The sequence below is a fragment of the Pinus tabuliformis genome, chromosome 9, assembly GCF_031772625.1.
Source record: "Pinus tabuliformis cultivar Carrire ecotype Pingquan chromosome 9, CPIR1, whole genome shotgun sequence".
NCBI classification, from domain to species: domain Eukaryota; kingdom Viridiplantae; phylum Streptophyta; class Pinopsida; order Pinales; family Pinaceae; genus Pinus; species Pinus tabuliformis.
The window spans coordinates 668519435-668591523 of record NC_142307.1 but is presented as its reverse complement, the minus strand read 5'-3'; the positions used below and the strand labels follow the sequence as shown (position 1 = coordinate 668591523).

General features: G+C 33.7%; 2 protein-coding genes across 2 annotated transcripts; both read right to left on the bottom strand.

The window, feature by feature from the left end:
* Positions 1 to 18065: 18065 nt before the first annotated feature.
* LOC149150441 (uncharacterized) lies at positions 18066 to 52351 on the bottom strand. Its single transcript, XM_089442792.1, has 2 exons — positions 51520 to 52351; positions 18066 to 18187 (listed from the first exon to the last, which is right to left on the bottom strand). Exons 1-2 carry the CDS (start codon positions 52349 to 52351, stop codon positions 18066 to 18068), a joined length of 954 nt encoding a protein of 317 aa, XP_089298918.1.
* Positions 52352 to 52768: 417 nt separating this feature from the next.
* Positions 52769 to 53470, bottom strand: LOC149150440 (uncharacterized). The gene has a single exon (XM_089442791.1). It carries the CDS (start codon positions 53468 to 53470, stop codon positions 52769 to 52771), a length of 702 nt encoding a protein of 233 aa, XP_089298917.1.
* Between the last annotated feature and the right edge of the window lie 18619 nt (positions 53471 to 72089).

The window sequence follows — 72089 nt, the reverse complement described above, 5'->3', positions numbered from 1 at the left end:
TATCCACCTTGGGATCTGGATGATGGACGAAGCATCGAGAGATAAGGCCGGGAGGTGACCATCAGTCACTCTGAGCATTCGGGAATGATGAGTAGTTAAGGCTCGAGCCATGCGGATGTTGAAAGGAAAGGGTGTGCAAGGGAAGAGGCATTTCACCTAGGTGTTTTGGTGGGCAGAGACTTCGTCGACGGTAATTTATCTTTTGGGCTGGTATAGCTAGTTAGTTATGTGGTGGTGGTGTTTCTTCATAGCGTTGGAGAGCTCGAGGAGGAGTTGCTGCTCACCGACTCCGTCTGCGTTGTCTGGCTGCATGGAAATTGTTATTAGGTATGTTTCTTGTCTTGATTCACCTCCATTTCTGTGGCATGTTTTTCATAGTCGGGATAATGGAAGGGTTGTGGGATGGTCCGGAATGGTTTGCTTTAGAGTTTTTATGTATGTGGTTTCTATGCAAGAATAGTTCTATATTCAGTGTTTTGTTTCTATCCCGGTCCCATTCATGTTTGGAACTCTCATCTCCTGCATGGGAATGTTTATCTCTATCCAAGGGTGTTGGGGTAGGTTAGGATTTTGGAGGCCTAAAAAAGGCAGTAGGTTATTTGTGCAGTTGGCTCTCCTCCAGGTTTTGTCTGTCAATTGTCTGGTCTGGTTCTATGAGTTCTATGGCATGGTTTGTTTAGGGCCTCAATCTGGCGAGGTGCTCTTTAATGTAAACAATGTTATGGGTTATTATTGCAATAGCAAGGGATAGTTTTCTAGTTTCTCTATGGAACGTGTGTTTCACCGAGTATATAAATGGTGGAGTGGTCCACCTGGGACAAAATTGGTTTTGTTTCGATGACTTAATATTGACTTTGCCTGCCTTGTCTTGTTCTCTAATGTTAATGTAGCATGTATTTCTAATTCATGTGTATACTATGAGTGTATGAGAAATTCTCGGTTTAGGATGGTGTCAGTGTACCTTCACTGGCCCAGTTGTGCTCATTTTGAAAGCACACTTTTTGAGATGGCTCAAGGTGCAAGTTCGTTGGTTTCTAGAGGTCATGGTAAGGGTTGTCACTAAAGGAAAATCATAGACAGAGTGTCGCCATCCTCCCGACCCCCGAAGAGGAGTGGTAAGCACATCGATGCTCAGATCATCAAAGAGGTGGTGCAAACCTATAATGTTGGAACTCCAATTGATGTTAAGAGCCTAATTACAACATGGGAGACAGAACTCAACTGACAGGAAATTGCGGAAGTTCGGGTGGAATATTGGAGGGACCTTGTCCCAGACTCGGGAAACACCCATGGGTGTACCACCCAGTACAAGCATATTATTCACTTATATTGGATTATGAAAAGTCTGGTGGCCAAAGCCATTGTAACCCCTCAGATGAATTTAGGCGAGCCTGATTCGGGGTTGCATGAAATTCAAAAGGAATTACAGTTGATCCAAGTCCAAAATTAGAAACAAAACAAGCACCTTGGCTGCATTAAGAAACACATTTTGTGTCTCCCCCAGTCAGAACTACCGGGTTTGAGTGCAAAGGATTCAACCCCTCTGGAGTCCTCAGATTAGTAGATGTTAGCATGTTTAGATTTATTGTATTTTTTGTAGGCTTTTACTGTTATATATGTCAATTACTATAGAATTTTGTAGATATCTAAATAGACATTGGTGGCTAGATATTCAGGCCTATAAGGCCTTGCTGGATAGACTTAAAACTTTTCGATGGCATACAATACATTTCGGTGGTTAACAAACCTAGTTTCCCATAAGGTAGGTTGAGGCCACCGAACGTCTTTTTATGGATGTAACTTGCATTTATATTGAATGAATGAAGAAGGACCTACCCAAATTACAAAAAAAAACATATATATATATATATATATATATATATACATAACACCACATAACATAAGATAGTTCTATAACTTACTAGAGGGCAATATCCCTAGCCAACTGACTATATTCGACATGTTAAAGGAGTTTGATTTCACATGGCTCCTGCTTGGCCTATTTATTCCATGCATCCCATCACCTTGGTTTACAAGGACCACCTTGCTCTTTCTCCTAGTTTTTAAGCCTGCCACGACCTGACCTCCCTACCATTCCTTCTTTGGTTGCTTTCTCTTCTGCTCAGCACCACTCCTCCTAGTCTTGTAGCTACACCCACGCACACCTGCATTCCAATCATGAGTGGTGACAGAGGGCATGGTCATCGGCTTGGGAATCAAAAAGGCCAAGGGAGTCCCCTTACCACCCTAAACGACCATTCCATTGCCACCATGTTCAACCATTGCATTCCAGATAACATCTGCAGGAAGGTCATGGTCATGGAGGAAGAGGAAATGCACCATGGGCGCTCATCCTTATGGGCCCTAAGAAATCTTCTGGCTCGGCAATTGAAGGAATGGGAAGACATCAAGGAAAAATCCACCCATCGAATTCTTGAACTCTCTTCTCTCCTATGCCACTCATCCACCTCCTCCAAGAAGTTAGCCAATAGGGACCTGGGTATTTATTACCCTCCCAACATCCCCTCCCCGGTGGTGTCCTCAGCACACTCCCCTCCTATAAGCTCATCCTACCCTCCCACTTGCAAATCTCCCTCGCCTCCTGTCACGCCCATGGCCCCTCCACCTACGAACAATGCCCTCCCTTCTTCCCTTCCCAAGCCCAACCCTTACGGGTGCTTCATTATGGAGGAGAACCTAGAGGAGGTCAGTTTGTTGCAGGCTCATGGAACCTCTCAAGTGCAAGATGGCTCCAACTCGGATTTTGTATGGCTTCACAGCAGTTCACGTCACCCACCAATTTCTTGAGAAGCTCTAGGTCGATTTTTTATCCTTTTGGTCGATGGCTTACAAAAGATCTTTTTGCTTTGGAAATTTCCACTGTGACAACACCACTACAACTCAGTCTAAGAGTTCCAATCTGAAGACTAAGGATATTTTTTCTATGCCTTAATGTGAAACTGACATCTTTCATCAGTCCAATATCCAGGTACTGCAAGGCCTTGTCCTCATATGCAATTTACAAAGTTCTATATTTTTTAGAAAAAAGGCAGAGACAAAACTCATGGTTGTACATACTATAAATTTGGCTAAGATAATATAATTTAGGCACACTTACAAAAAAAAAAAAACAGAATTCTATAACTATTTAACATAACACACACACACACACACATATATTGTTACTATAGTTATGTCTAGTTAACATAACATATATATATAACTATAATTTATGTGTAACATAACATTATAACTATAACATAACATAGCGTAAAATGTAACATAATTATAATATAATATAACTATAACATTTAACATAGCATAACTATTTAACATAACATAACTATTTAACATAAAAATATATCTATATATATATCAGAGTTCAAGTTTCAACAATGCATCATTGATAGATACGTTAAATTCATCATGAAAAGTGATTTTAAAGTGAATAAAAACATTTTGTCTCTTTTCTAATTTGTACCATATTGTTTCATTGTGTAGAGTGTTGCACCATAAACATTGTCTTCTTGTGCTTGCATCTAGTACATGTCATGTCTCAAAGTCAAACATTATAAGGACTTACAGTCTAATGGAGTATTTGGTTCGCATGAAATTTTATTAATTTTGCAAATAGGTTTATTTCAATTTTTAATATATTTACATATTTGTGCTCTATGAATAAAGTGCATTTTCTAGAAATATGAAAAAGTGTGAAGGTATATTTGATCACTTCTTTTAATTGTGTTTACATGGAACTCACTATTTTGGTTGATAGATTATCAAGAAAGGGACTCTAAAGTTTATGACTTCGGGCTAGATTATTCTACTTGAGTTTAGAAATGGTTTTCTTGTCAATGTTCTTTCTAAGTCAACATGTTTTTCTTGGATTAGTTTATATGTATCATATGTAATAGTTTTGTATTATATGTAATAGTTTAGTCAACAAATTTTTTTGGATTAGTTTCTATGTATTATATGTAATATGTAGAGCCATATCCTATACGGCCCCCAATCACAGGTCGTTTGAGTGTGGGGGGGGAATCTATTATACATGGTTAGGCTCGTGATAGATCATGTAGCCCAACCAGAGTACTTGTTCCACTTGTAGCTCCTAGCTCTGGCACCAGTCAAAGTGTCAAAGGAAGTGTTTTGTCTTTGTTGATGATCATGTTACAAATAGTGGACCATCTTCACCCACTGTAGGTGCATTTTTAAATCCTCTTTAAAATTTATGTGTTTATGCCTTGAAATTGTCTTTAATTTTTAAATTGTATTCAATTGATGTGTTTGAATTTAATGTATATGTTATTATGCTTCTATTATATATATATATATATATATATATATATATATATATATATATATATGTATATATGTTAAATTATGTTTATGATTTGCAGAAACCTTAACAAGGCAAAGTTGAGGATCACAATGCAGTGTCGATCCCACCATGGGACAATGCTACAACTAGTATCACACTGGAGGATGTTACAACCATGGAAAATTTTAGGGGCTAATGTTCACCCAGTGGGCTAATTTTCCATGATTTTTCCACAAAAAAGATTCGCCAATTTCCAATTTTATAAAAGACGATTCGCCCAAATTTTAGAATATAAAATTATTTTACCTTAAAAATCGCCAACATTGTATAGAGGCTATATATAAAATCATTATAAATTTGAATAATTTTACAAATATATCAATAAACATTTTATAGTTTGCATATTAGGGATTAGTGAGATTCGCCAATGTTTTTAAACTTCAAGAAATTTTTCCATCCTTAAAATTTTCCTTGGTTACAACCCAACATACATGGATCACGCGAAAGCTGGGTAAAATCTATGCTAGTTCACCTACTAGGCATAGTTTGTCTTTGATGTTGGACATCATCAATAGGATAATCAAGACATACCGGAGGGAGGGCCCAACTGCCTCTAACATTCCATATAGAGGATTAGAAGGAAAGATGTTACATACCCACATACTTGAGAGGTGGTGAAAGAGGACACCAAGAACATTAATGTTCATGGGGAGTTATTTGACATCCCTCCTAAGCATCGTGCTAGACATTGATGTCCTATTCCACTAAGATATTTTAAGAATGTTAATGCAACCCCTTTTGTTTATGATCGATTCATTGGAGCTTGGGGCCAGTTCCCCCACCATGAATAGGTCCCCCTTTACTTTGCAAAGGATATATATGCAAATTTTGTGCTACATATGAGGCTGGATTACACTAGCACAGGATGTGATTTTTATGGATCCTGCTTGTGACATACGTATGATTGTGATGGGGCTCGTAGGGACCCTAGGCATGTACCACCACCTCCGAGATTGTTGCCACTACTATCTCGAAGTGTGGTATTTCTAATAGAGCTAAAGGAGTCACCGCAACTCAAAGTTGAGACTAGGAACACCATTGGAGATAGCATCTGAATGACATTGGCTAATGTACATGTCACATTACATGGACAGATGAGAAGACCGCCACCATTACCTCATGACCTGTGAGTTTCATTATATGATGATTCATATCTCGCAATTCTACCCATTGACTAACTTTTAGCATATGCATATATGTGTCATGATGCTATCCATGACACTTGGAGGGTACACGACTCACATGACACAGACAAGGTACATATATACAATTTTTTTTCTCTTATCATCAAATTATACATAATTATTTATATTATTTAGTTCGTATTACATTGAATTTATATTAATAAGTTCATGTTAACATGTAGACACATCCCAGCTACATGGATAATCTTACAAGTTCATCCGAGGGGCAGTTAATCAACCAAACCAACCTCCACTAGTGCATGTTTCCATGGATTCTCCTCCACCTCCACCTCATAACACTCATGTGGAGGAGAGTTACTATGTACAACCACATGGATGGGTAGTTGAGGTAAACTTTTTTATTTCTAAGATTTCAACATTTTATTTTAAGTTACATGCATGCTAATTAATTTGTAGACTAATTATAATTTGTCTTTCCTAATGTGTACACAGGCCCATATGCAGATTGTTATCGATGTCACATTTATGTGGATGCATGAGTGGGACATTGGGTATAGAGGCATTGGCGATGCAGGTCCAGTTGCAGGCCCCAATCTTTGAGACATAGGCAGGGGAGCACCAAACCCGGATTCATCAAAACCCAATCCTAGATTACTTGCATTTGGACTCAAGTGAGGTTAGTGAATTCATATATGTGATCAAATGTGGTTCAAAATCATTTATTTCCAAATGGTTTATTTTGTACAAATAATGATCTAATTAGTTTGAATTTGAATGTGTTATATTGCAATGCTAGATTATGGATGATTATTTTTCGCAATGGAACTCACATAGGAGTTCTAGTGGTACTTAGAGTGGATCGTTTGTATATTTTCAGGCACATTTCATAGGTCACATTCACATGTGATACAAACTTTGTATATTTTTGTACATGGATAGTTTATGGATGTACATGAACATTATTTCACTTTATGGATGTTCATTAAATTTCAGTTTATGGATCTGTTAATTATTTCACCAGTTTACATTTTTTTCTATATAGTAGAATTTTTATTAAAAAAATATAACAATTTTGATTTCTAGTTTCATAAACTAAGAAAATAAGTATAATCTTACTATGATACAAGTCATTTTGATACTTGAAATGAAATAAAATATATTATGGATGAATTAAAAAACACAAATATGATTGAAATATATTTTAAATTCAATTTTAAAAGATGCGTAGTAAACAACAAATAAGTTTTATTCAAATTTATTTCTTTTGAGGTCATCTATAAGAGCTTTGTCATAACATGATATTTAAGTCATAAGTATTATAATTTAATATACCAAAAACAATTAATGATATATGTTTCTATAATTTATATATAATTAAATTTGATTTTTCCTAAATTTACTTGCCTATCTCAAGGTTCAATTAAAAAACACAAATGAAATTGAAATAAGTTTTATTCAATTTTATTTCTTTTGAGGTCATCTACAAGAGCTTAGTCATAACATGATATAATTACAATCTTACTATGATGCAAGTCACTTTGATACTTAAAATGAACTAAAATATATCATGTATAAATTTAATATTGAGCATGGAAAGAATTGCAAATATGCTTCATATTGGCTTGTAGAAAGTGTTTTTTTCGTACAACCAACATGTATGTTATTACAATGATTTTAAAAATAAATTTTTTGAATTCCAAAGTCATCGATATTATAATTTAAAATATCTATATATGGAAAATTTTGTGACTCACCCATATACCATTGCATGACCATGTTTTTTAAATATATTTCAATCAATTCCTTATCTCAAGGTTTAATTAAAAACCAAAAATAGGATTGAAATAATTTTTATTCAATTTTAAAAGATGTCTTGTAAACAACAAATAAGTTTTATTTAATTTTATTTCTTTGAGGTTACTTAGCCATAGCATGATATAAATACAATCTTACTATGATGCAAGTCATTTTGATACTTAAAATGAACTAAAATATATCATATATCAATTTAATATTGAACATGGAAAGAATTACAAATATGCTTCATATTGGCTTGTAGAAAGTGTCTTTTAGTGCAATCAACATGTATGTTATTACAATGATTTTAAAAATAAATTATTTGAATTCTAAAGTCATCCATATTATAATTTAAAAAATCTATATATGGAAAATTTTGCAACCCACCCATATACCATTGCATGGCCAACTCTTTTAAGTATATTTCAATCAATTCCTTATCTCAAGGTTCAATTAAAAAATACAAATAGGATTGAAATAAATTTTATTCAATTTAAAAGATGTCTTGTAAACAACAAATAAATTTTATTCAATTTTATTTCTTTTGAGGTCATCTACAAGAGCTTAGTCATAACATGATATAAGTACAATCTTACTATGATGCAAGTCACTTTGATACTTAAAATGAACTAAAATATATCATGTATCAATTTAATATTGAACATGGAAAGAATTACAAATATGCTTCATATTGGCTTGTAGAAAGTGTCTTTTAGTGCAATCAATATGTATGTTATTACAATTCAGTTTTAAAAATAAATTATTTGAATTCCAAAGTCATACATATTATAATAGAAAATCTATATATGTAAATTTTTGTGACCCACCCATAATACCATTGCATGGTCAAATTTTTTAAGTATTTCAATCAATTTCTTATCTCAAGGTTCAATTAAAAAACACAAATATGATTGAAATAAATTTATTTAATTTTAAAATATGTCAAGTGTAAACAACAAATAAGTTTTATTCAATATTATTTCTTTTGAGATTATCTACAAGAGTTTAGTCATAACATGATAAGTCAAACGTATTGGAATTTAATATAGGTCAAAAAATAATATATGATAACATTTCTATAATTTTATAAAATGTTATCAACTTTCTGAAATTTACTTAGCTATCCAAGTATTTCAATCAATTCCTTATGATTGAAATAAGTTTTATTTAATTTTAAAAAACTCAAATATGATTGAAATAAATTTTATTCAATTTTAAAATATGTCAAGATGTAAACTACAAATATGTTTTATTGGATTTGATTTATTTTGAGGTTATCTACAAGAGCTTATTCATAACATGAAGTGTGTGTGTGTGTTCTATTTGTTGCACTTTTTATAATCCAATATGAAGCATGTGTGTAACTCTTTCCATGCTTTATATCAAACTGACACATGATATCTATTAATGTTGTTCATAACCTAGATCTAGTTGAATTTCCATTTTAAGTAAAATAATATCATATCAACTTGGTTAAATTATTAATGGATTAAATTTTAGATCTTTCTTGATTCTAAATCTATGGGGTTCACATAAGGATCCTATCCTTAAAAATAAAACCTCCTTGAAGTTTGGAAAACTTATTTTTACAAAGACTCGATCAAGTTTGATAGCTCAATTGACCCCCTGGTCAACCAAATAAATGGCTCGATCAAGGGTTTATTAAACCCTCGAACAAGATATTTGAATTTATAATTTAAGCTATCGATCAAGCTTCTAAGGTCCTAAAAACCACAATTTATCACCCCTTCCGCAGATTTCTCTGCAACACCACTTTGTACCCTAATGGACTTAGGGCATAATTTGTCCTTAAGCAAAGTTGATCATGTTAGATTCATGAAGGAATCCTCTATCCAATAGCATATGAGTTTGACATTTTCGAATTCACATGATATTTTTCATCTAATTTCTTTTAAACATAATGCTTGAATTTTTTTTGGAAATTTTCAAAGACGCTAAATAAAAAATAAATAACATAAAATATACACAACGGAAATTTTTCCAAAGATACCACTATCTTTGTTTACGAGTCCTCTTCAAAAGAGTACTCTTATTTTTTCAATTTATTTATATAGTGGAAAAAAACTCACATGAACACATGTATCTACAAAATGCAATTGAAATATTACTTTGCCAATTTCCAAAAATAAAAAAATATATAATTTTGCATAAAAAAAAAAAATATTATATGAAGAACTTAGTTCTCTCCATGTAGATCATGGGAATATGCATATTTTTTTTAAATTACACATTTTAGACTAAGTTATGCTATGTGAACAAATGCATACTTCTTAAGATGTGTGAAAATTTGCAAGGACAAGCATTTAATTTAATGGAAAATTGACAGATTGTATGACACTAATTATTCTGCAAAGAATATCATTAGGACAACAACATAATTCTCCATAAATTGTTTTTTTACTCCAAATCAAAATTCACAATGCTTATATGAATTTTTAGGGTTTCAATTTGATAAAAGAGTAAAATTTTGAAATTTCATCGCCACATTTGGCCCAAAAGTGTAACCCATCTTCATGCATTCACCCTTGTACATATGTAAGAGAGTTGCAAGTACGATGTTGCAACTCCCTTGCCATATATCTAGAAAAACATCCATCTAAAGAAAGTCAAGGCACCTACCCTAGGTTTCATCTATACACATTTGTGTGGACCCTTTACATGTAAGATGTTACTCAGACCGTTCTTTACTTTAAGTTGGCTAAGTATTGAAATATTGTCTAAGTGTTAAAGTATTGCTAGGATATTCAAAGGTCATGGTTGGGTGTATGCTTACTATTTAATGAAATTGGTTGAATAAGACTTAGTTTCATTTGATAGATTGTAGAGTAAGGTGAGGTTCTGGGTAGACCTTAAGTGAAGAGGCATAGTTGAGTTCCAGTAGGCATAGGATAGCAAGGTAGTGTCATACAACCTCTAATGTTTAAACAGATTTTATTGAAACTCAAGTTTGAAAAGAAAAATTCAAGCAAATTGTAGGTTCGTGACACTAGCCATTCTATCCTCCTCACAACAAAGTTGCACCTGTCAATAACACATATTTGTGTCAGTTTATTCAACATATACCAAATCTAGCGGTCATCTAGAACCAGTGCCAACTTAACAAAATCTTATAACCCAATTCACCTATTCAATTTAGTCTAAAAAATACCTTTTCCCATAGCAGTTGGGAACAACACATAGTTTTCATATTTTTCTCTTTATAAAAATTTTTTAGAAGAACAAATCAAAACCATGATGAATGAAATAATTCCATTATTATGAGGCCATGAAAATAGAAGGAATTTGTAGTGAAACTGCCTTATTTTCATGAGATAGAGGCATAGAAAAAGGGAGGATCAATGAGGATGATGGATATTAGTTTTGTTTCAAGTTATCCCATGTTGCTCTGGTTTCTTTTTTCCTATACAAGACCACATAAATCCCATGATGTGGTGGCAATGAAGCTTTTTCAATGAAGGATTCATCATTAGCTTTGTCAACATAGACTATAACCACTCTCACATGGCACATACTACATAGAAGTCATCATTGTTGTTTTATGGTTTCATTTCTTGTTTGATCTTGGCACTTGATGCAACCCTTGTATTCACCATGTGAAAACCATTAAGTTTTGTGTGAGTTGATTTGAAGCCATAACCATTGAACTTGATGAGAAAACCTTGAATAAATTCAATGCAAATTACATGCATGTTCAAAAACATGGCTAATGATTAGGGAAAATGTCACCCAAGCAAACATGTTGAATAGATAGAAAAGCAACGAAGTAGATGGCTAAGATGAGACAAAAACAATCTAAATTTGCACACAAAACCATGGAAGAAAAAATAATAAATAGTAAATAACATTGGAGAACAACAAAATTTCCAGTAAAAGTTTGTCATTGAAATACCTTGAACATAATTATTTACAATAATTATTTTATAATTCATGATAAATAGTCTATATATATCTTCCATTTAATAATAACCATTTTATAGATATTTATATAATACATTTTGTTTATTTATATTTAACTTAATAATAATCATCATTTAATTTTAACATTATAACTAAATTAGATATCAAATTAATATATGAAATTTTTTTATTTATAAAATATGAAATTTCTTTAGCTCCAAGTGTTAACTCAAGTAGTTTAGTGCTAGACATGAAGTTCTTTGATTTTGTTGCTAGTTGTTTTTTATTATGGGTTCAACTCTCTTTGATTCCTTTGGAGCAAGGCAAATGGTTTACCCTAAATGTAGAGAAGTACTCCAAAATTTCCCATGCATTCACTCCAAATAAACAAAAAAAAAAAAAACACATCCTTTACATCACAATTTAATTACCAAAATCTATAAAATCTATTAAAATTATATAATACTATTTAAAATTGATTTAAAATAAAATCTACATAAACAACAAAAACAATTATTACGCATGCCATAATATGATTCCTTTTGCACACTCATCTTTAACAAGGGTCCTTTTGCACGCTCATCTTTAACAAGAGTTACATAGTAGCTAGTACATATCACTTAGCTTAAATATTGCTTAATTAAACTAAAACATAATAAATACAAAGAATTCCTTACAAAAATAAAACAACTAATAAAATATAATAAAATGTTATATTATCGAATGTCATCACCAAAAATTAAGGAATATGATTAACTAATATTGTTTATATATATATATATATATATATATATATATATATATATATATATATATTTATATTACTAAAATTTGTTTTTAATATAATAATAAGTTATCTTAAATTGAAAATATAGAAAAAAAAAATTAAAATTCATGAAAATGGAAATAATAGAAAAATGAAAAGATTAAATTAAATAAAAAAGGAAATAAATCAAAAAACAAAAAAATAGTACCTAATAGAAATAAAAGTTACTAAAAAAACCCATATTAAGACCTCAACCAATCACTTTACAATAAATAAATTTAAATAATAATAATAAATAACAAAAATTGAATTCCTAATGTTAAATTATAGATAAGCCACAAATTTTTTTAGTCAAAATCAACCTGATACGCAAGTGAAAATAAATCAGAATGCAAAACTAAATATGTAATACCATCCCTGCACCAAGAATAATAATGCTTAACCTACCTTCTTTACCCCTATAATTTATTTAAAGTTTATCAAAATATTCTAGTGTGGTTACCTTCATTGTTCAATTTTTTTGTGCCTTTTGAATTTCACGCATCTCTGAATTTTCAACGCAGAGTGGAAAATTATTCATAAATCGATTTTGACACTATATTGAACCTTTGAATTTTCAACGAAGATTGGATGGTTGTTTGATGTCTTGTGAATGGATTATAGCCCTGTGTTGAACCTTTAAGCTTACCGATGTGGGGTTTATATTTCTTGCTTCTAAATTTATGAAGGTTAAATTATTAGCCTTGGTGGTAGAAATGTGATGTGACTCCATGAGGGTGGAGAAAGTATATGAAAAGTTAATAAAGGAAAAATGAAGAAGAGAAAATTCTCTCCTATGTTGAACCACTCATAACCTTTTAAAATCCTATTTAGATTTGTATGGGAATTAGTAATATTTAGGTTGGTTGTTGTCTTTCTGCATACCAACATCGTTGATTAATATCTTGATAAGTGACATTTTGGAACAAGTGGTAACCACTTAAAATTGTAGTGGAATTAGTAATTTTTAGGTCGGTTGTTGTCTCTTTACATACCAACATCTTTGATTAATATTTTGATGAGTGACATTTTGTAGTACTTGAGTTAAGGATTTTCATCCAAAGATTCCATATCATAAACAATAAAACATGTGATAGGAAACCTACTCACTAGGGAACAATGATAAAGTAAAAGTTTTTTTGTTTTTTGTTTTTTTAAAGTGAAATTCAAAATGGTTTTTTTAATAAATAAATATTTATATTTACTATTTGTTAGTGTGAATTTTAATTATATTTAATTGTCATAGTAACTTTTATATTAAATAACTGCGAATCATATTTGGAAAGTAAAATAATTTATTTAAATTTTATGGATGTGATAAGGAACAAAAATTAATTAAATATTTTTCACTATAATTTTATCATTTTATTGTTTTGGGGACAATTTAATTGGTGATCAAAGTAATGTGATATATGTGAAAACTGAGAGATCCAAGGCTCAACCCCCTTGCTTGTGACTTGGTTTACGGAGAGGAGAATAGGTTGTAAACCTTCGTAGGTTTACCAGTGGTAATGTGTCAAGCGGGTTGTTCAGTTCCTCTAGGATACCAAAAAAAAAACTTATCATTTTATTGGTGCATTTAATATTATAAACAACACAATGAATTTATTGGTACTATGTCTTCATGAATCCCTTGTCAAATTTATGTTCAAGCACGACAAGAAGGATTTCCCCAATCTATAGTTTTTTTTAGGTTTCTTGTTTGGTCTGATGCATGTGCTTATAGCCTTTGCCACCATTATTGCAAGTTTTGGTTGGGAGGTCACTATTCCATGTTGTTAATGGTAGCATTGTGTCTTTGGTGGAGGAGTCTTTTGCAAGTAGAACAATGGGTGAATTTTTTTTCCTAAATCTTTCAAATCTTTTGTTGATTCTCTAAAACCAAGCAATGGGAACTAGCAATAATATATGAGATCTCTAAAATGAATCGAAGCTATTGCTTATGTAAATATTTCATCTCAAACACCAAGAAAGAAATCATGTATCTTGTCTATGTGTGATCTCATATGGGAAATCTACTTGTATTTGTCCTATTCCAAAGCTTTGGAATCATGGGTAGTTGAGCATTGGCTACCCAAGACTCGTGATGTTGTATATGAATTTTCTTCTTATTGGGGTTACTTTGTGTTTCTATTTTTAAATAAGGAGGATTCATACTTGATCTTTTTATCTAAGCCCCATTACATGGGATCTAGGGGAATGCATTTAGCTCCTTGGACTCTTGAGATCAATCTAGAAAAAGAGATTACCTCAACCCTACATTGGATTAAGATAACTCACCTTCCTTTGATATGTTTGGATGAAGTGTATCTTAGAGGTATTATAAACAAGCTAGGCATATTTATAGACAAAGCAAACCTAAAAGGAAATTTATACACTTGTTCACGTATATGTGTGGTAGTGGACATACAAGACAAACTTCCAAGGATATGAAAATCAATGTGGATAGGTGGAGTCATCTACAAACCCTTGATTAATAGAAACTTCCTTTTAAGTTCATCTCATGTCATGTTGATGGGAATTTTGTTAATAACCATATAAAAATACAAGCAAGTCAACTTTAAAGCAATCATTGTATAAATATAATGAGTTCATGCCATCTTCCAATAGGTGAAAAAGTCCTCAACAAAGGGGAAATTGGAAGAAAAAATCCTCCCAAGGGGGACCATCCAAATCGAGCAATAATAGGTTTGAAGTTCATGAAAATTTAGAATATTTCTAGAAATAAATCGTAAGCAAAGAGGAATCACTTAAAGACCCCAGTGCTTGCATAGACCTTCTGAAAGGTGATGCAAATCCATCCAAGTTCCAAGATGATCTTCAGATCAATGTGTTAATAGGAATCGAAGAGGAGAAAGAAAAGATCAAATAGAAGGAAGAGGGGCAACAAGAAGAGGAAGTAAAAGAAGAAGTGGAATTGGAGGAGGAAGAAAAAGGGAAGAGTGAAAAGAAGTGGAGAAAGCATAAAGAAATTGTGTAGTTTCTACCATCTCTCCAATGCCTCATGCTCATTCATTTATGGAATTATATTCTCTGTATTTTGCTAGAAACTTGAAGAAATTTGGTCATCCTTCCCCTCCTCTCCTAAGGGATGGAAATGAATTTAGGAATAATGTGAAAATGAAATAGAATTGGATGTTATGTTGTGCCATTAGTTAACCTTGTATTTTACCATATTTAAGGATGGGATATATGTTTGTAGTTAATACTCTAGGTTTTGATGGTTTGTAAATTTATATTACTTTAGGTTAATTTGTTAGATTTTATAGTAGTAGGGATTTTAGTTTTCTAAATAAAAATGTAATAGCAATGCAAGATATAGGCAAACTCTTCTCCATCTTTGGGAAGTTTAACTGCATATTTCAATTAAGAAAATAAAAGAAAAAATAACTATTTCCTTTATTTCTTATTTGTATATATCTCAAGAAACTCAAAATTATAGGCATCTACAATCAAACATGGATGTACTCAAATTACATTTACTTATTCTAATAAGTACACAAAGTAAGTAAGCTCTCTCTTGGGTTTGTTTTTGTGTTTTGGTAGTATCCTTACCCTCTGGAAAAGGCCTAGTGAAAGGTCTATTGCAATTTCTTCTTTCTTAATGGGATCTACATCTGTCATACCAAATGTATTAATTGAAAGTTTAAAGTGCAATGACTCTCATAATTGAGGATGCTTTACGATTTGCTCCAGATAGAAACCAAAATGTAGCGGTGAACCATCAAATAGATATTCAAACAAATCTTCCTTTATATCAAAATTTATAGAAATGGAGATTGTGTTAAAAGCTCTATATTTTTATTTTTAATACTATGAAGTTTTTCAAAATAAATATTTGTATTTTTAAAAGAAAATTTATTTGTTTTTATGTCATTTGAAAATTATGTTTAAAATTACAAAATATACTTTCATTGAAATTATGATTAATTTTTTAATTGATCAATTGATTCTTAACATTGAAAAAATCTATATGTCATCTATAATGGCTATTGTTATTTCTTGAGATAAATTACCTATCAAAGCATGAAACTTCCAATGTGTGAAGTGGACACTCCAGCCATTGTCAGAGGAAATAACTTTGTAAAAAGATATCAAAGAAGAGTGTCGAGGTATGTAATTATAGAGAAATAGTTAGTAGTAATTTTGAAAAGAGTTGTATTTGAAACACTTTCAAACCCAACTTTTTTCAGAACAACTAATAACAATTTTCAAACCCAACTTTTCTCACAAAAGCTAACAATTTCTCTATAAGTACAAACTAATACAATTTCTCTATAAATTTCTCTATTTCTCTATAAATAAATTATTCTTTAATAGCTTTCTAACTTCACTTTCCCCAACAATAAATGAATTGTAGATTGTCAACTGAAAGCATTAGATGTTTCATGCTTTCAGATAATTTATCTCTAGAAATAACACTCACCATTATAAATATTTATAAAAACTTGCATTCTCAAATATATTGTCAATTTATTTATTTAATAAAAAAATATTTACTTAATTTATTTTACATCCTTTATCCCAAAAATTGAATGCACTTTTTTCATTATACCTATTCAAAGTTCCAAAAAATGAAATGATTTGGGTGCAGAGTCAAGGGAGCATTCAAAAAAAAAAAATCTTAATAGTGTGAAACAACCCTACCAACTGTATAATGGTAATTATTCCACTGCGAAAGGTTGAATTATATACCTAATTAGGCCGATAGGCCTTCCTTTGAAAGAGACTTTCGTCGTCCTTTTGTTTCTAACGTTGACACCTGGCGTCCACATTCAACGGGCATTCAACGAGAAATTGTTCATATGTGTCATGCAATTTCTGTTTATTCTCAGCAATTTCAGAGAACAAGCGCCACCCTTCTGCTTTCCACTGACATCTGTGCGCATTTTCAAGATATTCGTCATGGTCTCCTTCAATTACTCGTCATGGTCTTCATCCTTCAGATGAAATGGTAGGCATTTTTGTTATGGTTTTCGTGCTCTCCACTAACTGCTGCAATGATGTGTCCCGTTTCTGCTATGCAATTTGTTGATCTGGACGTGGTGGCCGCTAAACTGAACTTGCATTTGCATGACCTGGATCTTTTGATAAAGAGCGGGGGTACTGAAATACTCAAATTCAATAGTGTTTTCGATGCCCGGACGGGGTGCTGGGCGAGAAGATGTGGTATTTTTTTATCAAGGATCTCTTTGCTAGAATCCAGATTGGCAACGCAGATTTCAAATGAAAGGCTTTGGAATCTCTGGTTCAGCTCTTGGCTGAGGATGATAAAAATGCAGTTCTTGTGGCCAGGGAAGGCGATATTGGCTACTTGGTGCATTTGTTGGATTCGAATATAGCTGTTATTCGAGAGCTCATGGCCATGGCTGTGTCTATTCTTTCTTTGACCGATGGGTGCAAGCATATCCTCGTTGTGGAGGGTGCTTTAGGTCCATTGGTTTGGCTCTTGGCATCCAGGAGCTTGTTGTGTAAAGAAAAGGTTGCGGCGGCCATTGGAGGGCTGACGAGCAATGTAGAAAATGCTTGGGGAATTGCGGCTTATGGTGGGGTTTCAGTTCTGATTCATATTTGCAAATCGGGAACCCCGGCTGCACAGGCCATGGCTGCAGGGGCGCTGAGGAATGTGGCCGCTATGGAAGAGATAAGGAAAACGATGGCGGAAGAAGGGGCGATTACTGTTCTGCTCAATCTGGTTTCTTCTGGTATGCCATCTACGCAAGAAAATGCAATGGAGTGCCTGCATGCAATGGCTTCCCAAGATGAGAAAATGCGTCAGTTGATTGCCAAAGAAGGCGGAATTCAAACCTTGTTATGTCTTTTAGAAGAACCCACTATGCCCAAATTGCAGGAGCTCGTCATCAGAGCGATAAATAGTCTTTCTGCTTCTGTCAGCACTGCTAAGGCCTTGGTTTCTTCTTCAGGGTTTCTGAAGCAGTTAGTTACCTGATATAACCAAACAACATTTGCAGCTATCAAATAAAACCTAGTATATCATAAGCAAATCATCTGAATACAATCATACCTGCTTGATCTTGGGTGGGGCAGGAAGTTCAGGAGCTAAATCTTCTCTCTCAGCAGGATCATATCCAACTGCTTCATCATCATCTGTAAATAATTCTTCGTGCTCCCAATCATCTCCTGCAAGTTAATTGACCATTCTCAGAGAAAAGCAAGCAATATTTAGTATTGAGTAGTTAGGTATAGTCTATAGTTGGGTCCCAAAAATTTTTAGGAGATGGAAATGCATCACAATGTGATGTTGAATTCTTGTCTGTGAAAAGAATATGTATACATAGTTTTAAAATAAACTTACTCGAGAACTATACCCTCCTTTTATGTTGAACCATTTTAGTTTATATTTGTATTAATCATAATACCTCTGGCGTAGCTTGTGTCAAACCGTTATACTTGTTTCCAATGATCCATAACAAATTACAAATTACAGATCCTAAACAAAGATATTCAATTGGTACAAATGATGTGCAGGCATTGCAAAGTTCCATCTTCCAAATGGCTGTTTGATTATTTTTCCAAACAAAAGTATCTTATGCACTGCAGTGTCCACCTTCATAAGAGCAGATAAATAATTCCAATTTGCAATCACAAAGGATGATCCAGTTTTATGTTGCCTTCCCATGTCATGACTGGCTGCTTCATCATACCCAAGAATTTTTAGCAAATGGCAATGCATCTCAATGTACTCTGGAAATCTTGTCTGTTGAACGAATATGCATACATAGTTTTTAGACTAGATCAAGAACCTACTACAAAACAATACCCTACTTTTACGTTGAATCATTTTAGTTTACACACGCATTAATCATAATAACTATGGTGTAGCTTGTGTCAAACTCTTATACTTGTTTCCATCTTCCAAATGGTTATTTTTAGCAGATGGCAATGCATCTCAATGTACTCTGGAAATCTTGTCTATTGAACGAATATGCATACATAGTTTTTAGACTAGATCAAGAACCTACTACAGAACAATACCCTACTTTTATGTTGAATCATTTTAGTTTACACACGCATTAATCATAATAACTATGGTGTAGCTTGTGTCAAACTCTTATACTTGTTTCCATTTTCCAAATGGCTATTTGATTATTTAATTCCAAACAAAAGTATCTTATGGACTGCAATGTCCATCTTCACAAAAGCACATACAACAAATCATAGCTATAGGTTATGATATCTTTACTGTGTGCATATGGATGCCTAAGTATTTTCAGTTGAAAAGCAAAGCTACATACTAATTCTCCATGGATTAACAAAGATGATTCTTCAAATGTATCTAGCTTAGGCAAACCTAGTATTTGAAAACTACTTAACTAAAATCTTTCCCTCGCCTCTGGTGAAACTGTCATTGAAATTTGTTGTTCAATACTGGAAAACTAAGAGGCATTGCTTGGTTATTTAAACCACAAGGAGAACTGACACATATGGTGGAAATGCGGATCAAAGTGGAAGAATGATACACTGCCTTGCAAATGCTTTCAGCATTAACTACTTGTGTGCTGATTAATTCTTTAAAGTTTCTTCAGTTTTTCAGCTCAGAGTTCATGTTTGCTCTGTTTTACCAATTTTTTTAGCTTTGGGCTTTTGAAAAGTTGCACCTCAGGATCTATGTTTGCTCATTACCAATCCATTAGCTTTGTTACTAATTTCTGTAAGGAGATGCTAACTTTTGTCACCTGTTACAACCAAGATCTACCTCTAAGCCACAGGCCAAAGTGGCCCATCATTTTCTTTTCTATGTTAATATAAGCTGGGGTTTTGATGATTGTAATAACTTTTGTTTCTCATCTATGAGAAATTTTGTGCAAGAGTTAAATGGTGTATATAAATAGAAAGATGCAGAAAGTGACAGTCATAGGATATGTGAAGCTGAACAAGGTACTGAAGAAAGTGAAACGCACTGGGAAGTGTGCAGAACTGTGGCCATACATGCCATACAGCTCGATTACCCAACCTTTCTCTACTCAGAATTATGACAAGAAAGCCCCTGCTGGGTTTTTGAGGAAAGAGAGCTTCAACACCAGTTTTGTCTCCAACCGCCAAGATGATCAGTACGCTACTAACAAGTTTAGTGAAGAATTTCTGCTATTCTCTTGTAATTTATAGGCCCTCAAAGCTCCTCATAGATGAGAATATTTGCAGGATGTTAATATTGTTGTAAGTTTGTAGTAGATGTGGAATGACTAACTTTTGTGTTGCTTCTCATCTTCAACAACAAGAGTTTCTGTGGTGAATGAAGGGCTTACATCCTGTAAGCAAAATCCATGTCCTGCCTTGTGAAGCAGCTCTCCACTATGATAGCAATCTTTGTAATGTCTCTAGTAAATCCTTTAGAATGCTATTTCATTCCGTAATATGATGGGATTCACTCTACAAGATTAGGGGATTTACTCTGCAGAGTCCATGTCATGCCTTGTGAATCAGCTCTCCACTTATGTTTTTTTTCTCTGTAATGACCCTAGTAAATCCTATAGAATGAGATTTCATTCTGTAATATGATGGGATTTCACTCTACAAGATTGGTTTCAGTTCTACTTGTATTGTGGTATATGAAATTTCTCAATTTTACTTGTAATAGGATGGTATTTCATTCTGTAATATGATGGGATTTCCCTCTGCAATGTTAGCTACTAAATTTTACTTGTATGGAAAGATTACTGCTTTTTTGTTCAATATTTTATTTTAATTCTATTCATTTCAATCTATTATATTATATTTTATTATAATTTTGTTCATTACAGTCTATGATATTTTATTCAATTCTATCACATTGTTTTTCGAAATTATAAAAGTAAAGGCAGCTTCCTGTTTTTTGAAGTTAGAAATTATAAAAGCAAGGCAGCTTCCTTTTTTTGTCATTAAAGGTATCTTTTGATGCAGAATGAATATACCATTTTTAAATATTTAAAATTCAAAAAATACTATTTAAATGCTCGATTATCACCAAGCTTCTTGACTTTACACTTTTATATGGCCACAAGTGTCATCCAGCTCATGAATCCACATTAATAAAGTGGATATAGTTAAGACAGGTATATGGTATATGATTTCATATTGATAAAGTATTTCCAGTTAATAGAGGAGTATAATTTGAATTTAAAGTGGGTGTTTTTCCATTTTCAAATAGGTATGTAGATACAGAACAATATGCACGGAGATACAACGTTCTTTTATAATAAATCAAATCAATTTCAACTTTCTTTCAAAGTTGTGCTTATTTTTAAAATGCCTTTACTATTAAGATGTCCAATTGTCAATTTGCAGATTGGATTGGATTGTTTTGGTCATTCCTATGAATCTTTATATTTTATCATTTCAATTATATTATTATTAGTTATTATTTTAATTATATTATTATTATTATCATTATTATTTTTAAATAAAAAATAATTAAAAAATTAATTATACATCACAAATTTAATTGTATTTTATTAAACATCACATATGAATATAATAAGTATTGGTTTAAGAATATTATATTTTGACTTTCTAATCGCACTATACAATTATGGCTTTCAATGTAGTATCATTCTGATGATGATGATGATGGATGTTAACGTCCACTGAGACCAAATAATGATCTATCGGACCTAAAAAGACAAATTATTTATTTTGATTTAAGATTTTATTCCGATGCTCAAAAAGCTTGGAGAGAAGCCTCCCGAGTTCACTATAATTTTGGCATTGTAAAAGGCTAGAAAGGTCAGTATTGTAACAAAGGTTGTGAAATTGAGATCTAATGTGGTTGTATGCAGGGCACTCTAAGAGGAAGTGGTTTTCATCCTCGATGCTCTTATTCTCACAAATATGGCAGATCCTTTCCATCCATGGCGTTTTAGGAACTACCCAGCGGCCAGTCTCACTATGGAGCTCATGAGAATTCGTTCTAATATTTGCTATATTAATTTTCTTTTTTGAGCTAGTTAGAATAGAGAGATACTTTTGATCTTCAAGGGTGGGGTTGATGACCTTCTTATAATAACTTAATTTTCTTTTAGACGCTAAATCTTTCTCACACCACAATTTTTCTTTGAACTTAGAAGTAACAATATCTTTAATGTTATTTATGTTTTGCAAAGCATCATTCTCATTAATCTCCCAATAGTTTAACCAGGCCCTTGTGTCCTTATGCCATCCTCGGTTAAGCCTTAGGTGATTTTGGCTAGAATTTAAAGCTAGCTTAGGAAGTCTATGATTGTCTATGTTATTGAGCTTGTGCTTGTACATCAGAAACCTGAGCATAGCTAGGCTCTCAATAGAAGAAAGACCCGCTTCTATAAGGAGAATAGGATAGGGTGTATTACTTTTAATTTTCAGGTTATAAGTTATAAAATGCTTCTGGATTTGCTCAATCTTCCTCCATGATTCTCTGGAGATGCTGCAGCCCCAAACTTCACAGCCATATAAGATAACAGGAGTGACTAAAGTTTCAAAGAGGAACTTCTTTTTATCCCACATTACGAGGTTTGCTGTTTTACAATTATTTTCAAGACCAAAATAAGCTTTCCATCCCCCATTGATCCTTTTCTCAATGCTATGGTTCCAGTTGAGCTTGTGATGGATATCAATTCCTAGGTACTTGTAAGAATACACTTCCTCCAATTTATTATTGTCATACATAAAATTAGCGCAAGTGTCCTTTTTAGATTTGAAAATCATAACTTTTGTTTTGTCTGTGTTAACAGTCATACCCATGGTAGAGCAGAAATCCTTAAGAAGCTTGAGTTGCTTATCAAGATCAGAAGGGCACCTTGCCAGAAGAACAATATCGTCAGCATAGAGAAGAAGGATAATGACTATCCCAGCTAAGATTGTGCCACCACATCCTGCTTCTTCTAAATAACCTTCGAGCTTATCGATGTAAATGCCAAATAGAGTAGGGGAGAGGGGGCAACCTTGTTTAACTCCGATGTTACACTTAATATCTTTTGACCACCCCTCATTGTTCTTTAGCTTGGCAATTACATTCTCGTATAGCCTTATAGCAGCAGCTCTTAACTCAAGAGGAACCTTTAGCTCTTCTAACCTATTCCAAAGGTTGTATCTAGGAACCGTATCGAAAGCCTTTCTAAAGTCTACAAAGCAGCAGAATAAATTGGATTTATCATTACGACATTCCTCCGCAATGATCCTTAGCGTAACAAGGTGGTCTGTTGTTGAGTGATGCCTTCTGAAACCTGCTTGGCCTTTAGCCCGCTTATCTTCACTTTCAAGCCATATGCTTAACTTTTTTTCCAGAATACTACCATATAATTTGGCTAAGAGAGGGCTGATCATAATTGTTCGATAATTAGAGGGGTTATTTGTATCTCCACTTTTAAAAATAGGGATAATGAGGCTCTCAGTCCAAGGTTTAGGGAACCCTTGCTTAACAGCTTGATTGAAAAGCTTGTGGATGTGGGGGATGAGGACAGGGCCTCCAATTTTTAAGATTTCTGCCTGGTAACCTTCAATGTCCTTAGCTTTCCCATTCGCGAGGCGATTAACCCCAAACTTAATGTCTTCTAAAGAGAAGACTTCTTTCGTTGTGAGCAGGGTTTCCAAATTATCCGTGACATTAGGAGATTCATAAAGCTTTTTAAGATAAGAATTCCAATCGTGAAGAGCAATTTTGTTATTATCCTTAGTCTTCCTAGTCAGAATCTGCCTCCAAAATTTTTTAGGAGCTACCTTAGAGAGGTGTAAGAGATTCTCCTGTCTTTGACGAATGTACTGTCTCTTTTTCCTTTTAATTAGGGCTTTGTATATTCTTATCTTGTCCATTTTAAGAGAATCATCAACAGCTTCCTTAATTGCTCTCCTCGCATTCTTACAATCTTTGTCATACCAAGGATTGGTTTTGCTATTTCTTTTATTATTTGAGACTTCAATTGAGAACTTTTTAATAGAGTATGAGAGGGTTGTAGTAAAATTATGATATAGGTCTTCTATGTTATCTATACTAGATAAAGGAGGCAAGTTAGTTTTTAATTCATTTAGAAAGAGGTCCTTTTTATTTTTATCAAATATTAAGTTCTTTTGGTTGTAAGTATTATTTTCTATGGGAACTCTATGCATGACAAAATTGAGGGTTATAAGTAAAGGCCTATGATCGGAGTCAGGCTCGTGGTCGTTTAAGATGTCAAAGTTTATCATTTCGTTGTATAAAGGAAGATCGGAAATAACGTAGTCTACTACGCTGCTACCAAGTCCATGGATGCAGGTCATCTTGCTGGAATTGGGCCACTTTTTTAGACCATTGCAAATTATGAGATCCTGAGCACTACAGAGCTTGACAAGCTCTGACCCAAACAAATTTTCCCCGAGGTCTTCTTTATAAAATATAATAATAATATCATGGTTTCTAATGGAATTATCTTTTTAATAGCAATATATCAACATGTTTTCTAATATTATGTTTTGACTTTTTAAATGCAATATATAATTATGGTTTTCAATGAAATATATTGGTACGGGATAATCATGGTGGTTATTGCCTTGGTCACTAGCAAACTTTGTATATGCTTGGCCATCTATAGAGGTTTCTTGATTTTGGGTAATTAATTTAGCCTCTTGATTTTGGGTAATTAACTTACTCTAAAATGAAATAAGACATTCAATGTGTTCTTTGTAATATAGATATAAACAAAACATCTAAAGAAAAGTGATTGCACAAACCAATTAACTCTTCTATAAAAATTCAACAATTCCAATTTAATAATCCTATCGGCCTCTCTTTGTACCTTTTGGGACAATTGCTAGTGATATCTATTTTGAATCATATATGTTGTTAAAGTTGAATTCTTGCTTCATCATAACACATGTAAAATTAGTTCGTACCATTAAAATACATCAATAAAACTTATAGATGCAGCGTGTTTGTTGTGTATTGAGAAACCAATTAAATTACACATATAAGTATGAAATAGAGTCAAATGGTTAGAGTTATGTGGAAAAAATTTATATGGTGTGTTAGTTTTCGAGGCTGGAACTAACAATTTTCTAGTTTAATTTTCGTAGCAATGTTGGTAAAATATAAATAATATTTATTTAACATTTTGAAATTAATTTTAATCCTTGAGACGTTGATATTTTGCATTGATTTGATTGTTCTCTAGTTGCTATGTTAAATTGAAAATATATCAAGAGGCTATAAAGTTTATATATCTAACTGGAATCAAGGCAGTGGTTTTCTATGGAGGGGCGCTTATTACTGCACAAGTTTGTGAATTTCCTTTTAATTGCCTATTCAAGCTTGCATTCTTGTATCTTGAGAAGTGCAACAAGAAAGTCTCAATTTGACTTTACCTTGGTCAATTTGAGAAAATTCGAATTTCCACATTAGTAGACAACTTGGAGGCAGTTAACTTGTGTGACATGGCTCTTTCCACTCAGTTAGCTAAGTAAATTCAAGTTAGAGGGCTTCGAGTTCAGTTAAGCATGTGTGAATGCTAAATTTTAGTAATCCAGTTTAGTTATATCCAGTTGAGTTCAGTTAAACTAGTTCTAATAGTTGGAAGAACTAGTGGAAGGTTAGTTGTGTATTGGGACAATAGTCTAGCTCAGTGATCATCCAGTTAACTGATCAATCGACCTAAATTAACTAGTGCATGAAGAGAATTCAAGTTCCCAGTTGTGGTGGAGATTCCAAGGTAGTGTAACAAGTAGTTGTAAACTGGTTTGAGTGTATAGGTGTTGCATGCATTCAAATGAGAAAACCTTGGGAATTGTGCAATCAATTGGAGGAAAATTCATAAAAAAATAGGGGCTAATTCTATAGGATTTGCACAAGGAAATAGGGGCTCAAGCAGAAGAAAAAATTGACTAAGTCTGGGTCAGAGCTTCTCAGTGAGCAGAGAGATAGGCTATTCACTTGTAGGTAGTGCTCAGTGCGGGAAGAAATTATAATACATCTATATTCATTTGATTAATGCAAAGAGGCTTGAGGGGTTTTTCCCAGTTGGGTTCCCCTATAAAAAATATTGTGCATGTGTGTTATTTCTTATTGCATGTATGAGATTGTTCTAAATTGTGAATTGAATTTTGCAAATTAGTATAGTAGAAATGTGTCTCTTGATTTAGATTAAAAAATTTTGAGCAATCGTAATTCTATCACCATATTTCTACATGGTATCGAAGTCGGATTCACATTAAACAATGTAAACTTTGAAACGGGAACTGATAGTTACCCATTTCGTAGAGATAACAAAATAGTGACCCGATTTTGAAAAGGGGTGATGGAGAACACACATGTTTTTTTTAGAGCATAGTTTTTGGCACTTTAATTTTTTTTTATGTACATTACGTTTTAGAATGGTAGTGAATTTCATGTTGATTTAAAAAAATGGTAATTCTGCATTAGGCCCTTTTTTATAAGACCTATTTTTTGACTTTAAATTTTCTAATGTATGAAATTTAAATAATTATTTTCTAAATTTAATAATTTTTGAAATGGTTTTTTTCTTCATATTTTCTTATTTTTATTTTTATTTTATTTTTTTGTAGTGAGGCTTTTATTATTTTGCATATTTAAAGAAGAAGGTCAATATTTTGAATTTTCGATATTCTACATATTTATACATTGTTAATTAATATTTCAATCCACATGAAATACTTATCCCTAAAAAACAATAATTTTTAACAATTGACATAAAAATAACCATTTTTAACATAAATATAACTAAAAAACTACACATTTTGATAAATGGTTAAATAATAGTTTTTTTTTATGAATTTCATGTCAAAAAAATAATAATAATCACTATTTTTTTTCAAAAAATAATGATTAACATAAAAATTAATGCGAAAATCACATAATACAAATATTGAATGCATAACAACCTTAATTGAGTGCTTATTCTTCTCATAAAATGTCAAAGTCAAAACATTACAAGTATAACTAATTAATAGTTACAAAAAATGAGCTTGATTTCCAAGCATAACTTAAATTTAATCAACAATGTCACGTAATCCAAACTCTTCGTCCTCTAGAGTTTCATTATTGTCTTCTTCCACAATATTTTCTACTTCATTTTGCTCATTTTCCTCCTCTAATGGATCTTTGATGTCTGTGAATCTCCCAATGTATGCCTTTCCAATCATTCTGTGTAATGGTGGTTGGGGTTCCTTTGCCTTTTTTGCCACATGTGATTCACTAAAGTCCCCTTTCTTCAACCCAATTTCTTGCATTGCATTTGGAAGAAATTGAAGAGCATTAATTCTTTGCTGAATAAAATTGCACTGTATTGGATCTTTTTCAATGGCAATGCAATTTCTTCCTTTTTGAAGGCAACATGCTAGTGTTGTACCTAATTATCAAGCACAAAAGAAATAATGAATTAAATTAGTACAATGACATATAAATTAATAAATAACATATTAAAATTCAATTCCATATAATAAAACTTACTTGAGCCAGAAAATAAATCCAAAACCCGATCTCCTTCATTTGAACATATGTCTATAAGATAGTTAATTAATAACTGTGATTTTTGATAAATGTTAACTATCTCTCATTTTGCTTCTTTGTCTTCATATGTTATTTTTCTCATAACAGCATCATAAGTCAGTGTTTGGCTATGACTCTTTCCATCTACCCGATTAAAAATCATAGACATATATCTATCATCTTTTGCCCAACTATCAATATGGATGAACTCACAATCATTTATAAATTGTTGATCTTCACGGTTAAGAAGATTTGACTTTTGCCTGTAACATGAAATAGTAAAAGTTCAATTAACTTGTACATAAATGAATGTTTTAACATTAATCAAATATACATTTTAAACATCTTACCATGTAAGTTGCGTCTTTGAATTTGTTTTCCCCTTAAAGCTTGACAATAACATTGTCAATTGTCTGTCTGAATGAAATGTCACAAATCTCGATAATGGTGATGACATGACTTCTAGAAATCCCGCAACCACTTTACTAAGAGCTTGATAAGTATAAGGGTCACTATCATAGTCAATGTTTGGAATATTGAAACCATGGGGAATATCTGTAATAACTAGGGCATAATCCCTTTTAGGTATGAGTTTAGCAATGTCTTCATAGTTGTCTTGTATTACTTGATATTGAATAGTGTCTAGCCCATTCCAAATGAAATGAGTAAGAGTTGGATCAAGTTCAACATTCTTAAGACGTTGCTTCTTCAGTCTTTCAATCTTTATTTTTTCAATAAAGGTTCTGAAACTATTTGGTGCTCCATTTTCATCCTTCTTCATCTTTTATAAAATAAACAAATATATGTGTAAGTTATAAATTAAAAATAGTATATAGATGAATAAAAATGAGTGTATAAATTAACATACCTTTTTAAATTCAAGCTAATTTTTTTTTAATGTTGATGTAGAACTTGAATCTGGATAGTTGCGTACAACATCATCAAAACTATCTTTATTCAACAGTCTAACCATTTGTTCTTGAATTTTCATGTAAACTTTGTGACTACATAGATAAAGTAAAAAAATTTAATATAATGGTATGTATAATAAATACTACGAAGAACAATATGTTATATTTAAAATAAAATTATAATCTAGAAATAAATAAAGATAATTCAACAAACTTACTTTTGAAATTCCTCGGACATTTCCTCCAATGATAATTCCCCTAACCTCACATGAGATAATATTGCTTTGACAAGTTTTTCATCATTCACTCCTTGCAATGATCTCCAAGGTGTAATAGTCATATCTTCTGGAAGCTGCTTCATTTCAGGACCTGATTCACTGTTGCTACATATCAATGGCTTAGACTTTTTGACCTTCTAGTTTTTAATGCCAATGTTCTCCCACATGCTAAAAATCTCATTAATCAACTCCCATATCTCTCTAGTTCTAAATGCCAACTGGAAAATGTTATCAATGCCTCTAAATAAATCGCTATATTTGTCGCCTTTACCTCCTTTTGAATTGATTTTCTCTTCAATTTGATAGCCTATTTCCATGCAACATTCCTTTCTTAAATCTACAGTCACATTTATCCTATCCCCACCACATTTTTCTTCAAATTCACTATGAATAAATCTAACCCTTTGGATGAAAGTCATAGACATCCTATATTCATTATCTGAATTATGATCCAATGCCACTAACATTGCTTCTATATTTGATAAACCAGCATAAATGATACATTTCATTGTTTCAAAACGTGGGTTATTGGGATATTCCTCCATCAATTGTCTTTGATATTCTACTGAATGGTTCCCCCCAAGCACATAATAATTGTATTCAAAACATTTTGACTTATCAAATGCTTGTTTGTTGGGAACTTGAACTGGATCAATAAAAAGCACATAATTAACCACATGAGCATATGGATTGTACCTCATCAATGTCTTCAAGTTGTGAACATGCAGATGGTGTGGCTTTCGGATTTGATATTAACACTGTCCTTCACTTTCCTTATAGATTTGTTTAACATTAAGCTGAAATGTACGACCACCCTCAATTAAGTTTCTCTTTGTCAAGTTCTGTTGAATGGAATTTTGTTTTGTTTTGATAATGCCATCCTCTAAATCAGTTCCTGGTGTAATGATTTCTATGCTTTCTTTTGAAGTTTCACTAGGTTCTTGACTATTGGTAATGACTACTTCAAAATGTTCAACTTTACTTTTCTTCTTCACAACATTCTCATCATTAACTCTAACAGATTTATTCTTGGGCATTGTTACTTTTGGTCTTTTACGGCTCTTCTCAGTTCCAATGTCATCCTCGGTAACAACAACATATTCTTCACTTCCAGTTTCAACTTCCTCGTCTTCAAAAGTAACTTGTCTACCCTTTCTAGATTTATCCACTAGAGTCTTTTTTTCTGATCCCTTGGATGTAGTTTTGTAGCATCATGAATTACTATATTTTGCTTGTTTGCCATATCTTCTTTTGACACTGAGTAGAAACTACTGACAACTTTCATAATATCATGCTCTATGAAATGAATGCCTCCCAACCTAATTGAACAATTTTCAACAAAATTCTGCCAAACAATATCATATGTCAATAAAAACAAAGTTAAAAAAATATAGTTAAACAGTTACAAGAACGCAAAACACAAATATAAATAACAATATTTACGATATTTTGTTTCATCTCACTTACAATTTGTTTACACAAATTTTTAAATACCTCTTTGGTGTCATACAATGAATATGATAACTAGTATTTAATCCTTTCATGTGACTTGAGTGGTTTTGTAAGTAAGTAAACAACTTCACTGTCTGGTACCAAACACATGTCTATGACTCTTCCCATCATGTCATAAATTCCATTATCATTAGGTATATTAACATATAAATATATCTGCACATTTTTGTTTTCTCTTTCTTTCACATACCAGACATTTGATGGAAGTTTCACTTTTTTTGATTTCTTCCAGTATGAAATCATCTTCTTAGCATTTGAGGCACTTGAAAGATTTGTAGCCATCATCACAAGTGGGGTTCGTTCACCAATGTTTTTTGAAGATCCACATTTAAGAGTCTTTGGTCGAGAAAGATTCACATAAATCTTCTTTGATGCCATTTTCCTGAAAAAAATACACACATAAATCAGTAAATGACAAAAACATAGTAACTTAAATTAACAATGAAAACGATAAATGATAATTAATTTTATAAACCATAACAATTTCGAAAAAGAAAAATAAGAAATGTAAAAAATACATCGCCCTGCTGCCGCACCTTGAAAATCGGCCAGCCAACTGAGCCAGTCATTGGGTTCGGCTCCCTAACCCACCCTGGTAGCCCAACCACTACAAGCGGGTGGGCTGCCCGCGAGCCGTTGGGCTGTCTGGGTGGGGTGGGGGAGTTGAGAATCGCCCCGCCACCCCGCGAGCCGGCGGGCCGCTGGGGTGGGGCGGGGCAGTTATGAGAGAAGCAGTGATGAAGAATTTCAATTGAATAGATTGTCACAATGTTCACTTAGTCCTAATCCTATGGACTACGAAAGCAGCAGTGATGAAGAACATGATGAAGAATTTCAAAAGAATGAAGTGTCACAGTGTCCACTTAGTCCTAATCCTATGGACTATGAGAGCAGCAATGATGAAGAGCATGATGAAAATTTTTAAAAGAATGGAGTGTCATGGTGTCCTCTTAGTCCTAATCCAATGGACTATGACAACAGTAGTGATAAAGAGCATGATGACAAATTTCAAAATAATGGAGTGTCACAGTGTCCACTTAGTCCTAATCCTATGGACTATGAGAGTAGTAATGATGAAGAGCATGATGAAAAATTTCAAAATAATGGAGTGTTATGGTGTCCTCTTAGTCCTAAACCTATGGAATATGAGAGCAATAGTGATGAAGGACAGGATGAAGCACTTAGTCCTAATCCTAATGACTATAAGAGTAGCAGTGACAAAGGACAAGATATAGCATTTTGAGTAAGTAAACAGTCACATTTTTGACGTAGTCCTAATTCTATGGACTATGAGAGCAACACTGACAATGCACATGAGGAAGAATATCCAATAAACATCGAGTCAAATTTTCCATTTAATCCCAATTCTAAGGACTATGACAGTAGCATTGAAGAAGGGGAAGATGAAGAATATCCTCCAAGTCAGTGTTTGAAAAGCACAGCTAATCATAGTGTGGATAAAATTCCTCATAATGATGATGAAAATGCTTATATAAATGATGATCCAATGATGGAGATGTTGCCAAGAAATATTGTGTCGAGGAGTAGGAGCAAAACTTTTCGTATGAATGCAAGATGTTCTAGTTATACAAGGGGTAGAGAAGAATATCTGACGAGAAGAAGTTCTATTAGCGCTCTCATTTCAAGTGAATTTTGTCAAAAAGATTGCTTGAAACATATGGATTTCAAATTTGCATTAGAGAAAAAGAAGAGATATTTATCAATGAATAAAAGCATGCAAAATTCATATTTAGTTGGGTGCATGCAATCTACATTGTCAGGTTATGATTATCATATTGGGTCTTTATTTATCTATAGAAAGGCTTTCAAAATGTTTCATTCTATGGGGAATTTTCGTCTCTCGAGAATCCAAGAAAAATTGGAAAAGGATCCCACATTTTATTCAGAAGTACGTCATAAACAACAATTTGGGCCATTATCAAATATTGCAATGTCAAGGATGAAAGATTTCTTTTCAAAGCATGGAGAGTGTATGCCAAATAGAGAGACAATACATATTCCAGATAATTTTCCAAGACAAGAAATCCACAACTTATACAAAGAATATGCAGAAGGTGCTGAGGGACATGGTCGGTTTATTACATATCAATATTTTCTAAAGGTATGGAAGAAATAATTCAACAATGTCTGTATTCCTAAGAAGACAAGGATGGGGATTTGCAGTACATGTGCTTCTCTTAAATAAAAAAGGGACAAATGTGAAGGGTTAGAAAGAGGTAAGCATTCATAACTTTAACTTTTAAAATTGTATAGTCATCAACTATGAAAACATATTTCTTAATGCCTTTCTTTTATGTTGTGTAGATCCAATTGTCAAAGAATTTCAGGAGCATCACGAACAACAAAAAAGTGAAAGGAAAAAGTTGTACAAGCATTGAAAGAAGTGTTATGATAATCTGAATAAATATTTTTGTTTGATAATTGATGGTATGGACCAGAAGAAAACACTTTTACCACATTTTGTTCGCACACCCAAATATTTACAGGAGGAAAATTTTATTCAGTATCACTTGGTCAGTTGTATGGTCTTCAATGGGAAAATGTTGCCAAGGGTGTACTTCACAACTCCAAATATTCATAATGATGCAAATCTGACAATAACCATAATTCATGATGTGCTTTCTCATTGGTATGGTAATCTTCCTGAAGTTTTGTATCTACAATTGGACAACACTTACCGTGAAAACAAAAATCGGGTTGTTTTTTGATATCTAAACATGCTTGTTGAATTGAGAATTTTTTAGAAGGTAAAGGTTGGTTTCCTTCTTGGTGGGCACACTCATGACCATACTGATCAGATGTTCAGTCGTTTTTCAGTCACATTGAGGAGGAAGGAAGTTTGGAGTTTGCCATCATTAATTGAATGTATTAAGAAATCATACATGCTAGAGCCAATTTTGATGTGTTGGAAGAAACTGTTGACATGTGAAGGTTTATTCTAGGATCGCATGGTGAGGAGAAATTCATTGAACAACTTAATGACATTAGCTTCCAAAATCAATTTTGTGTCAAAAAAATTGATGGGAAAACACTAATATGGGGCAAGAAGTATTCAGCTACTGCAGAATGGGCACCGTCATTAGGTTTGGAATTTTTGAAGTTCATTCCAAATCATCCAATATTTGCATCAAAAATATTGTTATTACAATCAGTTGGTGAAGTTCATAATGCACGCAGACAGAATAGAGATATAAATTATTATGATTGCCTAGAAGAAATTAAAAAAATGTATTAGATATACATATGAGTACTTTGACATTGCTGATTCAGTTTGATGGGAGTAATTTTTCAATAATCAAAGTGATATCATTTCAACAACAAAAAATGATGATATACTTTTGAAAAATCCATTTATTTCGCCACAAAATGTGTCAAATGAACATGAGGAAATAAACATTGTTGAACAGCAACAATCTCAAGGTATTATTAATTCTTCATAGGCAGAGGCAAGAGAGATGTATATTGGTTCAAAAGGTCTCGTGCACAACATGAAGCAATGGAAGACCTTTACAGTGGTTCAGTACAGGATATTAAGGAGGGTTGCATGATCGCAGTTTTAGCAGATGGAGATCCCAATGGCTATCCATTCTGGGTTGCTAAGGTTATAAAGGTCTTTACAGAAAATGAGGATGTTACAGGTGTTGAAGTACATTGGTATGCCACAAATACACACCCATTCAATGGTGTGTATAAGCCAGAGATGGTAGTTGACAAAAAAAATGGCAGAAAGAGAAAAAGAAAGGGTACAAATATAAATCGTCGTCGCACAGACATCTTAAAATTGGAGGATGTTGACATACTTGTTTATGACTTCAATTTAACAAAGAGAGGAACTCTTTGCTTCAAGACGATAGAGATTCTGAAAAGGTTGTTACCAGAAGGAACAATGTTGAGATGGGAGTCTGCTGAAACCAGTCGTAGATCTAGAAGAATTTTGAAACCTGAAATGGTGGGCATGCATGTGGACTCAGATGGGGCACTAGTTGATGAAAGAGAAGAATATGGAACATCTTCATCAACATCCAGTCATTCATATAAAGATGTGAATTCTGATGGTGTGCAAGAAGTGATTTTGAATAATTGTCTAAGACAGTTTATATAACTGATGTTTGCATCGTATCTTGAAATAAAAATTTTGATTTCCATATGGTGTTAAATCAGAATTTATGAGTCATTTTTATGTTGTTGGATTATATGTCTTAATTATGATAATTTTTATTGTTTAGAATATCTAAAATGCAACATTAAATTAGAGATATAATGTATGTTTCATTCAATATACAAATAATGACATTTTGATTAATTTAGTCATGTAATTTGTTCATAATGTCATGGTTTTTTAATTTTATGGTTGAAAAAATTCCAATTTTTTTTGTATCTAGAATGTTATGGTTGAAAACATGTTGAATTTATACTTAGGAAAAAAAAATGTTATTCTACCAAAAACATTAGAGTGTTTTTTCCTCATAAACAACTATTTTTTTGCACATAAAAATTCAGTTTTACTAGCATTTTTAAAAATTTTTGAAAATTGACCCTAAAAAAAAATCATCGTTCCAGTATCAACACTTTTTCGTTTTCAAGGTGTTTTTTGCACGAAAAGTTCATTTTCGCTGCCATTTTTAAAACATGTTCAAAATTGACCCTAAAAAAAACCATCGTTCCAGTATACACACTTTTCGTTTTTAGCACTGTTTTTTATTTTTTTCGGGGATTTTTGGCAAGAGTTCCCATTTTGAGTTTATAGTTCCCGTTTCAAAGTTTAAATTATTATTAGAGTAGGAATTTCAAAGTTGTTCCTCAGGAGGTTTGAATTTGTAGCTTGAGTGTAGTAGGATCTCTTTAGAGTTGGGAGAATGACTTTCAATGGGCTAATATTAGAGTATGGCTTCAAAGGTAGCTTGAATTTCATTGCATGGAAGGATCACATGGAGGCGGTGCTTGATGACAACGAATTGTTGGAATATGTCAAGACATACATTACAAAACCAGGAATTGTTGATGCCCATAACGTAACTCAATGGAAGAAATATGTAGCCAATTCAAGGAGAATAATCTTGGAGGGAGTGCGAGACCACATTGTCTCAAATATCCATGGGAAAGAAACTCCTTTCGCAATGTGGAAGGCACTAGCAGAACTATTCGAGAATAGCGGTGATCATAGAAAACTGGCCCTCAAAGACAAACTTCAAAATGTAGAAGAATGATATTATTCCATGGTATCTCAACAAATTTACCCAAGTTCGCGATGATCTTGGAGGGGCTGGTGTGATTGTTGCAGAAGATGATCTAGTGAGCCTAGCTCTTCTAGGCCTTCCAAAATCTTGGCACAACTACCAGTACTCGGTGAATGAAAGGGAAAAATTACCAAATTGGAAAAGCTTGTGGTCTAATTTGGTTCAAGAAGAGTTCAAGAGAATAACTGAGATGGAACTTCATCCAAATCAAAGGATGAAGAAAATTTTGAATTGGTTGGTAAGGGAAAGAAGTTCAAAGGGAAGAATTCTCAAACCAAACCAGAATCCAACCAAGGGGGAAAGAAGAAAGACTTTTCCAAAATAAAATGCTTCAATTGTCAAGAATTCAAGAAATATGCTACAAAGTGTCCACACAAAAATTCTAGCAGGAAGAACTAAGAAGGAGAAACATGTGAAGCATTGGCTTCACAATTTGAGCTATGCTTCACCCTAATTGCATGCATGGACAACACTATGATGGGGCGTGCATGGTACTTGGATTCGAGTGTCTCATTCCACATGGTAGGGTGTAGAGAGTATTTCAGTGACTTGGAGGAGAAATATCTTCAGATGCATATTGAGCTTGGAGATGGTGGAAGGTACAGTGCTACCAAGATTGGTATAGTAACCTTTAAGAGGGAGTTGGGATCCCCTCTTTGCCTCAAAGATGTCATGTTTGTTCCAGGCCTAAAGAAGAATCTCATCTCTATTGTAGTTTTGGAAGATTGTAGTTATGATGTAATCTTCAGCAAAGGGAAAGCATTTCTGAGACACATAACCACTAGATAGGTGAAGAACATCAAGGTTCAAGTTAATAATCTATACAAGTTGGATGTGGAATATTGTGTTGCAATAAGTAGTAAGGCAGAGAAAATGCAGAGCCACGATTTTGGTGAAATTTGGCACAAAATATTGGACCATTTGCATCATGGTGCCCTAAAAATTATGCATTAAATAACCATTGGCCTCTTGAAAGGAGCACTTGAGCAGCAGGATGTATGCAAATGTTGTACCTTGGCGAAGTATGTGAGATCCACACTCCATGAGCGAGACAACAAAGCACATGTAGTCTTGGAGAGAGACCACTCTAATGTTTGTGGACCCTTCTCGACAACCTCCACTGCCAAACACAAATATTTTGTCATTTTTATTGATGATTTCTCAAGGAAGTGTTGGAATTTCTTCGTGCAGAAGAAGGATGAGACACTCTCAAAGTTTATAGAATTCAAGGCACTAGCTGAGAAAGAGGTCGACAAGAATTTGAAGGCTCTTAGGAGTGACAATGGAGGTGAGTATGTTTTGAATGACTTCAAGGATTTTTGTGTGAAAGAAGGCATTCAAAGAGAGTTGACAACACCAACCCACAATAGAATGGGGTTGCTGAGAGGAAGAACTAGAGCATTGTGGGAGATGCGAGAGCTATGCTACATGATCAAGGCTTACCATTGCATTTGTGGGAAAAGGCATGTAACACAACAGTATACCTACAGAACTGGAGTCCTCGTCAGATTATTTGTATGATTACATCCGAGGAGGATTTCTCGAGGAGAAAGCCGAATTTGTCTCACTTTAGAATATTTTGAGGCTCTGTATATTGTCATGTCTCCAAATATTCGAGGAAGAAGCTTGAGCTGACAGTAGAGTTTGGAGTTTTTGTGGGCTATGTTGAAACTCCACCTAATTACTGTGTGTATTTACCTTCCCTTAGAATGATAGTTGTGTGAATGGATGTAAAGTTTGATGAGGAGAAAGTGATACAATGCTCTCTCGAGAGGGAGCTTCAGATCCCACCGGAAGAGGATCTTTTAGCTCCAAAGGAGGAGCCTCACGAAGTTTTGGAGGAGCCACAAATAGAGGAGTAGAGAGTGGAGACATCCACTCAAGTAGAATCGTCTAGAGAAAATAGAAAAAGAACTAAGGAAGCTAATAGACTTGTGTAGGATGCGAGGGAGAATGTGGGAGCTCCTTCAAATTTGCGCAGACAAAGGAGACCACTTGAGAGGTACAATGGCTACATGGATCTAATGACTGACCTTAAAGAGACTGAGTCATCCTCTTTCGAGGAAGTAGTTGAGAAAAATGTTTGGGTTGATACAATGGTAGAAGAATATGAATCCATCATGAAGAACAATATTTGGGAAGTGGTCCCAAGACCGGCAGATAAATCAGTTGTGGGTTCGAGATGGATCTTCAATGTTAAGCATGCAGCAAACAAAAGCATAGACAAGTATAAGGCTAGATTTGTGGCCAAAGGATTCTCTCAAATTGAGGGAATTGACTATGAGGAAACCTTTGCTCCTATAGCAAGGTATTCATCCATTAGCTCAATTCTTTTACTGGATGCACAGATGGGGTGGAATATCCACTAAATTGATGTATAAACAACATTTCTCAATTGTGTTATTGACGATGAGGTGTACATAGAGAAACTAGAAGGCTTTGAGACATTTTACCGGGAGTCTCATGTGTGCAGACTGAAGCGAGCATTGTATGGTCTCAAACAGACACCTTGTGCTTGGTACACTAGGATCGAGAGTTATCTCACAGGATTGGGATTCACCAAAAGTAAAGCATATGTGAACCTCTATCATATTTTGGTAGAAGGTGGATTGCTTAACATTTTTTTATATGTTGATGATTTAATATTAACATGTGATGAGCAATTGATCAGCTCTTGTAAGGAGGACCTTGCAAGGGAATTCGAAATGAAGGACACAGGTCTCATGCACTACCTCCCGTGGCTAGAAGTATGACAAGGTGATGGAGAATTATTTGTATCTCAGGGAAAGTATGCCAACGAGAGATTGCATATATTTCACATGGAGAGTTGTAAAAACATGAAGACACCTCTAACAACCAACAGGAGGAAGAGACTACCACTTCAAGTGAAGAGGTTGATGCTACCATTTACTAACATTTAGTGGGTTCACTGATGTATCTTGTGAACACACAACCATACATGTGCTATACAGTCAACCACTTGAGCCAAGCTATGGTTAGGCCAATGCAATTATATTGGAAGGCAACTAAGCATGTTTTACGATACCTCAGAGGCACTACCCAATATGGATTATGATACAAACAGACAGAGGGAGTGAAGTTTTGTGGCTTCACAAATGAAGATTACGTAGGGAGTCCAACTAACTGAAAGAGTACATCAGGTGGAATTTTCAATGTTTGGCCCATAGCAATTTCTTGGTATAGTAGGAAACAAAGGTCTATGGTGCTCAGCTCGAAAGAATCGTAATACATGGTTGCAAGTCAAGCAAAATGTGAGGTGATCTGTATATGAAAAATACTCATGGGACTATTTGGTCAGATGATGGATCCAATTGTGACTTATTGTGATAATCAGAGTTGCATTAAGCTCTTTGAGAATTTGGTATTTCACGATCGATCCAAGCATATAGATATATGGTACCATCGTTTATGGGACTATGTGTAAAGGCGGATAATGTTACTACAATACATTCTGATAGAGGAACAAGATGTTGACATCTTGACAAAGGCTTTGTCAAGAGGGAAGTTTGAATTCCATAGGTGCAGGATATCGGTGGTTGATAATCCCTTTCATGCTAAGAGGGAGTGTTGAGAAGTGCAATAAGAAAGTCTCAATTTGAATTTGCCTTGGTCAAATAGACAAAATTCGAATTTCCACATCAGTAGACAACTTGGAGGCAGTTAACTTGTGTGGCATGACTCTTGTCACTCAGTTAGCTCAGTAAATTCGAGTTGGAGGGCTTGAGTTCAATTAAGCATGCGTGATTGTTAAATTTTAGTAATCTAATTCATTTATATCCAGTTGAGTTCAGTTAAACTAGTTCTAACAGGTTGAGGAACTAGTGGAAGGTTAGTTTGCAGTGGGACAACAGTGTAAATTATTAATCATCCAGTTAACTAATTAATCAGCCTAAAGTAACTAGTGCATGCACAAAATTTGAGTTCCCAGCTGTGGTGGAGATTCCAAGACACCGTAACAAACAGTTGTAAATTACTTTGACTATACTTGTATTACATGCAGTCAGATGATCAAACCCTGGGAATTGTGAAATCAATTGGAGGAAAGTTCCTAAAAAATAGGGGATAATTCTCTAGGATTTATGCAAGGAAATAGGGGCTCAAGCAGAGGAAGAAATTGACTAAGTCTGGGTCAACACTTCTCACTAAGCAGAGAGATATGTTATTCACTTGTAGGTTGTGCTTAGTGCGGGCAAGCAATTGTAATACATCTCTATTCATCTAATTAATGCAAAGAGGCTTGAAGGGATTTCCCCAGTTGGGTTTCCCTAGAAAAAATGATGTGCATGTGTGTTATTTCTTATTGCATGTCTGAGATTGTTATTCTAAATTGTAAATTGAATCCCACATATTGGTATAGTAGAATTGTGTCTCTTGATTCAGATTAAAATTTCTTGAGCAGTTGCAATTCTATCACCATATTTCTTCACTATATTATGATTTTTCTTTTGATATTTAATGTTTTTTGTTCGTTTTCATATGATCTTATCTTTTTGACAGAATATATCACCATATTTCTTCAGTATATTATGATTTTTCTTTTGATATTTAATGTTGTTTGTTCGTTTTCCTATGATCTCATATTTTTGAGATAATATATGGAAGCATAAATTATTAGTCTACAATGTGTTTGTGATGTGAAACTTTAGCAAAATGTCAATATTTGCATATTTGTTTATTTTGAAATGATATACTGCAAACTGATACAAAGTGTCTTCAATGGGTGATATTATGCTTGGGTGTAATATTTCAATTCAATTTTGAATAGTAACATAATAATTATTTATTATTAAAAATTTGAATATTTATTTTAGTCAATGTTATTAGGACTAGAGAATTTTCCAAACTGTTTCATCCCAAAAACAAAAACTAGACTAGAATTAGCGAAAAAACTAGAATAAAAATCTGGTGTATATATATATATGAACATGTTTTTGCTCATACATTTGAGTTTCTTTGTTTTATAATTTGACATTTTAAAATAGAGAGGAGGGCACTTATAAGTAAGGAGGTGGAAATTACTAATTGATTTCTATTTCCAAAGACTTTTCTGAGGATATAAGGATAAGGTTTTTGACAAGGATTTATAATTTCAAAATTATTTGGTTATTAGATTAATCTTTCTCTTATTTTATTATTATTAACAAAATTGGTAATTGGATGGTCATGTCTTTTAAATTAGTCTTTATTAAATTAAAATTATGTATTTTATTTAAGATAACTTATTTGTTAATTTTTTATTTTATTTTATTATTATTATTATTTTTAATTCGTTAATATAAGTAAAATGAACATTCTTTTTATATAAGTGAAAAATCCATAAAATGATATTTATATATCTTATTAAAAATAAAACGTTTATAAAATTGTATTTATATGTTAGTTTATGTATCATTCATACACATTGAATCTGCATTATTTGTGATTACTTTCATCCTATATCACAACCTTACTTATCTTTTTATGTAATTAATTAAATTGCTTACTTCATATCTTTTCTTCTAACATAATTAAACTTATTATAACAATACAAATCTCTCATTAAAAAAAAAAAATCAAATATTTATAATAAATACAAAATCAATATAAATTAATATTAATTTTTAATATATATCAATTTTATATTAAAAAATTAAAAATATAATTTATTTTTCAAATACTTTTAAAATATTTTTAATATTTCTTAAAAATAATATTTTTATATATAAGTCTACATCATTCGCACAAGAAACAAAAAAAACACATGGTATAAATATCTAAAAAAGCAAGAACAGTGACATTGCCACCACTTGACTCTTATTAATATAAACAAGTAAAGTGGCAAGTCCCTACCTACACATCCTCATTTTTAGAAATATGTGTATTGGTAAGGTCGATTGGTGGTCGTTCTACGTACAAGGTGCTTTCAACACATGAGTGACACTATATATTTTCTGAGGGTTTACCTTGCGAAATATAAGTAAACCACCTACCCGTTCACCCTTTTACACTCTATTTACTTGGACAACTAACATCTATGCTGAAGGTTTTATATATATATATATATATATATATATATATATATATATATATATATATATATATATATATATATACACTTGGACAACTAACATCTATGATGAAGGTTAATTTATATATATATATAAAGAGTAGATTTCTTTCTCCTTGTTTAATTAAGAAAGAGGTACATAGTATAGTGTATTTCAAGATACTCTACATATTTTAAGATAATCATATATAGGCATGTTAATGATACTTGAATCTAAGAAAGTCATCATTAAACCTTCCCAACCACTTGAAATACACTGAATTAACATTAATCAACTAAATATGCCAAAAAAAACCATTTATTTTCGGGTATTGTTTTCCATGTCATTAAAGAACATCATTGTTAACCACTCCACTTCGTCTAGTTTCATAGTCTTTGTAAGTCCCTCATTTATTCTAGTTGGGGTTGTCGCTGAGATTTAATATGTATGCGGGATAAAGGATAACAACTGGATATAATACTAACTTAGACAACAAATTAATTATAGTAAAAGATATCCTGCTCTTAATGCATCTGCGCATCTAATGTCTATTACAAAGGGTCATTCATTGGGGTTACCGAATATTGCTTGGGTGATTATGTGCCGCCTAAGTCATAAATACATATGTATTTGATTTTTTATGATTCATAATGTTAATAAAAAGAATTTTTGAGAAAATCATATTGATATTTTTCAGATCGACTTGTTTCTAATTTACTAAATGGTTTATCAACTGGATTAAAATGAAAAAACTATTCTCAAAATGTAAATAATAATGTAGAAATGCAACAATTACATTCCAATAGATAATTTTTTTTTTATTAATAATAATTTAGCTTAAGGTTGAAACAATTATTAAATTAAAGAAACCTTAAAAAAAATAGAATGAAAATAACCAAAAGTAAGGAATAAAGAAAAGAAAATATTAATAAATAAACCAATGTGTGTGTATATATATATATTAACTATGTTACATATATTAATAAAAAAAGGAAAATAATAATAATAAGGTTTAAAATAACAAACAAAAATATTCTATTATTAAAAAAATAAGATTATGTATCAATAGTTAGTAAAAAATATTAAAAATTAATAAATTAATAAAAGTATATATAAATTAATTGAATATAGATAAATTTTTTGGATCACCTTCATCATAGTGGTAGTTACCTAAAGCTTAGTAAGAACCTTTTAAAGAAAATATTGAAAGTTGTTGCTTTAGCTATTAAATCTAACAATATCATTAATTTAATAAGCCACAAGTTTATTGAGAGCAACCTTCTTACTCCTAGGATCTATGGGTTTCCCAATATCCATAAGGAAGGAGCCCCCCTTAGACCCACTGTCAATACAATAGGTGGGCCAACTTATCATCTAGCTAAACATTTAGCCTGGAAGCTAAAGCCCCTTGTTGGTCTTATGGAATCATTTGTTAAGGATTCATAATCATTTTTTAATTAGTTAAAGGGTTTGAAGCTTGAACCTAATGATATTCTTGTGAGTGTTTTTGTGGTTTTTTCATACACCAATATCCCTATCAATGAGGCTATTGAGGTGATCAATTGAGTTACTGATCCTGACACAACCAAGTTGGTCTAGACCTACCTTACTTATAACTCTTTCAGCTTTGATGGTGAATTCTATGAATAGACTTACGGAGTGGCCGCGGGTTCTCCACTCTTCCCTGTCGTAGCTAACTTGTTCATGGAATATTTTAAATCCAAGGAAATGGCTTCAGCCCAATTACGACCAAAATAATGGAAAAGGTTTGTAAATGATACCTTCATCATCTGGCCTCATGGGTGTGAAAAATTAGATCTAATTTTTCAACATATTTAGAGTTAATCTAGCTCCATTAACTTTACTATGGAGACAAAAGTCAATGATAGCCCACATTTCCTTGACGTGCTTATTTCTTAGAAAGATGATGGTTCTTTTTTACACCAGGTCTTTTGTAAGAAGACTCACACTGAGCAATATCTTCATGCTAGTTCCCACCATTACCCTGCCCAAAAGCTTGGAGTTCTCAACACATTGGCTACTTGGGCTTAAGGGTCTCGAATCAAAGTCACTTGGACGATGAGAAATCCCATCTTCTTAAAGTATTCGATAATAATGGTTACAATAAGCACCTTGGTCTCAAATATTTCTCAAAGATGAGCAATGGTCTGAGGATAAGGAGAGAGCCTGGAGATTGGTATACCAAAGTTCAAGTTCCCTTTATCCAATGAACCACTGACAAGATTTCTCAGATTCTTAAGAAGCACAAGGTCTCTTCTACCTTTAATCTCATGAACACCATTCAGATCTCCCTTAGATCTATCAAAGGCCCTATGGACCCTAAATACATGAAAGGTGTTTATGTAATCCCCTATCCATGTGGGACTTCATACATTGAAGAAATTGGTCGCTCCATAAGACATAGGATTCATGAGCAAACAAATGACATCAAACATTGTAGGACTAACTCCTCAACTTTGGTCAAACATGCTAAGAAGACAACACACCATATTTGCATAGAAGAGTCTCATGTCATTGCCAATATTGATCATTTCCATTATCGAAAGTTCAGGGAGGCCATACAAATTGAAAAAATATCCAACACTCTAAATGGGGACGATGGTTGGAATATTAACAGTTGTTGGATCCCCCTCTATCCTCTTGAGGTTCTTCATCCTTGACCCACCTTTCTTTATTTTGTGGTCTACTCCTTTATCCTTTTTATTTAACTTTAATTTAAAGTTTCAAGCTTATTTTATTTTTCCTATTTATTCACAGTGATATTCATAACATTTTCCTACTTTTTTCTTGTTAAGATTCTTATCGTTAAGTTTTAATTGATTTTAATTAGATTAAGTACTTTTTAGTCTTTTTGATAATTATATATTTCATCTCTCACACTTAACTAACTAACTAACTATATATATATATATATATATATATATATATATATATATATATAGATATTATTTCTTCTTATTTTTTAATTTTCATTCTCATTTATATATATATTAAAATGATGATGATGATGATTAACGTCCACTAAGACCAATGCGGTCTATCAAACCTCAAGAAAGGAGAATCTAATTGTCATTCTTCAAAATCTTATTTCTATGATCAAGGAGTAGGGAAAGAATCGTTCCAAGATTGTTATAATTGGGCTGACTTAATAAGTCAAGAAGATTGGAGGTGTGGCTGATGATAGGGAATTGAGAGCAGATGTGGGAAAGAGTTAGACAGTCTAAAAGGAATTGCTTTTCATCTTCCACCTTCTTAGTATCACAAATTTGACATATTCTATCGCGCTAGGGAGTCTTGGGAGTAGACCACAACCCTATCTCACTCCGAAGCTCATGTGAGTTAGTTCTAATCCTAGTGATGTTCAATTTCTTCTTAGTGTTAGTCAACATAGAGAGATAATTCTGGTTATCAAGGGTGGGGTTGATCACCTCCTTATAGTACCTTAGCTTCCTTTTACCCTCCAGCTCCTTAGCATTCCACATCTTGTCCTTAAAACTGGAGGTAATATTATCTTTGATATTTCCATTGCTTACCTTCATGATCTCCCCCTTAATCCCCCAAAGGTTGAGCCAAGACTGAGGATCCTGATGCCACCCGCGCATGAGGCGCAGGTGGGGGTTTTAACTAAAGTTAGAAGTAATTTTTAGGAGCCTCTTGGAGAATCATCATCATCACCATCATCAATTTTTCTAAATAAATATTTTATTTATAATTGTCCTCTACTCTTATATATATATATATATATATATATATATATATATATATATATATATCATTTTTATTTTCTTTATTCAATTCATTTATATATTTTTTTATTATTAATTTATTTATTTTTAATAGTTTTTACTAACTATTACATAATCTTATATTTTTTAATAATAAAATGGTTTTGTTTGTTATTTTGAATTTTACTTACTATTATTTTATTTTATTTCGTTAATATCTATATCTATATATATATATATATACACACACACACACACACACACACACACACCCACACTGGAATTTGAGTGTCTCACTAGTTTTTTAGGTATTGAATCTATTTATACATTTAAAAATGCTTTTTAAACCACAAAAAATCACATTCTTTCTTGAAATTATTTTAAGATTCTAGTGAAAAAATCTATTTTGTCTATATATTAGATTACTCCATATTTTATTTTGTTTCTTTGTTCCTTATTTTTAGTTATTTTATTTTTGTTTTTGATTTTTTATGTTATCTCTTTTCTTTTAATTTTTTATATTTTAGACGTTTCTTTAATTTAATAATAATTTTAATCTTAAGTTGAATTATTATTAATAAATCTTTGTTATCCATTACATCTTTGTATTATTTATTGGAGTTGTCTTTAGTGTGACTTTTTGGAAGCTTTTAGGGTGGGTTTTTCAGGTCAAATTTTATCTAAAATTCCGCAGGAATTTATTGAAATCACAAGTTTGATGGGTAATCATGTGCAATCGAAGTGCCCTAGGGTTTTCTAGGGTGCTGAATCCATATATATATAGTTAAAAAACTAGTTTAAATAACACAAATCAAGATTTCACCTCAAATTTTTCCACCAAATTCCGGCACCGGAAACTCCAAAAAGTCACACTAAAAACAACTCCTTATTTATTTACATTTTGAGATTAGTTTTTCCATCTTAATTTTAATGATAACCCGAATTCTTAATTTAAAACATCAATGTAATTTTCCAAAAACAACTTTTTATAAAGAATTTATTATTAATCACAATATTAAAATATTTAAAAATATTTAATATAATATGTCAGTATTTTAGCTAAAGGATCAAATTCACAATATTAAAATATTTTAAAATATTTAATTAATAATAATGATTAAAAATTATAAAATTAGAATTATTATACGTAAGACCACTGTTATGTGTCGGGCAAGCCATAAATAACAACCAAGCACAGAAAAATTGTATTGCCGCAATACGTTAGCATATCAACTAGAGGTCAAATTTACAACTCACAATATTAAAGTATTTAAAAATATTTAATTAATGATAATGATGATTTTAAAACATTTAATTATCCTGATAATGATGATCCATTAAAATGCTAGTGACAAAGTTAATACAAGTTTATTTTATCATTTCGAAAGCATAATACTTAAGGATAGTGTAATCTGTGCACACATTTTTTAATGTATAGATGGAGTACAAGTACCCAAGGAGAAAGAGGTAACTCCAATAAGTTGAGTTTGTGATTTATACGATTGACCCAATGGCCATCAAGGGAAACAAAAAAAATCATCAGGCCATATTTTGCAATGTTCTTTCCTGGGTATAGATACCAAATCCACTTAAGGAGAATAGTTGAGTAGTTGGGATTCTAACATCCAAGTTATGAGGCTTAGAATAGTATTTGTATTTCATACAACAACCCATTATGACTCAAATTTTTTGAAAGTTGTTTTATTTGCATAAGATCAACACATAATAGTAAAATTGACATCAAAATTTGGAAGTAAGTTTATTCTTTAGCCTCCTTCTCAATGTTAAATTTTTTTCTATTGATTTCATTTACTATAAATGAAGTTTTTTTTTGTAACTGATGCCAACCACTACTCTCTACTTTCCAATCTTGTAAGCTATGGTGGAAGTAGATTTAAAACATGACCACAATGCCATATTAGTTAATATAAATCCCTTTTTTTAATTGATAGAATGATAGTTTAGGGATTAAATCTTATCAAGGATCAATAATTACAGTTAAAAATGTTTATGTTTGAAATTTCTTTCTTTGAAAGGTGATGTTTTGTGATGGAATTGCTTGGAAAAAGCACAACATGCACAACTACGCTTGATGCTACCAAAGTGAAACAGTTGAAGGGAACTATTGAAAATGCCTCCTCCTTTAAATTATTCATCGATATGTCCTCTTTATTCGAAATCCAGATGTCATGCTTCTTAGATATCCTTCTTGTTAGTGAAAGCATGATGGGTTGGGTCTACTCACTTGAGTCAATCAAATGTTCCAAACTCTTCTTTCTTCATAGGAAAACGAAAAAGCTTGGAGTTAACGAAATTTAGCTCTAAAGTAGAAAACAAGATAGTATTAGGGACAAAGTAATCTTGGACAGAGAAAAAAAATAGTACGTACACAAACTTATCTTAATAAAAAACCAACAACTAGTCACATGAAATGAAAATAAATCAGCATATGAAGAAGAAAAAAAAAATCAAGTAGGCAAAAAGAAATCAATAATTTCTTTATTCATGGATCTAAGGTTGTCCTAAGCTCCCTAAACATACTGACATGGAGCAATGCATGCAACTTCAATCAATTAGGCCATTATGCAACTTTTCTATAGTGAGGTGAGAGTTCCTTATGTATATCAATCTATATTTTTCATTTATGCTTGAAATCTTAAATATCTGATTTTTCTCCTATAAATAAAAACCAATAAGAAGAACAAACAAGTGCAAAAAATTACTAGGAATATGAAACCTTCTTAGAGGAAGGCACCAGGCTATGATAATGCGCCTTATTATGTTCTTGATTACGCTGCGGGCCACTGTGTGTGAGGTTAAGTGCTATTGTCTACGTTGTTGCTTATATGGTGTTTGCTTTCTTGTAGCTAGACTAGAGTATACTGATTTGGAATTGAGCGAGGGGGGGGGGGGGATCGAATAGCAAAGGATATTGAGGCACAACATGAAAAACGAAAGGTAAGACCTGGACCTTCTAGACGGGCGATTCCACGAAGAATTAGAATAGGAAACTAAGGAAATATGAGAATGAGGTGAAAGTTTCAAGAACAATGTCAAACAGGTGAAAGCTTCAGGAACAATGTCAAAGGAGAGTAAAGAAATAGACTTCTTGGCCCCTCGCGTTGCATTAATCTTACATGAAAATCCCTGGAAGTATCGAGGGAAGCTATGCCCATGACCAAAGGTGAAAACTTAAAGAATAATGACTAGAACCAAAGATAGCTAACATGCAAGGGACATGGGGCATGCAAAAGTGTTGACACATATGCCGAACATGTATTTACGCATTTACAAACAAGAATAATGTCACTTTCTAAGCCTTAGTATGGAAATTTTTTCCTTAACATAAAATGTCTCAGAATTGATGCTAAGTTGAAGGTAGAATTAGTTCATTTGAACCAAAAATTCTCTCAATTACTTATACTTATCCTTAGTTTTGTCTCGTTATGAGGCCAAATAAGAATAAGATTTCACTCTTTGGCCAAAGGAAAAGAGACGATATACTTGATTATTAAAGGAAAATGGTAGGTACACAATATCTAACGAAGCATAGTTTAAAAAGTCTATTGATTTATGTGCAAGATCTACGAAAAAGAGCATCTCAATTACCATAGTCCTAAGTAGGGAATAATAAGGCTCTAACATATAGATGCAACCATATTATAAATAAGTAGTTCTTTAAATATAGAGATATAAATAATTAGATGTTATTCTATAATTTTAACTTGTTAAATTTATTATAATTTAATTGTTAATTAGCTGTGTGGATAATTATTATTGACTTTTATCTATAAATGTGGAATGATTAATTAATATAATTAAAAAAAAAAAACCAAATTACTTGAAATGACCACTTGTAATATATTGTTTTTCTAAAATTCAACTTATTATTTTTCTAAAGTTTTTGCTATTTTTTTTTAAATTGTTAACAACTAATTTTGGGATTGTGGTAAATTTGTAAATATTTTTGTAAATAAGTAATTTGGAGAAAAATGAAGAGTCATCAAACTTCTTGGAAGATGAAGCCAGATGTTACTTCACTTATATTTCATATATGAAAAGGATGTTTAATGGATGGACTTATTCATATTCTCCTGACATTGACATCATAGCAAGGTTGATATATTTTATAAATTGGTGATGTTAAACTTAGAGAAAATGCAAGAAATTTGATAATCAGGCCAAGACAGCCAAGTGAGCCTTCACTTCTCACCTCCTTTTGAAGGCTTCATTACAATTAATTGATGCACACAATACCATGAGGTACCAAAACAATGGGCTCAGGAACCACCATGTTTGACCTAAAACAAGGCTTAATATAATGCCCCATTCACTAAATAGGTTAACCTAACAGTCCACCTTCAAACTTGACATGGAGTAATTATCTAGAGCTAACCCCCTCACAATTTATAACTTAGTATATAGGAATTTGACACGCCTAACCCCATCACCTAGGTCTATGTGTTATCAATGATTTACTAAGGGTACACATGCCTAACCAAGTTTCATAGTTATATTTCCATTTATATGCAATTAAAATTTGCAACTCCATTATAATGACCTTTTTAATTTATTTATTTTTCCCATAAGGAAAAATCGTAATTTCATTAAGATAAAGAAATTACATTCTGTAGATGCAAAGCATATTCAGATCTGAAGAAAACAAAAAAGCAAATAAATGTTGTCTTTATCCACACAGGGAGGCAACAATATATAAGGCAAAAACCAAGCCATCACATACTATTATCCAAACTGTTTGATAATCTATCATTATTTATATACATACTAAATTGTTATGTATCTGTCCATAACAAAGCCAAAAATATAACAAAAAATAAATAAAATAAATAAATAAAATATAAATATAAATAAATAAATAAAAATAAATAAAACAAATAAAATAAAATAAATAAATAAATAAAATAAAATAAAATAAAAAATTATGTTGGGATGTCCATAAAAGGTCGATGGAAGTATTGGTATTAATCTCCCTCATGTTGTTCCCTGATCAACCAAATTCCCGGCTCCCCGAGCGCAACCTCTTTGGATAAGCTGTCAACAACCCTGTTCTGCTCCCTGTAAATATGTTTACAAGTAAAAGAATCAAAAGATGATATAATCTCATAGTTTCATCCAGTATGTGATTTAAAGAATATGTAGCACATCTAGAATCCCTGTTAAGCCAATCACATATGATTTTAGAATCCCCAAATAATTGCAATTCTCTGCAGTTTTTTTCCAGTGCAAATGATATGAGGTGTTTTGCAGCAAGTAGCTCAATATAGTTATTAGTGCCTTTGCTTAATCCTATGAGCATTCTAAATGAATGTTGTTGATTTAGATGCAAGATAGCACCCCCTCCACATCCTCTCTCTTGTGCCTCCCCATCAAAAAAAGCCCATGGTTTGCTTTGATCTATTTGAATAGGTGAAAGGATGCGGGGATTTCAGGGGGGAGGGTCATCCAGAATGATGGAAAAATCCCCCATAACCCTGGCAGCCAGAACAGACCATATCGACACAGTATCCTAAAATATTAGTTTATTTCTGGCTATCCATATAGTCCAGTAGATCAATAGGGGCAGGTTGCAAAGTTTTTGTGATGAGGCTAAAGTGTACCAAGATTGTCAGGCCTCTGTTATAGTATTACCAGACCACATTGCAGTTGGGGAGAAACCAGGGAGGATATGATCCCAAAGTTTTGCACGCTTCTGTACATTCTAGAAATAAGTGGATAACCAATTCATTTTCACATTTGTAGAGACAACACCAATGGGGACAGAAGTGCGTGCGTTTGTGGAGATTATCCCCAGTCGGGATTTTGTTCCAAAGAATGTTCCACATTAAAAGCCTTGTTCTGGGTGGAGCTTTTAGTTCCAAAGAGGTCTCCACCAGTCAGCAGTAATCAATGGCTTTCTCGATGCTGACAGGGCCAAGTAACCATCTTTAGGGGTATATCTGCCATTCTTTGATAAGGCCCAGATGATCTCGTGATCACCCTCGAGTATTCGAATGTGGGCTTCAGCAAGGGCCAGAGTGTAGTCTTCCCAATGCTATCTCCACATGGGAGGAATGTTTAATTGATAAGCGGACTTCCATTCCTGTTGTAAAAATGTGGTGTGTTATGTATCCACGATTTGTGCTATATATGAGACGTTTTGTTGTTGTAGATGTTGGATGAGCTCCATAGGGAGTTGATGCATATTCCCACATCCCACCCACAGATCTTGTCTAATGCGGACCTTATTTCCAGAACGTATTCTCCATGTTATACCTTCTCTGATGGGGTTCAAAGCCTTGAGAACAGCCTTCCAGATAATAGAGATCCCAAATGTACCTAATTGGGTTCTACAAATCCAATCCAGAGGATGCATTGGGGTGATGTAATTTGCAATGGTAACGCACGTCCAGAGGCTGTCGACCGAAACATGATTCCATCCAAGTTTAGTAGCAAGGGCTGAGGAGAAATCATCAAGCTCTTTGAGACCCCATCCCCCCCACTTTTTAGGTAGGTTCAGGTCCTCCCACCTAACCCATGCACATGTTCTGCCCTGTTTGTTCCCTTGCCAAAGGAATCTGCAACAGAGGGATTGAATGTGAGAAAGGATGCCTCTGGGGATCCAGGCTAGAGACATCCAATAGACAAGAGAGGTTTCTAGTACACTTTTGATGAGAGTGAGACGACCCACCCGCGATAGATATTTGAGATACCAGATATTTAGTATTTTTTCCATCTTGGAAATAAGCCAAGTCCAGTCAACTATCTTGTAACCAATGGGCTTCAGCTTATATCCCAAATATTTAATGCCTTCAGGTAGACGTAATTGAGTGAAATGGAACCATTGAAGAGAAAAATGGATCTCATGTGGAGTGCATTCAGCTGCAATCAGAGTGGATTTCTTGTCATTAATGAGCATACTTGTAGCCACTTGAAAGAGTGAGAAAGTGGCTTTGATGTTACTAATGTCCCCAATACTGCCACTAAGAAATATCAGAATGTCATCTACAAAGAGTAGATGAGTCAGGATGCAGCCCTCTGTTATCTTTATGCCCTTTAATCTGCCTCTTCTATGTTCCTCATTAATGAGATTGCTGAGACCTTCCATAACTAGGAGGAAAAGAAGTGGCGACAGGGGGAAACCTTGTCTCAGACCCCTTTCAGAAGTAAAAAAAGAGGAGACACTTCCATTTACCAGGACGCTGAAAGGGATGTTGGTTATACAACATATGATCCATTTAATGAACGAGTAGGGAAATCCTAGGTGAGTTAAAAGCATTCTAATGTATAACCAATTTACTTTGTCAAAAGCCTTAGATAAATCAACCTTTAAAATCATACCTTTGCTTCGCCTGGAGTGTAAAGTATGTAATACCTCTTGTGCGGTGCCCACAGCTTCATGTATTTGCTTGTCCTGTAGGAATGCAAATTGCTCCAGTGAGATGTGGTTGGAAAGGATAGGTTTCATTCTGTTGGCAATGATCTTGGCGATGATCTTGTATAAACAGTTGCATTGTGATATGGGTCAAAAATATTCGAAGGAGGCTGGATTTTCCTTCTTCGAGATGAGTGCAATGAAGGTAGAAGTGATAGAAGTCTCAAGAAATCCCCTGGTTCTTGAGTCTTCAACAATTTTAAGCAGGTATCCACCCATGATGTCAAAAAAAGCCAAATAGAATTCTATCATCCATCCATCAGGTTCGAGGCTTTTATCTTTTTTGAACCATTTTAAAGTGGCCTCCAATTCTTCAAGAGTATCTTCCTTAGTTAATTCATGCCCCTCCTCTTGCTCTACGTACCTTGGGAAGAGTTGTGCGACCTTGATGATGTCGGCCAGGTTTATGTCCCTCGGAGCGCTATATGTGCCCTTGAAGTGTGATGTTGCCAACTCAACCAAATGAGGGAAGGTATTAACCCACTGACCCTGGTCATTCTGAAGCTGCCATATGGTGTTGATCGCCTTTCTTCCATTTGCAAATTTGTGATAGAACTTAGTGTTCTCATCCCCTTCTTGTATCCAAATGGCCCTGCCTCTGAGTCTCCATATTTCTTCCTTATCTTTTAGAATTTTTGTCCTGGCCGAGAATTGTTGTGCAATATTCTTCTTATGGTCCTCAGATATGTATATGCCCCCTTGATCATTCTCAAAAACAGCGATTTCATCTTCAATCTTCCTGAGGGTGTGTTCCTCCTGTAATATTTTATTGTATGCCCAATGTTTGTACATTTTCTTCAGTACAGAGAGATTATTTATAGCATATGGAGATCCCAATGGCTATCCATTCTGGGTTGCTAAGGTTATAAAGGCCTTTACAGAAAATGAGGATGTTACAGGTGTTGAAGTACATTGGTATGCCACAAATACACACCCATTTAATGGTGTGTATAAGCCAGAGATGGTAATTGACAAAAAAAATGGCGGAAAGAGAAAAAGAAAGGGTATAAACATAAATCGTCGCCGCACAAACATCTTAAAATTGGAGGATGTTGACATACTTGTTTATGACTTCAATTTAACAAAGAGAGGAACTCTTTGCTTCAAGACGATACAGATTTTGAAAAGGTTGTTACTAGAAGGAACAGTGTTGAGATGGGAGTCTGCTGAAACTAGTCATAGATCTAGAAGAATTTTGAAACTGAAATGGTGGGCATGCATGTGGACTCAGATGGGGCACTAGTTGATGAAAGAGAAGAATATGGAACATCTTCGTCAACATCCAGTCATTCATATAAAGATGTGAATTCTGATGGTGTGCAAGAAAATATGAGTGACTTTGAATAATTGTCTAAGACAATTTATATAACTGATGTTTGCATCGTATCTTGAAATAAAAATTTTGATTTCCATATGGTGTTAAATCAGAAGTTATGAGTCATTTTTATTGTTGTTGGATTATATGTCTTAATTATGATAATTTTTATTGTTTAGAATATCTACAATGCAACGTTAAATTAGAGATATAATGTATGTTTCATTCAATATACAAATAATGACATTTTGATTAATTCAGTCATGTAATTTGTTCATAATGTCATGGTTTTTTAATTTTATGGTTGAAAAAATTCCAAATTTTTTTGTATATAGAATGTTATGGTTGAAAACATGTTGAACTTATACTTAGGAAAGAAAAATGTTATTCTACCAAAAACATTAGAGTGTTTTTTTCCTCATAAACAACTATTTTTTTGCACATAAAAATTCAGTTTTACTAGCATTTTTTAAAAATGTTGAAAATTGACCCTAAAAGAATCATCATTCCAGTATCAACACTTTTTCGTTTTCAAGGTGTTTTTTGCACGAAAAGTTCGTTTTCGCTGCCATTTTTAAAACATGTTCAAACTTGACCCTAAAAAAACCATCGTTCCAATATACACTCTTTTCGTTTTTAGCACTGTTTTTTATTTTTTTCGGGGTATTTTGGCAAGAGTTCCTGTTTTGAGTTTATAGTTCCCGTTTCAAAGTTTAAATTGTTATTAGAGTAGGAATTTCAAAGTTGTTTCTCAAGAGGTTCGAATTTGCAGCTTGAGTGTAGTAGGATCTCTTTAGAGTTGGGAGAATGACCTTCAATGGGCTAATATTAGAGTATGGCTTCAAAGGCGGCTCGAATTTCATTACATGGAAGGATCACATGGAGGCGGTGCTTGATGACAACAAATTGTTGGAATATGTCAAGACATACATTACAAAACCAGGAATTGTTGATGCCCATAACGTAACTCAATGGAAGAAATATGTAGCCAATTCGAGGAGAATAATCTTGGAGGGAGTGCGAGACCACATTGTCTCAAATATCCATGGGAAAGAAACTCCTTTCACAATGTGGAAGGCACTAGCAGAACTATTCGAGAATAGGGGTGATCATAGAAAACTGGCCCTCAAAGACAAACTTCAAAATGTAGAAGAATGATATTATTCCATGGTATCTCAACAAATTTACCCAAGTTCGTGATGATCTTGGAGGGGCTGGTGTGATTGTTGCAGAAGATGATTTGGTGAGCCTAGCTCTTCTAGGCCTTCCAAAATCTTGGCACAACTACCAGTACTCGGTGAATGAAAGGGAAAATTTACCAAATTGGGAAAGGTTGTGGTTTAATTTGGTTCAAGAAGAGTTCAAGAGAATAACTGAGATGGAACTTCATCCAAATCAGAGGATGAGAAAATTTTGAATTGGTTGGTAATGGAAAGAAGGTCAAAGGGAAGAATTCTCAAACCAAACCAGAATCCAACCAAGGGGGAAAGAAGAAATACTTTTCCAAAATAAAATGCTTCAATTGTCAAGAATTAAAGAAATATATTACAAAGTGTCCACACAAACATTCTAGCAGGAAGAACTCCGAAGGAGAAACATGTGAAGCATTGGCTTCACAATTTGAGCTATGCTTCACCTTGATTGCATGCATGAACAGCACTGTGATGGGGAGTGTATGGTACTTGGATTCGAGTGTCTCATTCCACATGGTAGGGTGTAGAGAGTATTTCAGTGACTTGGAGGAGAAATATCTTCAGATGCATATTGAGCTTGGAGATGGTGGAAGGTACAGTGCTACCAAGATTGGTACAGTAACCTTTAAGAGGGAGTTGGGATCCCCTCTTTGCCTCAAAGATGTCATTTTTGTTCCAGGCCTAAAGAAGAATCTCATCTCTGATGTAGTTTTGGAAGATTGTAGTTATGATGTAATCTTCAGCAAAGGGAAAGCATTCCTGAGACACATAACCACTAGATAGGTGAAGAATATCAAGGTTCGAGTTAATAATCTGTACAAGTTGGATATGGAATATTGTGCTGCATTAAGTAGTAAGGCAGAGAAAATGCAGAGCCACGATTTTGGTGAACTTTGGCACAAAATATTGGGCCATTTGCATCATGGTGCCCTGAAAATTATGCAGTAAATAACCATTGGCCTCTTGAAAGGAGCACTTGAGCAGCAGGATGTATGCAAATGTTGTATCTTGGCGAAGTATGTGAAATCCACACTCCATGAGCGAGACAACAAAGCACATGTAGTCTTGGAGACAGACCACTCTAATGTTTGTGGACCCTTCTCGACAACCTCCATTGCCAAACACAAATATTTTGTCATTTTTATTGACGATTTCTCAAGGAAGTGTTGGATGTTCTTCATGCAGAAGAAGGATGAGACATTCTCAAAGTTTATAGAATTCAAGGCACTAGCTGAGAAAGAGGCCGACAAGAATTTGAAGGCTCTTAGGAGTGACAATGGAGGTGAGTATGTTTTGAATGACTTCAAGGATTTTTGTGTGAAAGAAGGCATTCAAAGAGAGTTGACAACACCAACCCACAATAGAATGGGGTTGCTGAGAGGAATAACCAGAGCATTGTGGGAGATGCGAGAGCTATGCTACATGATCAAGGCTTACCATTGCATTTGTGGGAAAAGGCATGTAACACAACAGTATACCTACAGAACTGGAGTCCTCGTCAAATTATTTGTATGATTACACCGGAGGAGGATTTCTCGAGGAGAAAGCCGAATTTGTCTCACTTCAGAATATTTTGAGGCTCTGTATACTGCCATGTCTCCAAATATTCGAGGAAGAAGCTTGAGTTGATAGTAGAGTTCGAAGTTTTTGTGGGTTATGTTGAAACTCCACCTAATTACTATGTGTACTTACCTTCCCTTAGAATGACAGTTGTGCGAATGGATGTAAAGTTTGATGAGGAGAAAGTGATGCGATGCTCTCTTGAGAGGGAGCTTCAGATCCCACCAGAAGAGGATCTTTTAGCTCTAGAGGAGGAGCCAAAAATAGAGGAGTAGAGAGTGGAGACATCCACTCAAGTAGAATCGTCTAGAGAAAATAGAAAAAGAATTAGGGAAGCTAATAGACTTGTGTAGGATGCAAGGGAGAATGTGGGAGCTCCGTCAAATTTGCGCAGGCAAAGGAGACCACCTGAGAGGTACAATGGCTACATGGATCTAATGACTAACTTTAAAGACACTGAGTCATCCTCTTTCGAGGAAGTAGTTGAGAAAAATGTTTGGGTTGATACAATGGTAGAAGAATATGAATCCATCATGAAGAACAATATTTGGGAAGTGGTCCCAAGACTGGCAAATAAATCAGTTGTGGGTTCGAGATGGATCTTCAATGTTAAGCATGCAGCAAACAAAAGCATAGACAAGTATAAGGCTAGCTTTGTGACCAAAGGATTCTCTCAAATTGGAATTGACTATAAGGAAACCTTTTCTCCTGTAGCAAGGTATTCATCCATTAGCTCAATTCTTTTACTGGATGCACAGATGGGGCGGAATATCCACTAAATTGAAGTAAAAACAACATTTCTCAATGTGTTATTGACGATGAGGTGTACATAGAGAAACTAGAAGGCTTTGAGACATTTTACCGGGAGTCTCATGTGTGCAGACTGAAGCGAGCATTGTATGGTCTCAAACAGACACCTTGTGCTTGGTACACTAGGATCGAGAGTTATCTCACAGGATTGGGATTCACCAAAAGTGAAGCATATGTGAACCTCTATCATATTTTGGTAGAAGGTGGATTGCTTATCATTTTTTTATATGTCGATGATTTAATATTAACATGTGATGAGCAGTTGATCAACTCTTGTAAGGAGGACCTTGCAAGGGAATTTGAAATGAAGGACACGAGTCTCATGCACTACCTCCCGTGGCTAGAAGTATGACAAGGTGATGGAGAATTATTTGTATCTCAAGGAAAGTATGCCAATGAGAGACTGCATATATTTCACATGGAGAGTTTTAAAAACATGAAGACACCTCTAGCAACCAACAGGAGGAAGGAGACTACCACTTTAGGTGAAGAGGTTGATGCTACCATTTACTAACAGTTAGTGGGTTCACTGATGTATCTTGTGAACACACAACCATACATGTGCTATACAGTCAACCACTTGAGCCAAGCTATGGTTAGGCCAATGAAATTATATTGGAAGGCTACTAAGCATGTTTTACGATACCTCAGAGGCACTACCCAATATGGATTATGATACAAACAGACAGAGGGAGTGAAGTTGTGTGGCTTCACAAATGAAGATTACGCAGGGAGTCTAGCTAACTAAAAGAGTACATCAGGTGGAATTTTCAATGTTTGGTCCATAGCAATTTCTTGGTATAGTAGGAAACAAAGGTCTATGGTGCTCAGCTCGAAAGAATCATAATACATGGTTTCAATTCAAGCAACATGTGAGGTGATCTGTATAAGAAAAAACTCGTGGGACTATTTGGTCAGATGATGGATCCAATTGTGACTTATTGTGATAATCGGAGTTGCATTAAGCTCTTTGAGAATCTGGTATTTCACGATCGATACAAGCATATAGATATATGGTACCATCATTTATGGGACTATGTGTAAAGGCGGATAATGTTACTACAATACATTCCGACAGAGGAACAAGATGTTGACATCTTGACAAAGGCTTTGTCAAGAGGGAAGTTTGAATTCCACAGGTGCAGGATATCGGTGGTTGATAATCCCTTTCATGCTAAGAGGGAGTGTTGAGAAGTGCAATAAGAAAGTCTCAATTTGACTTTGCCTTGGTCAAATAGAGAAAATTCGAATTTCCACATCAGTAGACAACTTGGAGGCAGTTAACTTGTGTGGCATGACTCTTGTCACTCAGTTAGCTCAGTAAATTCGAGTTAGAGGGCTTGAGTTCAGTTAAGCATGCGTGATTGTTAAATTTTAGTAATCCAATTCAGTTATATCCAGTTGAGTTCAGTTAAACTAGTTCTAACAGGTTGAGGAACTAGTGGAAGGTTAGTTTGCAGTGGGACAATAATGTAAATTATTAATCATCCAGTTAACTAATTAATCAGCCTAAAGTAACTAGTGCATGCACAGAATTTGAGTTCCCAGCTGTGGTGGAGATTCCAAGACATTGTAACAAACAGTTGTAAATTACTTTGAGTGTACTTGTATTGCATGCAGTCAGATGATCAAACCCTGGGAATTGTGAAATCAATTGGAGGAAAGTTCCTAAAAAATAGGGGATAATTCTCTAGGATTTATGCAAGGAAATAGGGGCTCAAGCAGAAGAACAAATTGACTAATTCTGGGTCAACGCTTCTCACTGAGCAGAGAGATATGTTATTCACTTGTAGGTTGTGCTTAGTGCGGGCAAGCAATTGTAATACATCTCTATTCATCTGATTGATGCAAATAGGCTTGAAGGGATTTCCCCAGTTGGGTTTCCCTAGAAAAAATAATGTGCATGTGTGTTATTTCTTATTGCATGTCTGAGATTGTTATTCTAAATTGTAAATTGAATCCCACAGATTGGTATAGTAGAATTGTGTCTCTTGATTTAGATTAAAATTTCTTGAGCAGTTGCAATTCTATCACCATATTTCTTCACTATATTATGATTTTTCTTTTGATATTTAATGTTGTTTGTTCGTTTTCCTATGATCTTATCTTTTTGATAGAATATATCACCATATTTCTTCAGTATATTATGATTTTTCTTTTGATATTTAATGTTGTTTGTTCATTTTCCTATGATCTCATATTTTTGAGATAATATATGGAAGCATAAATTATTAGTCTACAATGTGTTTGTGATGTGAAACTTTAGCAAAATGTCAATATTTGCATATTTGTTTATTTTGAAAGATATACTGCAAACTGATACAAAGTGTCTTCAATGGGTGATATTATGCTTGGGTGTAATATTTCAATTCACTTTTGAATAGTAACGCAATAATTATTTATTATTAAAAATTTGAATATTTATTTTAGTCAATGTTATTAGGACGGGGAGCATTTTCCAAACTGTTTCATCCCAAAAACAAAAACTAGACTAGAATTAGCGAAAAAACTAGAATAAAAATCTGGTGTGTGTGTGTGTGTATATATATATATATATATATATATATATGAACATGTTTTTGCTCATACATTTGAGTGTCTTTGTTTTATAGTTTGACATTTTAAAATAGAGATGAGGGCCCTTATAAGTAAGGAGGTGGAAATCACTAATTGAGTTCTATTTCCAGAGACTTTTCTGAGGATATAAGGATAAGGTTTTTGACAAGGATTTATAATTTCAAAATTATTTGGTTATTAGATTAATCTTTCTCTTATTTTACTATTATTAACAAAATTGGTAATTGGGATGGTCATATCTTTTAAATTAGTCTTTATTAAATTAAAATTATGTATTTTATTTAAGATAACTTATTTTTTAATTTATTTATTTTTAAATAATTCGTTAATATAAGTAAAATGAACATTCTTTTTATATAAATAAAAAATCCATAAAATGATATTTATATATCTTATTAAAAATCATACGTTTATAAAATTGTATTTATATGTTAGTTTATGTATCATTCATACACATTGAATTTGCATTATTTGTGATTACTTTCATCCTATATCACAACCTTACTTATCTTTTTATGTAATTAATTAAATTGCTTACTTCATATCTTTTCTTCTAACATAATTAAACTTATTATAACAATACAAATCTCTCATTAAAAAAAAATCAAATATTTATAATAAATAAAAAAAAATCAATATTAATTAATATTAATTTTTAATATATATCAATTTTATATTAAAAAATTAAAAATATAATTTATTTTTCAAAACTTTTAAAATATTTTTAATATTTCTTAAAAATAATATTTTCATATATAAGTCTACATCATTCGCACAAGAAACAAAAAAAATGCATGGTGTAAATATCTAAAAAGCAAGAACAGTGACATTGCCACCACGTGGCTCTTATTACTATAAACAAGTAAAGTGGCAAAGTAGCAAGTCCCTACCTACAAGTCCTCATTTTTAGAAATATGTGTATTGGTAAGGTCGATTGGTGGTCGTTCTACGTACAAGGTGCTTTCAACACATGAGTGACACTATATATTTTTTGAGGGTTTACCTTGCAAAATATAAGTAAACCACCTACCCATTCACTCTTTTACACTCTATTTACTTGGACAACTAACATCTCTGATGAAGGTTTTATATATATATATATAGATATATTAATATTAATATTACATTTGGACAACTAACATCTATGATGAAGGTTTATATATATATATATATATATAAAGAGTAGATTTTTTTCTCCTTTTTTAATCAAGAAAGAGATACATAGTAAATGTATTTCAAGATACTTTACATATTTTAAGATAATCATATATAGGCATGTTAATGAAACTTGAATTTGAGTGGTTGATATTCTACATATATTATTTTGGATGGATCTCTGCGGGCCGACGATGAACCCTAGCCAAGTTGTGGCCGCCTCCCCTGCTCCGGATGCTACCCGGCCCAGGCTCCGCCCTGCAGCAAACAACAAAGCGAAACCATTACAGAGATCACGGCTCTTGAAGTTGCACTCGTCAGCTGCCGTCGTCTCAACGCCCACGGACTCTGTTTTGCTTTGGTCCTCTGCCGCTGGCGAGGAAGATCTTGCTCTGCCCAAGCTCATTCGGGGGCTTCCTTCTCCATCAACGGCAGCGCGGGCTATTACAGCCATTCTTCACGCTAAGAAGCCCAGACCTCAGGACGGCGGCAGAAAGCACAGCCCGAGTTCCCCAAGCCTTCACGGAAGATGTGCTCTGGCCATCCGGATCTCGGTCTGTCAAATAACTGAGGGTTTCTGCCATGAACCAGTGCAGTGGACCTCACTCGCCTGGTCTCCATTTGGTTCTGGGGCGAACATCCACTTTCAGAAAGGCATACGCAGTCTCAGATCTGATAGCGATGGGCCAGATCAAACCACCCAGCAGGCACAGCAAGCCATGCTCTGGCCAGATCCAGAGATCTGTAATCATTTTGACATGGGGTCCAAGCCTATATCTGACCCCTTTCAGATTTTTATTTCTCAGCCTTCAGGCAGAACCAGCATGCAATGGGTGAGCCCTTCAGATCTGGTGCAGGAGCTCAAGCTGCAGCTTGAATGCAGATTGGGGATTCCATCCAGCCTTCTGCGACTTCTCTCTCAAGGTAAACAACTTGAAGACCATCTTCCTCTTTCTGCTTACAGCATTTCCAGGAACAGCGTGGTGGTGGCGAACCTTCGTTTAAGAGGAGGTGCAGGGGGGCAAACTTCCTCCTCCAAGCCTTTCTCATACAAGGATGCAGTACACTCTGAGAACCCCAAACCACCAGAAGCCCCTAAATCTAAGGTCTTCCTGGTGGACAAGATCGAAGAGGTTCCCTTTGTTGAATTCATGCATGAAGAACTGGCTTCGCAGCAACAAGAGTTCGCTGAAAGAGCCATCATCTGCAGATTTAATGGTTTGTGGCCGCGTTCTCAGGATCTCTACGCATGGATACATGCAAACTGGACACATAACTGTAAGGTCTTTTTCTGTTCGAAAGGCTATTTCATTGTTTTATTCAAAGATAGTGAGCACTATGAAAAGGCCTTAGAAGAGGGCCCTTGGTTCATGGGAAATGCAGGGTTATTCTTGACCCCTTGGTTCCCAGACTTCGATCCAGACACTGCAACCATCACCAAGACTCCGGTATGGATTCGGCTTCCAAACTTTCCTGCCCACTTATGGAATACTCGTGTCTTCAGAGTTATAGGAGACACCTTGGGCAGCTTCCTCTGTGGAGACTTATGGCGAGAATCTAAAGGACTCTACTCATATGCAAGATTATGTGCGGAGTTAGACCTGAGCAAAGGTCTTCCAGAACAAATCAACCTTAAGATAAACGACCTTGTCTGGACCCAGACTCTGGACTACGAGAATACAGCTTTTCGGTGCCGCCATTGCCATCAATCTGGGCATCTGCAGAACACTTGTCCATCTCGACCGGCAAAAAAGAGCAAAGCCAATGCTTCCAAACCCAAGCCCAAGCGCTGGACTCCCTGCTCTCCTCCTCCAGTGGTGGATCCTGGTTCCTCCAGCTCGGAAGATGAAGACAGCGATGAAGAATTGGAACAGGTCCCATCGCCCGTGGCCCCCGCTACCGATGGTGTGGCGCCTTCCTCTGACTCAGCCATTGCTCAGAAACGTGTCCATCTGTCTTCCTCCTCAGATTCAGAAAAGGAGAGCTTCCCCAAGGAAGGAACGCCGGTGGGAGATCCCAATCTTCAAGTTGTAATCGCTCATCCACCTCAAAATGGTTGGGTTGCAGTCAAGAATCGAAAAGGGAAAAAACCTCGTGTTGGAACCTCTACCCTTGCAGGGTAGTTCTCTTTGTTTCTCTCAGTTTCAAGTGTCTTGTTGTAGCTCCTTGTTTGCATAGCTCCTTCTCCGGAACCGAGGTTGACAGGTCTGTCATTTCCGGTTGCCGGTTCTTGCTTCTTTGAGATGTACCCTCTTGTACAATATTTTCACTTAATAGATTTAGTCTTAACTACAAAAAAAAAAGAAACTTGAATTTGAGTAAGAAAGTCATCATTAAACCTTCCCAACCACTTGAAATACACTGAATTAACATTAATCAACTAAATATGCCAAAAAAAACCATTTATTTTCGGGTATTGTTTTCCCTGTCATTAAAGAACATCATTGTTAACCACTCCACTTCGTCTAGTTTCATAGTCTTTGTAAGTCCCTCATTTATTCTAGTTGAGGTTGTCGCTGAGATTTAATATGTATGCGGGATAAAGGATAACAACTGGATATAATACTAACTTAGACAACAAATTAATTATAGTAAAAGATATCTTACTCTTAATGCATCTGCGCATCTAATGTCTATTACAAAGGGTCATTCATTGGAATTACCGAATATTGCTTGGGTCATTATGTGCCGCCCAAGTCATAAATACATATGTATGTAAGTTTTTATGATTCATAATGTTTATAAAAAGAATTTTTGAGAAAATCATATTGATATTTTTCAGATCGACTTATTTCTAATTACTAAATGGTTTATCAACTAGATTAAGATAAAAAAACTATCTCAAAATGTAAATAATAATGTAGAAATGCAACAATTACATTTCAGTAGATAATTTTTTTATTAATAATAATTTAACTTAAGATTGAAACAATTATTAAATTAAAGAAACCTTAAAAAAAAAGAATGAAAATAATCAAAAATAAAGAAAAAAGAAAAGAAAATATTAATATATAAACCAATGATTGAAACAATTATTAAATTAAAGAAACCTTAAAAAAAAGAATGAAAATAATCAAAAATAAAGAAAAAAGAAAAGAAAATATTAATATATAAACCAATGTGTGTGTGTGTATATATATATATATATATATAAACTATGTTACATATATTAATAAAGAAAGAAAAATAATAGTAATAAGGTTTAAAATAACAAACAAAAATATTCTATTATTAAAAAAATAAGATTATGTATCAATAGTTAGTAAAAAATAAAAGTATATATAAATTAATTGAATATAGAGAATTTTTTGGATCACCTTCATCACAGTGGTAGCTACCTGAAGCTCAGTAAGAACCTTTTAAAGAAAATATTGAAAGTTGTTGCTTTAGCTATTAAATCTAACAATACCATTAATTTAATAAGCCACAAGTTTATTGAGAGCAACCTTCTTACTCCTAGGATCTATGGGTTTCCCAATATCCATAAGGAAGGAGCCCCCCTTAGACCCACTGTCAATACAATAGGTGGACCAACTTATCTTCTAGCTAAACATTTAGCCTGGAAGCTAAAGCCCCTTGTTGGTCCTATGGAATCATTTGTTAAGGATTCATAATCATTTGTTAATCAGTTAAAGGGTTTGAAGCTTGAACCTAATGATATTCTTGTGAGTTTTTTTGTGGTTTTTTCGTACACCAATATCCCTATCATTGAGGCTATTGAGGTGATCAATTGAGTTACTAATGCCGACACAACCAAGTTGGTCTAGACCTACCTTACTTATAACTCTTTCAGCTTTGATGGTGAATTCTATGAACATACTTACGGAGTGGCCGCGGGTTCTCCACTCTTTCTTGTCGTAGTTAACTTGTTCATGGAATATTTTAAATCCAAGGAATTGGCTTCAGCCCAATTACGATCCACATTATGGAAAAGGTTTGTAAATGATACCTTCATCATCTGGCCTCATGGGTGTGAAAAATTAGATCTGTTTTTTCACCATATTAAGAGTCAATCTAGCTCCATTAACTTTACTACGGAGTCAAAAGTCAATGGTAGCCCACATTTCCTTGACATGCTTATTTCTAAGAAAGATGATGGTTCTTTTTTACACCAGGTCTTTTGTAAGAAGACTCACACTGAGAAATATCTTCATGCTAGTTCCCACCATTACCCTGCCCAAAAGCTTGGAGTTCTCAACACATTGGCTACTTGGGCTCTAAGGGTCTCAAATCAAAGTCACTTGGATGATTAGAAATCCCATCTTCTTAAAGTATTCGATAATAATGGTTACAATAAGCACCTTGGTCTCAAATATTTCTCAAAGATGAGCAATGGTCCGAGGATAAGGAGAGAGCCTGGAGATTGGTATACCAAAGTTCAACTTCCCTTTATCCAATGAACCACTAACAAGATTTCTCAGATTCTTAAGAAGCACAAGGTCTCTTCTACCTTTAATCTCATGAACACCATTCAGATCTCCCTTAGATCTGTCAAAGGCCCTATGGACCCTAGAGACATGAAAGGTGTTTATGTAATCCCCTATCCATGTGGGACTTCATACATTGAAGAAATTGGTTGCTCCATAAGACATAGGATTCATGAGAAAACAACTGACATCAAACATTGTAAGACTAACTCCTCAACTTTGGTCAAACATGCTAAGAAGACAAAACACCATATTTGCATAGAAGAGTCTCATGTCATTGCCAATATTGATCATTTCCATTACCGAAAGTTCAGGGAGGCCATACAAATTGAAAAAATATCCAACACTCTAAATAGGGACGATGGTTGGAATATTAACAGTTTTTGGATCCCCCTCTATTCTCTCAAGGTTCTTCATCCTTGACCCCCTTTCTTTATTTTGTGGTCTACTCCTTTATCCTTTTTATTTAATTTTATTTTAAATTTTCAAGCTTATTTTATTTTTCCTTTTTCCTATTTATTCACAGTGATATTCGTAACATTTTCCTACTTTTTTCTTGTTAAGATTCTTATCGTTAAATTGCTTTTAATTAGATTAAATACTTTTTAGTCTTTTTGATAATTATATATTTCATCTCACACACTTAACTTTATATATATTAAAATGATGATGATGATGATTAACGTCTACTAAGACCAATACGGTCTATCATACCTCAAGAAAGGAGAATCTAATTGTCATTCTTCAAAATCTTATTTCTGTGATCAAGGAGCAGGGAAAGAATCGTTCCAAGATTGTTATAGTTGGGTTGACTTAATAAGTCAAGAAGATTGGAGGTGTGGCTGATGATAGGGAATTGAGAGCAGATGTGGGAAAAAGTCGGACAGTCTAAAAGGAATTGCTTTTCATCTTCCACCTTCTTAGTATCACAAATTTGACAGATTCTATCGCGCTAGGGAGTTTTGGGAGTAGACTACAACCCTGTCTCACTCCTAAGCTCATGTGAGTTAGTTCTAATCCTAGTGATGTTCATTTTCTTCTTAGTGTTAGTCAACATAGAGAGATAATTATGGTTATCAAGGGTGGGATTGATCACCTTCTTATAGTACCTTAGCTTCCTTTTACCCTCCAGCTCCTTAGCATTCCACATCTTGTCCTTAAAACTAGAGGTAATATTATCTTTGATATTTCCATTGCTTACCTTCATGGTCTCCTCCTTAATCCCCCAAAGGTTGAGGCAAGACTGAGCATCTTGATGCCACCTGCGCATGAGGCGCAGGTGGGGGTTTTGACTAAAGTTAGAAGCAATTTTTAGGAGCCTCTTGGAGGAGGATGATGATGATGATGATGATGATGATGATCATCATCATCATCATCATCATCATCATCATCATCATCATCATCATCATCATCATCATCATCATCATCATCATCATCATCAATTTTTCTAAATTAATATTTTCTTCTAACTCTTATTCATATGATTTGAATAAGAATTATTTTTATTTATAATTTTCCTCTACTCTTATATATATATATATATATATTTCATTTTTATTTTTCTTTATTCAATTCATTTATATATTTTCTTATTAATTTATTTATTTATAATAGTTTTTACTAACTATTACATAATCTTATATTTTTTAATAATAAAATAATTTTGTTTGTTATTTTGAATTTCACTTACTATTATTTTATTTTATTTCATATATATATATACACACCCACATTGGAATTTGAGTGTCTCACTAGTTTTTCAGGTATTGAATCTATTTATACATTTAAAAATGCTTTTTAAACCACAAAAAATCACATTCTTTCTTGAAATTGTTTTAAGATTCCGGTGAAAAAATCTATTTCGTCTATATGTTAGACTACTCCATATTTTATTTTGTTTCTTTGTTCCTTATTTTTAGTTATTTTATTTTTGTTTTTAATTTCATGTTATCTCTTTTCTTTTTAATTTTTATATTTTAGATGTTTCTTTAATTTAATAATAATTTTAATCTTAAGTTGAATTATTATTAATAAAATTTGTTATCCATTACATCTTTGTATTATTTATTGGAGTTGTTTTTAGTGCGACTTTTTGGAAGCTTTTAGGATGGGCTTTTTGGGTCAAATTTTATCTAAAATTCCACAAGAATTTATTGAAATCACAAGTTTGATGGGTAAACATGTGCAATCGAAATGCCCTAGGGTTTTCCAGGGTGCTGAATCCATATGTACAGTTAAAAAACTAGTTTAAATAACACAAATCAAGATGTCACCTCAAATTTTTCCACCAGATTCTGGCACCGGAAACTCCAAAAAATCGCACTAAAGACAACTCCTTATTTATTTACATTTTGAGATTTAAACCAAATTCTTAATTTAAAACATCAATGTAATTTTCCAAGAAAAACTTTTTATAAAAAAATTATTATTAATCACAATATTAAAATATTTAAAAATATTAAATATAGTAGGTCAGTATTTTAGCTAAAGGATCAGATTCACAATATTAAAATATTTTAAAATATTTAATTAATAATAATGATTAAAAATTATAAAATTAGAATTATTATACGTAAGACCACTGTTATGTGTCGGGCAAGTCATAAATAACAACCAAGCACAGAAAAATTGTATTGCCGCAATACGTTAGCATATCAACTAGAGGTCAAATTTACAACTCACAATATTGAAGTATTTAAAAATATTTAATTAGATAATGATGATTTTAAAACATTTAATTATCCTGATAATGATGATCCATTAAAATGCTAGTGGCAAAGTTAATACAAATTTATTTTATCATTTCGAAACCATAATACTTAAAGATAGTGTAATCTGTGCACACATTTTTTAATGTATAGATGGAGTACAAGTACCCAAGGAGAAAAAGGTAACTCCAATAAGTTGAGTTTGTGATTTATACGATTGACCCAATGGCCATCGAGGGAAACAAAAAAATCAACAAGCCATATTTTGCAATGTTCTTTCTTGGGTATAGATACCAAATCCACCTAAGGAGAATAGTTGAGTAGTTGGGATTCTAACATCCAAGTTATGAGGCTTAGAATAGTATTTGTATTTCCTACAACAACCCATTATTACTCAAACTTTTTGAAAGTTGTTTTATTTGCATAAGATGAGCACATAATAGTAAAATTGATATCAAAATTTGGAAGTAAGTTTATTCTTTAGCTTCCTTCTCAATGTTTAAATATTTTTTTATTGATTTCATTTACTATAAATGAAGTTTTTTTTTGTAACTGATGCCAACCACTACTATACACTGTCTAATCTTATAAGCTATGGTGGAAGTAGCTTTAAAACATGACCACAATGCCATATTAGTTAATATAAATCCCTTTTTTTAAATGATAGAATGATAATTTAGGAATTAAATCTTATCAAGGATCCATAATTATAGTTAAAAATGTTTATGTGTGAAATTTCTTCCTTTGAAAGATGATATTTTGTGACGGAATTGCTTGGAAAAAGCACAACATGCACAACTACGCTTGATGCTACCAAAGTGAAACAGTTGAAGGAAACTATTGAAAATGCCTCCTCCTTTAAATTATTCATCGGTGTGTCCTCTTTATTCGAAATCCAGATGTCATGCTTCTTAGATATCCTTCTTGTTAGTGAAAGCATGATGGGTTGGGTCTACTCACCTGAGTCAATCAGACGTTCCAAACTCTTCTTTCTTCATATGAAAACAAAAAAGCTTGGAGTTAACGAAATTTAGCTCTAAAGTAGAAAACAAGATAGTATTAGGGACAAAGAAATCTAGGACAGAGAAAAAAAATAGTACGTACACAAACTTATCTTAATTAAAAACCAACAACTAGTCACATGAAATGAAAATAAATCAGCATATGAAGAAGAAGAAAAAAATCAAGTAAGCAAAAAGAAATCAATAATTTCTTTATTCATGGATCTAAGGCTGTCCTAAGCTCCCTAAACATACTGACATGGAGCAATGCATGCAACTTCAATCAATTAGGCCACTATGCAACTTTTCTATACTGAGGTGAGATTTCCTTATGTATATTGATGAGCCCCATAAATGAGTAATTATATGGGCTCATTCAGCCTCCTAATTCGACTTAATCCACCATTCCCATTAGTTTATTGCATGTTTTTTATTATATTTATGCTAATAGAGTGAATTGGGTTAGTCATTATGCCAACAAGTCTAATGTGTGCTTTATGCAGATTTTTGGTCAATTTTGAGACAAAATCAAAGATTTAAATGAGCACTTGGCAGCCAAATTCGTGGAATAACAAGGGAGAGGATTTGTAAGAAGGTGTCCCCTTCATTTATGAGGCCTTACCTCGAATTCTCCATCAAAAAAACTCGGAGCACAATGGGCAGCCAAGCAAGTCAAGTAGGACTGCTGTTAACTGCAAGTTTTGGCAGCCGAGTCCCTAAAGTTTAGGAGGACTATTGGGGTCCTCAATTTGTATAAATAAGAAGTCTTAGGGCCTCATTTGAGTTAGCCAGTTTGTAGTTCGATTTTAGGAGGAGTTAGTCAAATGTTAGTTATATTTTAGTCAGTAGGTTAGCTCTGCATTTCAGCACATTTTCAAGCTTTTTCTTGTAGACAGCTTTTGGGATGTAACTATTATTTCTTGCTCATTAAAGATGAATCCAGCTTTGCACCAGCTCTAATCTCTCTTAGGAGGCTGTAGCTCTTGGGGTTGGGCCCAACCCAAGTGCCCAATACCTCCTTTGTGTACTTTTATGTGTCTTTGCTGCATTCTTGGAATAAATTTTGTTATTTAGGTTAAGATCTTACTTTGTGTTTTTGATGATTAAAATAGATTTTCATGCTTCAAGTTGATTTGACAGTTTGGTAAAGGAAAGGATCATTAAAAAAGGCCATCAAGCAACCCTTGATCTCACCTCTCCCTCCTTGGGACCATGAGCTGAGACCAAGGTGCCCTTGCTGCCATAAAAACATTGTTCTTGCTTCTTCATGCAATTTCTAGTGTTAGATTCTTAGTGGCAAAAGTTAGTACCAGTTGTGATTACATGCTTAGATCCATTCTTGCTTGGTTTCCATAGTTGTTTTACATGATTTGCTACCAATAAACTTATGTTCATCATGCTTATGGTTTCTATGACAAATTAGGTCAAAATAGCTAGATCTTTGGTTTTCTTAGTCTTTGTTGATTAGTTTTGGAAAATAACGTGCAGAACACCTGTGATACCTCTTTTCCTACCCTTACTCCATCAATACAACCTGCTCCATCCCCTAGCTTAGATCCTTGCCCTTCATTTGCCACATTTTCTCACCTTGCCCTAATTTCTACATTCTTGTGCGTCATTGCTCCCTCCATCCTTGAACAAACCCAATCGCCTCAATCACTCCTCAGCCTCATTCACCAAGTCCTAGACCTCTTCACACCCTCATCTAACCTCCATTCCCACTTCTCCACCTTTCTTCCACCATCAGCTCTTCAAAATTCCCTTTCGGAACATCCTGTAGAAGCTACAAAACATCCTATAGAACGCTTGCAAACTTCCTGTAGAAGATCATGAAAGTGGTTTCTTGAGATCCAAACACTATGAAACTCTCTGAAAGGGTGCTAGGGACCCCTTAGGCCTTCTTCTCACCTTACCAACCTCATGCAAGTATTTCCTTTCACCAATCAACCTCTGCACAGAAAAAATAGTCAAAGCAGATGCATAATAATTCCGCAAGATTACTCCAAAATGCAAAAAGATGTTTTTTTCATATTTCTCTTCAGAAGTATCTTAGTCACATGCATCTTACCTTTCTAAGAGTCAATGGCGTCCAGTTCCACCGCTTTCATCTCTTTCCTTGCACCAGTAGCGCTAGTCGGTAAAACTAGGGTTTGCTAGGGTTTGCATTTCCTTTCAGTTTTTAGTTTCTTTCTGCAAGTAGATTAGCCTCCTTTGAGTTAGCTTTCATCCATCACAGTTAAAAGCTTCTTCCAAGAGCTCATAGAAGTTGGCTTAAGCTCCTAGCAGACTTGTGCCAGCTGATCCAGTGACAGCCTGCAGCAAGAGCTAGTACTGGCTCTTGCTGCAGGCTGTCACTGGATCAGCTGGCACACGAGTCTCATGAAGGAGCAATACTGGAGCTCACCATATATCAATCTATATTTTTCATTTATGCTTGAAATATTAAATATCTTATTTTTCTCCTATAAATAAAAACCAATAAGAAGAACAAACAAGTGCAAAAAATTACTAGGAATATGAAACCTTCTTAGAGGAAGGCACCAGGCTATGATAATGCACCTTATTATGTTCTTGATTACGCTGCGGGCCACTGTGTGTGAGGTTGAGTGTTATTGTCTACGTTATTGCTTATATGGTGTTTGCTTTCTTGTAGCTAGACTAGAGT

Excerpts from the sequence above, each read along its gene's own strand:
- LOC149150441 (XM_089442792.1), bottom strand. The coding sequence starts at position 52,351 with ATGGAAGGTCTCAGCAATCTCATTAATGAGGAACATAGAAGAGGCAGA. Across the intron at positions 18,188-51,519 it reads TTTGAACCCCATCAGAGAAG|GAGATGATTGGGAGCACGAA; the intron begins GTATAACATGGA and ends ATTAACTTGCAG.
- LOC149150440 (XM_089442791.1), bottom strand. The coding sequence starts at position 53,470 with ATGTACAAACATTGGGCATACAATAAAATATTACAGGAGGAACACACC.